At 37.5% G+C, this 72,089-nt stretch overlaps 3 protein-coding genes, 1 non-coding gene and 1 pseudogene across 6 annotated transcripts; 3 read left to right on the top strand and 2 right to left on the bottom strand.

The window, feature by feature from the left end:
- The first annotated feature begins 1,503 nt into the window (after nt 1–1,503).
- On the top strand, nt 1,504–2,512 carry LOC110934220 (annotated as a pseudogene).
- Nucleotides 2,513–5,168: 2,656 nt separating this feature from the next.
- LOC118483001 lies at nt 5,169–5,274 on the bottom strand. The gene has a single exon (XR_004869441.1). It is a non-coding gene; the product is annotated as a small nucleolar RNA R71 (small nucleolar RNA).
- Nucleotides 5,275–18,375: 13,101 nt separating this feature from the next.
- On the top strand, nt 18,376–27,443 carry LOC110884494 (endoribonuclease Dicer homolog 1-like). Its single transcript, XM_022132215.2, has 20 exons — nt 18,376–18,622; nt 18,722–19,598; nt 19,679–19,792; nt 19,880–20,090; nt 20,911–21,528; nt 21,648–21,820; nt 22,078–22,200; nt 22,593–22,753; nt 22,836–23,069; nt 23,160–23,310; nt 23,408–23,590; nt 23,673–23,834; nt 23,919–24,014; nt 24,110–24,699; nt 24,780–24,880; nt 24,956–25,155; nt 25,236–26,150; nt 26,258–26,422; nt 26,511–26,890; nt 26,989–27,443. The coding sequence occupies exons 2-20, from the start codon at nt 18,792–18,794 to the stop codon at nt 27,164–27,166; spliced, it is 5,562 nt and encodes a 1,853-aa protein (XP_021987907.2). The 5' UTR covers nt 18,376–18,622; nt 18,722–18,791; the 3' UTR covers nt 27,167–27,443.
- Nucleotides 27,444–31,425: 3,982 nt separating this feature from the next.
- Nucleotides 31,426–37,405, bottom strand: LOC110884503 (carbon catabolite repressor protein 4 homolog 6). Of its 2 annotated transcripts, none has more exons than XM_022132229.2 (16): nt 37,225–37,405; nt 36,773–37,118; nt 36,513–36,679; nt 36,362–36,427; nt 35,663–35,715; nt 35,346–35,427; nt 35,192–35,235; nt 35,012–35,093; nt 33,801–33,893; nt 33,677–33,709; nt 33,514–33,602; nt 32,953–33,412; nt 32,791–32,876; nt 32,608–32,692; nt 32,307–32,409; nt 31,426–31,643 (listed from the first exon to the last, which is right to left on the bottom strand). In XM_022132229.2, exons 1-15 carry the CDS (start codon nt 37,300–37,302, stop codon nt 32,326–32,328), a joined length of 1,848 nt encoding a protein of 615 aa, XP_021987921.1. In that variant the 5' UTR covers nt 37,303–37,405; the 3' UTR covers nt 31,426–31,643; nt 32,307–32,325. The 2 variants fall into 2 exon arrangements, with proteins under 2 accessions (XP_021987921.1, XP_021987917.1); XM_022132225.2 differs by having other exon boundaries at nt 32,953–33,415.
- Nucleotides 37,406–52,789: 15,384 nt separating this feature from the next.
- Nucleotides 52,790–57,207, top strand: LOC110884516. 2 transcript variants are annotated; one of them, XM_022132233.2, is made up of 13 exons: nt 52,790–52,923; nt 53,023–53,165; nt 53,265–53,313; nt 53,419–53,565; nt 53,897–53,977; nt 54,174–54,239; nt 54,327–54,417; nt 54,552–54,621; nt 55,502–55,597; nt 55,932–56,031; nt 56,242–56,325; nt 56,764–56,831; nt 56,945–57,207. In XM_022132233.2, the coding sequence occupies exons 1-13, from the start codon at nt 52,878–52,880 to the stop codon at nt 57,080–57,082; spliced, it is 1,179 nt and encodes a 392-aa protein (XP_021987925.1). In that variant the 5' UTR covers nt 52,790–52,877; the 3' UTR covers nt 57,083–57,207. The 2 variants fall into 2 exon arrangements, with proteins under 2 accessions (XP_021987925.1, XP_021987931.1); XM_022132239.2 differs by lacking the exon at nt 54,174–54,239.
- Nucleotides 57,208–72,089: the final 14,882 nt, after the last annotated feature.

Genomic DNA, 72,089 nt, shown 5'->3' on the forward strand with positions numbered 1-72,089 from the left:
TTGCTTTCCCAATCAAATTACGATTTTGCCCCTCTTTAAAATTATGATTTTGCCATCAGTTTAAATTACGTTTTTACCTCCGGTTCAAAATAAATTTTGTTTTTGCCCACAACAAAAATTACATCTTTGTCCGCGGTTCAAATTTATGATTTTGCCCTATTTAGATTTACAATTTTGCAATTAGTTTTATTTTTCTCCTTCCAGCCAAATTACGATTTTGCCCTCAATTTAAATTTATATTTTTGCCATCGTTTTTCTTTGGTTTGCTGTTTCTTTTCTTTTTTTCTTCTTTTCCGCTTTATGTATATATTATAGTTATTATTACGCGAAACTATTAAGAAAAACTTTCGCAATTCAGTTAGTTGTATGAACCTTCAAATATAGTGATTGTCTCGGGTTCGACGCCCTTCATGGGAAAGAAATTTTTTTATTACCTGCTGCTAAATAAAAGTTTGAGTATCTATTATTCTTAATAATATTTTTCGTGATTTATTCCTTCTTCTTTTTTCACTTTTACGTTGTTTTCTCTGTTTCTAAATTTGTAATTTTGATAACCAACCGGTATTTACGGGTAAAACACCGGTAAGTAACGAACTGGACGGCTATCGTGCTTATCCCGTTACAAAACAAAACGAATCGATAACGTTCGAATTCTCCGCCGCGCAGCGCGGGAAATTTCACTAGTTATTCCATATATAAATAACCAAACTTTTTGTGCATAACCATTTGTAACATGTGCTTTGAGAGTTTTTCAAAAAAAAAAAAACTTGCTTTTTTGATTTTTAACCCAAAGGTTTTTATGTTTTGCAATTTTAACCCTACATACTTTGTTTTTTTAACTTTAACCCAAACTTTTCATTACTTTTAACCCAAAGTTTTTTACCTTTTTTTCAATTTTAACCCTACATAATTTGTTTTTTTTAACTTTAACCCAAAACTTTTCATTATTTGCAATTTAACTTCACAAGTTTTGTCACTTATACTTTTCATCTTTGGCAAATTTTCTGTTTACGTATAGTTCTTAATTTTTCGAGTTAATACGACGCAACATACAAGTGTGGTTCAACATTTTTATGTTTTGTTTCAAATTTTTCAAGTTAATACGACGCAACGTACATGTTTGGTTCAACGTTTTTACTTCTATTTTCTCATGTTTGACGGGTTCGTCGCAACACACAGATCGTACGTCGAGTCAGTGTTGGTGGTCAATAACGGTTGTGTGACATTAGTCCTATTTGACACCATTTTACGCCCCGCCGCAACGCGGCGTTTGCTTTGGGGGTTTTCCAAAGAAAAAAAAACGTTATGCATATGATTGTCGTAACATTGGCTTTGGGGGTTTAAAAAAAAATGATTTTCTTTTACTTTTCATTTAAAAGTATTTCATAAATTACTTTTAACCCGAAACTATTTGTTTTTTTTACTTTTAACCCAAAACTTTTTATCTTTTGCAATCTATCCTCGCAACTTTTTTACTTTCAACTTTGGTCCTTTACAGTTTTCTTTTTCCACAAATTTTTCGCTTTATGCTTGATTCTAGAGAGAAGTTGAGCCAAAGAGAGGCCGATCTAGGTAAGCTTGTTGTTTACTGCTCTGATCAGATGCATTTTTCTCTCCAAAAAGCTTGTCGAGTTGTTGGCATAATCCTAACAATGTTCGATCCATCCAGACAAAAAAGTCCATGAATTTTCAGTTATCTCCGGATGCATTATTAACGGCTTTTGAATCGGATGTTAGAGCCGGTTTGATCCCATTATATGTGTGCCTCTCCTTAGGAACAACATCAACGACAACGGTGGACCCGTTGCTCGCATTGAGTGAGATTGCAAAATGATTCCTTATGTGGGTTCATGTGGATGCTGCTTATGCTGGAAGTGCATGCATATGCCCAGAGTTTCGTCACTTTCTGGATGGTGTAGAAGGTGCAAACTCCTTCAGTTTTAAGCCACACAAATGGTTCTTGACCACTTTAGATTGTTGTTGTTTCTGCGTTAAGGATCAAATCGATCTTACAAAAGCTCTTTCTAATGATCCCGAACTGTTGAAGAACAAAGCGAGTGACTCTAAAAATGTGGTAGACTACAATGACTGGCAGATTGCTCTTAGCCGTCGTTTTAGAGCAATGAAATTATGGATGGTGATAAGAAGCTATGGAGTAACCGGGCTACAAGAGGTTATAAGAAAACAAGTGAAATTGGCCAAGCATTTTGAAGCACTTTTGATTGCTGACAAGAGATTTGAAGTTGTAGTTCCTAGGAACTTTGCTACCGTGTGTTTTAAGGTATTGGCCCCTAATGGTAGCACTGAAGACTCTAAACGTCTGACCCAGACTCTCTTGGATTCACTTAATGTGTCGGGTCTAGTTTAGATGACACATGCGGTGATAGAAGGGGTCTATGTGATTCGGGTTGCCATCGGTGCAACCCTTACCGAGGAGAAGCATGTTCATATACTATGGGATATGGTGCAAGAGCATGCAACTCATTTGCTAGCTTCGTGTGCCGATATTTGACGGGTACTCCGTAGGACAACCCTTAAGTGGTATAAATGATAATAAAATCCTACATTTAATCGGGTAGTTGTCTAGAATTAGATAACTACGGTTGTTTGTGTTTCAGGTACAAACGGGAGCTTAAAATAGAAGGAACACAGAGAATAAATGAAAAATCAATTTTTGGAATTGAAGAATTAAGAGGATAGCATGATAGAGGACGAAATTACGAGAACATAGGCGAAAACGGTGAAGAAAACGGAGTTGAAACGAAAAAGTTATGCTGAAAACAAGTTTTCCTGTTGAAGCATGCCGTAGGCTACGGCAAGGGCCGTAGGCTACGGCAAGGGCCGTAGCTTACGGCGCTGACTGGCACTTTTTGTCACCGTATGATAGTTTAAAGCCACCGTAAGCCATTCCAAGCCACCGTAAGCTACGGTGGCCACTGTAGCTTACGACGCTGACCTGCGTAAATGTGTAACTTCCACCTTTTAATGCAGATTTATGATGCTCTTTCAAGTCCAATCATTCCCATTCGGTTACAAGCAGTCTAGGGGCGATTTTTGGGTGTTCTTGAGAGCTTGAAACAATTTTTAAACATCTTGTTAGTGTTTTTCATTCCTATGAACATTATATGTATGTGATGATGATTGTCCAAGTCATGAGTGGCTAAACTTATGGTGATCATCCTAGGTTAAGGTTTGTCTAAGACATTTGTGTTTTGATTCATATTTCTAGAATAATAGACTTGCTATGATGGTTTGTTTATTATGGTGTGTTGTTTGCTTGTTCGTAAATTGTTAATTTGTATGTTAATCTTAGTCTAAACCATACGTTCTTGGTGCCATTGGCAATCGAGATATCATGGGCGGGATTAGGATTGGGTATTGATTAATTAGTCATCGGTTAACAACCTCGCGTTCTAGGAATCCGAGTACTTAGTTCCCTTTCATCACGGCAAGTAGTAACACATGAACCATGTCTATGTGGTTCTTCCTAGTTGAATATTAGCATGAATGTCAAAGCAAACCGGAAACTTAGGATGGTCATTTGTCTCTAAATTGTTTACAAAACCAAATTCTCATTTTGCAATTAGATTAGTAATCTTAGTTTTTAAAAAACAAACAATCCAAATCAGTGAATTTACTATTCTTGCAATTTAGTTTAACTTAGTTAATTTAGATACACTTTTAAATAACACATATTCCACAAACTCCCTGTGTTCGATACTCACTTACCGCTAGTTATTTAGTAGTATTTGGATTAAATTTGATTGTGACCACTACATCACGTCAAATTTTGGTGTCGTTGCCGGGGAGTAGTGCGCAACGTGTGTTATTTTTTATCTTCTTAGGTTTGTTATTTTTTCTGGTTTACGCTGGGTGTGTTAGTGTGCAGGTATTTACAGGTGCATGCGTACTAGAAGCTCTTACAAGCTATCACAATTGGCATTTGATCCAGAGATTGAACGAACTTTGAGAGGAAACTGAATTTTGTTAAGGGAAAACAGAATCAGCGGTTCACCAACAACACCTACTACACCAATTACACCACTTAGATACATGGATCCACCGCCACCACCACCCACTATGAGTGAGCTTACACCACCCTTCATATCATCCTCAACACAACCTTCACCAAATACACCATGCCTAACACCACTACCGACCCTACTCCACCGCATGATGTTACACCAACCAATACTACACTACCTTTTATTACCCAAGTTGAACCTACACTTACCTTTAGCCCGTCTACTTCAATTCCACCATTTTCCCATTTCTTTCCAGCTTCGGGTCAATCGTCTTCAACCTATTCAATACCACCAAATTCAACAATTGTTCATGCCACTTCTACATATCGACCACCGAACCAACCGGGTTATCAATATTCATCTTTTCCATTTGGGCAATCTTCGGGTATAGGAGGAGATGGATACGATGAGGGGTATGAAGAAGAGTATGGGGGATATGACGAAGACGGATTTTACTACGAGGGTGATGGAGGTAATTTGGGATCTCAAGGAGGAGTGGGTCAACAAAGTCAACCATTGCAATGAATTCAAGACATAGGTAGATTACCGGTTGGGGTACAACATGTTCGGTCACAAGGGTCACAATTGCAACACCCTATGCCCTTGTAACAAGTTCGTCCACAAAATGCACAACATCAATTACAAAGGCTAATTCAACAACCACCAATCCAACATCAATTTCAACCACCTCCACAACAATTTGGGCCTCCACGCATGCAAGTTCAAAGACCAATGGGTCCTATACGTCCAAGAGTTCATTTGGGTGGGCCAAGAAGACATCTTCGAGAACATGCTAGAGGTATTGAAGCACATTTTAGACCGATGATTACTCATAATCCTTCACCGGTAGTTATTCCTTACAATGACCAAGGGAGGACGTTCGAAGTTCGAACCAATTCGTTACAAAGTTTGCCAAAGTAAAAAGGTCTAGCAACGGAAGAGCCTTATTTTCATTTGGAGGCTTATGATTCGATTTGCAACACTCTTGGGAGTCAAGGATTTTCGGCTGATGATGTCAAATTGGTATTATTTCAATTATCTTTGGAAGATAAGGCGAAAAAATGGTTTTACACCCAAAATCTTTTTGGGCGGAAATGCAACAAATCTTTTTGGATGAATTTTATACCGCCCAAAAGACAAATGATGCTAGAAAAGGGTTGAGAAGTTTCCAACAACTACAAGGTGAGATGTTCCATGAGGCATTTGAACGGTTTAACATGATGATAAAGAATTGCCCTCATCATGGGATAGAGCTATGGGAGTTGATGAATGCTTTTCATGAAGGGTTATATGCCGAAGATGCTCGTGACTTAATGTCTATCACGAATGGCACTTTTGGCACGAATTATGAGCATGATGATTGGGAATTCTTGGAACAACTTGCGGTCACATCAATAAGAAAAGCTCAAGCATCAAGGAGAGCACGACCTGCCATTACCCGAACTCAAGTGCACGCGGTTGACGATGGTAATGTTCAAACTTCTAATCAAATTTATAATGTTTGTGTGCTTTGTAATGAGATATGGCATGCGGCTGAAAATTGCCAAGGAGTGGAAGGGCAATTTGAGGAGGTGAATGCATTGCAAGGGCAAGGAGGGGGTGGTAGAAATTACAACATGAATTCCAATACTTACCACCCCGGTTTACGAAATCACCCGATCTTTAGATACTGGAATTCGTCAAATCAAGCCAACCCGAACTTTCAAGGAAACCAAGGATTTCAAAGGAAATATCAAACGGGTCAAAGCTTTTCGGGTGGAAACGAAGTAATGGAGATGTTGAAGGCGATGCAAATTGAGATGCAACGAAGGAATCAGCTTGATGATGCTCGCATTCAAAAAGACGAAATCCGTGATAAAGCAATTCAGTCGTTGACTACCCAAATGAGTCAACTTGCGAGTGATGTGGCAATATTGAAGAAAGAAAAAGGCCAACTACAAAGTGACACGGTGACAAATCCCAAAAAAATTAAAAGTGTTAATATCAATGTGGTAAGTACCGTTCCTAATAGTGAATTTAATGAAACATTTCTAACATCTTCTTGTCAAGTGAGTGCAGGTATAGGAAGGGATGCCGAGGTTGAAACGGACAAAGAGCATGGGGCACCACTCGTGCCTATTCAAGTGGGAAAATTAAAAATTCCTCAAGCATTGTTGGACTATGCGGCGAGTATGAGTGTGTTACCAGGCGATCTATACGATATGTACGACTTTAGTCCACTTCAAGATATAGACACCATGGTGAGCTTGGCGGATGAAAGTTGGAGGCATCCACGGGGAATAGTTAAGAATGTTATGATTCGGTTGGGAGAATTCGAATACCCAGTGGATTTCCTGGTCCTAGATTATGCCCCTACCAAATTGGCATCACAACAAAGGGTAATTTTAGGTCGACCGTTTCTTTATACGGCGAGTGCTCAAATCAACTGTAGAGACGGGATCATTACTATGACCGAGGAGAACCGTAAGTTGTACTTTGATGTTCATACTAGGGAGAGTAGCTATGAATCTATTGAAGAGAGTAGTAGAGAGTCTAGTGACCATCTGAAAAGTGTGCATCAAAGAATAAAAACAAACAAACCACCGGGGTGTGAAAAGAAGTATGAGGGTTCGAGCAGGTATGTAGTTGACTATCCACCGAATGGACATTTGATGGATGCATTTCAACCAATGACAAGCTACAGTGGGGGAGGTGATAGGAACCGATTCTTTGAGCCACCATAAACGAGGGTGGCATGGTCTGGCTGAAGACTCAAAATTAGCGCTGCTCGGGAGGCAACCCGGGGTTTTATATTGATCTTGTTGTTTTTATTTTTCTATGTTTCAGGGCCATGGCGACATTCAAGTGTGGGGAAGATGTGCGGATATTTGTGTGAAGGTGGCGATAGGAAGTCGGATTGTCTACAACATCGGTTGTGTCAAACTTCACCAGATCAATGTACTTTTTCCTTAGTCTTGATATGTTCTTTAGCTTTGAATTATTGGTAGTTAGTTTGTTTGCATTTGTTTAAAAAAAATACAAAAAGAAATTTGGGGTTTGAGAGTATAAGCAAATGTTGGTGTTTTTGTTGAAAGCGATCTTCTCTTCAAAACCATACATTGGGACAATGTATCCCAAGTGTGGGGATGAGGGGAAAATTTTGAGAATTTTTGAAAAAATTGTGAAACCAAGCGAAAAGTTGTTGGAATTTGAACACTGGACATTGTTCCGCATGACACACCAACACCCCTTTCTAGTCATTTCTTGGTGAGTTTTTGAGCCACATATGATTATTAAAGATGCTTTCTTTGTTTTGAGTGGCGGTGTGTGTATTGTGTTAATAGAACTTGTGTACGAATTCTTGTTGAAGCCTAGGATTAGCATGCTTGTGAAAATGATAAGGGACTTTTAGGTAGCCTCGTCTAGATGTGTGAGAGTGTGGGAATTGGGGGGTTGGACCTCATACGTTACATATATGAGCTTGGTATTGTGAGGGGTGGGGGTTTGGTCTTTAGAAAGCCATGTTTGAGCCTTATACCATTCGGTTGTGACCCAAACCTACTTCTTACAAAAACTTTACCTATTGAGACGACCCGGTTTAGGAATTTAGTTTGTGATTGTTGATGTTCTTGTATATATTGTTGAGTTCTATGCTTAAAAAAACAAAAAAAAAAAAAGAAAGACAAAAAAAAGAGAAAAAAATATGAGAAAAATACAAAAAGAAGGATTTAGTTGCAATAGTAGTTGAAAATGTTGATGAAGTTGTGTATATAGTTGATGTTTGCTTTGTTTAGTAGTAGAAATAAAAACCGGGTCAAATCAATGAGCTACTTTCACATTCCCATTATTTCCTACCTTTACACATAGCCTCGTTACAACCCATAAGTCTTTTTGATTCATAAGCATGCTAAATATTTGATAGGAGGAGATTTGATTTTTATACAAGCTTATTGTCGCACAATCACACATGCATTGAGTCTTTTAGCATTATGTGCTAATTTTTATTGTTAACGAGAGTTATTGTGAGGGGTGTGTCTTGTGGTGTGATAAACAGTTAGTAAAAGGACGATACATTTTAGTTTGGTTTGCATGATTGATCGCTTATGGTTTGGATATAGTTTTTGAATGGGTTGCTTGGGGCAAGCAACGGTTAAGTGTGGGGATGTGACAGGTAGTCCGTAGGACAACCCTTAAGTGGTATAAATGATAATAAAATCCTACATTTAATCGGGTAGTTGTATAGAATTAGATAACTACGGTTGTTTGTGTTTCAGGTACAAACGGGAGCTTAAAATAGAAGGAACACAGAGAATAAATGAAAAAATCAATTTTTGGAATTGAAAAATTAAGAGGATAGCATGATAGAGGACGGAATTACGAGAACATAAGCGAAAATGGTGAAGAAAACGGAGTTGAAACGAAAAAGTTATGCTAAAAACAAGTTTTCCTGTTGAAGCATGCCGTAGGCTACGGCAAGGGCCGTAGCTTAGGGCGCTGACTGGCACTTTTTGTCACCGTATGACAGTTTAAAGCCATCGTAAGCCATTCCAAGCCACCGTAAGCTACGGTGGCCACCGTAGCTTACGGCGCTGACCTGCGTAAATGTGTAACTTCCACCTTTTAATGCAGATTTATGATGCCCTTTCAAGTCCAATCATTCCCATTCGATTACAAGCAGTCTAGGGGCGATTTTTGGGTGTTCTTGAGAGCTTGAAACAATTTCTAAACATCTTGTTAGTGTTTTTCATTCCTATAAACATTGATATGTATGTGATGATGATTGTCCAAGTCATGAGTGTCTAAACTTATGGTGATCATCCTAGGTTGAAGGTTTGTCTAAGACATTTGTGTTTTGATTCATATTTCTAGAATAATAGACTTGCTATGATGGTTTGTTTATTATGGTGTGTTGTTTGCTTGTTCGTAAATTGTTAATTTGTATGTTAATCTTAGTCTAAACCATACGTTCTTGGTGCCATTGGCAATCGAGATATCATGGGCGGGATTAGGATTGGGTATTGATTAATTGGTCATTGGGTAACAACCTCGCGTTCTAGGAATCCGAGTACTTAGTTCCCTTTCACCACGGCAAGTAGTAACACATGAACCATGTCTATGTGGTTCTTTCTAGTTGAATATTAGCATGAATGTCAAAGCAAACCGGAAACTTAGGATGGTCATTTGTCTCTAAATTGTTTACAAAACCAAATTCTCATTTTGTAATTAGATTAGTAATCTTAGTTTTTAAAAAACAAACAATCCAAATCAGTAAATTTACTATTCTTGCAATTTAGTTTAACTTAGTTAATTTAGATACACTTTTAAATAACACATATTCCACAAACTCCCTGTGTTCGATACCCACTTACCGCTAGCTATTTAGTAGTATATTTGGATTAAATTTGATTGTGACCATGACATCACGTCAGTATTGAATAACTTACACCACTTAAATGCTTAAATATACATAAATAATTAAGCTTGCTTTTGGTGTAATATCTCTCAAAGATATCATCAATATATAAGATAATGCTATAAGTTATAACGTCCAATAAATTAGATGTAATGTTACATTATTTGAGTTGTGATTTCCAGTTTTAAAATCTAATTTGTCTTTCGATTAGGATACTAGAAGTTAGAGATGTCATTATGTCAATGTGGTTGAGTAAGACGAGTAATTTGACGAAAATAAGTTGGGTTAGTTAATAGTACATATAGCATAACAAATTGCCACAAAGCTAAAGATGTTGAGTTGTGACCAATGTTTTGAAACCCGGACCGGACGTCGAACCGGTCTTCTTACTGGGTCACTGGTCGAACCGGTCGGACCGGTGTGACCGGATTTAAGAACCGGATGATTTTATAAATAACTAAACATATTTATATTTACTTAACTTTATTTATATTACATATTTTGAAAGTATAACAATTATTTTATTTTTAGAGTTAATTGCTCGGATGGTCCCTGTGGTTTCACGTTTTTTCACGTATAGTCCCCACCTTTTGAAAATAGCATGTATGCTCCCTGTGGTTTGTCATTTTGTTACTCGGATAGTCCCCCAACATTTACTCTGGGGACTATCCGAGTAACAAAATCACAAACCATAGGGAGCACGTCTGCTATTTTCAAACTAACTGACATCTACTCAGGGACTATCCGAGTAACAAAATGACAAACCATAGGGAACATACCTGCTATTTTCAAAAGGTGGGGACTAAACGTGAAAAAAATTGAAACCACAGGGACCATCCGAGCAATTAACTCTTATTTTTAACAATAAAAAACAATCTATTTCATCACATAAACAAAAATTATATATTTCTTAAGAATAAATCATTAAAGTGCAAACTGAAATTTAAAGTAGAGTATTATGTATTATTTAATAAAATAAAAGCCAAATATATTAATTAAAAGTACACTTCCTAAAGTAAGTAGGTTGAAAATTGAGTCTGTAGTCTGCAAGCCTACAAGGCTATAACAAAAAATCGAACAAGATGTTTAGATATAATTAATCATTTTCTCTCTCCTCTTTTCCTTTTGTTCAACCAGTCGTCTTCTTCATGAATTCATCCTCACTTCTCTTGGTTTTTTGCCGGAAAAAATCTGAGAAAACCCTTTCAAGATATGGCGGTCTGGCCGTATACCCGTCCGGCCCACCGGTCTGATCGGCGGCTACTGAACAAACCGGCCGGCTCAGTGAAAAAACGGTTCCAACCCCCCTAACCGGACCGCCTGCAACACCGGTCTCCAGTTAAACCGGCCGGACTGGCCGGTCCGGTTTTCAAAACCTTGGTTGTGACTTACAAGAGTGACAACTTGAGAGTGGAAGGATTGGGGCGACAAGTTGAGAGATTTGAGGTCCATATGTTTCTTGGGTTGGGTTTTTTTATTGAATTTTTCTAAGGTATAAAATGTAAATTATGATACATTAATAATGCATTAAGGATGATACTTGTATAATTATTAAAAAATATAATAAACTTGATCAATACAATATTATTCTTTACAACTCTAGTTCTGCATATAATTAAAGTAATAATTGAAATTGTTTACGTCTTTGTTTTGTCAATTGTAAATATATATGATTTTAAACTTGTAACTTTATCGGTTTCATAACAAAAACCATCCCCCCTCCAAAAGTCCTATGCATTGACGAGTATTCTTTTTAGTAATATTGTCATAACATTGAAATACAGTTTGACTTGACCTTTAGACAAAAAGACGTTTTTGAATGTCTGCAAGCACCACATGGCCAAAATTTTCTTCTCGTTATACATATAGTTGGATTAGGCTAGCATATGTCGTTGGTGGAGTGCCACACTATCCTTAAGTATCGCCTCATAATTCCTTATTTCCGGTTGATAAGATATGCCATGTTTGTCATAAGGCGTGTTTGGACTGTTACACCCTGCCTGAGGCAGAAATGCGAGGCGAGACCACATAAGGTTTTCATAACATTCGATTAGCAAACGTCTAAATGATTTTAAATAAACCAACGATGCCAAATACATATTACTTAAAAAAAGTTTACAAAAGCCATCAATATTTAGTTTGATTACATGAACCAATTAAACTTTAAGTTTCACAAAAAAAAGTTGAAATCTTTTAAACAAGGCTTTGGCCTATATATTCGGTACGAAGGCGGAAAATATAAGACAAACCCTCAAAATGGCATCATTCCATGCAATCCTATAATCTTGATTTCCAAATAATGCAACATCGCTTATTTCTCGGTAATACATATTAATAAAATGTCAGCATAATGTTAGTGAGTTTACATATTTTTCTTGACACAAATAAATCTTGAAAACATTTGATAAACTTTTGAATAAACCGGTATGCATAGTGTCAATGAAATTCGTTGATCAATTAATGTTTTGTAGGGACATTAATGTATGTGTCGACATAAGGTAGTAATCAAACCCTGACAATTCCGCGGTTCCGTGCCACTAAACTCTAGTGACGCGTGGCTAGGGACACAAAAGCACTCCCACATGGTCTCGGGGATCAGGAGTGGAGCTTGGCAACACTCAATAGATCTATCCAATTGTTATTCGGTTCGTGACACGACTAGTGGCTACTAAAATGAATATCCCCTAGGTGGTTTACCCCGAGAGCAACAACTACCACTTATGCACACATAATGATCTAGTTGATTTCTTTCCCTAAATATTGTACCATTTGAGCAAACATGTATCTCACCCTAATTTAAAGTAGCAATACTCACAATTTTGCGTTCCATACAAAGCTAGCAATACTCAAAGTCCAATGTAATGTCTCCGACCTACAATTGTCCCACTTCAATAAGACACCTAGGTCTAATCGTTTGTTTCGTGTACAAGTCTTTCACCAATCTTGTTAAGACTTAATAGATGTTCCGTTTTAGAAACTCTTGTTTGTTTCTGACCCGTTTGGTCAACGTTAGGTCATGTTTAGAACTGATATTATGACCATGTTAGCATAGGGTATAACCCTTAGAAGTTATACCTCATGGTCATGATGTTTGGTAGGTTATATGACAAGTCTAGTTCTTGTATTTTAAAAAGGTCAACTATGCCCTTTTCATCCTAGAAATTAAATAAACGATTTCCAAACCAAAGTAACTCATATTCTGACTTTAAAACAGAATGTTAATGTTATAAAAAGTTTTTGACACTTTAGACTTGTCATAAGACCTATCTAACCTTCTGAGCCCGCTTATACGCACATAACTAGTTATTCGAACCTAGTTCGTATAATTTAGGCATAACGGGTCTATATATATTTCAAAATCTCTCCAAATCAGAATGCTTGGTTAAATAACCTTTATCCAATGAGTCATTGCACTCGGATATGTATAAACCACATTCTATTCGATCTACGCTTAATCTAGCGAACTTATTCTTAAGTAACTGGTCATATCTAAAGGGGCTAACCTTTGACCCGTATCCATTCTAACAGATAATAATTCTGTTCATTCTAGACTATAGATGATGTGTGTAAAATGCAACATATAAATCACATCAATCAAGGCATAAAACTAACCCTTTTTAAGTACTAATGTTGGAAAAATAGTGTTTTTGTCTTCCTTTTGTATTTTCAGGATGAAATGAGCTCAAAATCACAAAAGAAGCAAAAAGACAACTAATTCTACCATAAAATACAAGAAAAGGAACAAAAGTGGACTGCCCGGACCCTCAACGGCACCTCCCAAGGCAAAGGAGAAGAAACAGAGTCTGAACACGCCCCGTGTCCAGCGAACACGGGGGCGTGCCCAGGAAGCAGCAGAAAAGACAAACCAGTAGAAGCTTCCATTGCCCACCACGGGGCCGTGTCCAGCGAGCACGGGGGCGTGGTGAAAGTACAGCAGGCGCATTAATTGTAATTCGCAATTACAATTAATGAAGTGAGAGAATGTCAGACGGGCACGGGGCCGTGTCCAGCGGACACGGGGCCGTGTCCAGCCTTCTGTTCAGCCTATAAATAGAGGAGCTTGGCTTCATTCTCTCTCATCCCTTGGCACACCACCTCTCTCACACCTCATCCACCACCCACCACCACTATAACACCATCATCCACCACCATCATCCATTGTCCATCGTAGAGTGTGTGAGTCGTCTCGGGATCCAAGATTGATCGTAAGAGTTCTTGACAATCAAGGCCATGTTTGCCTAAGTCTCTTACATCACTTGGTGAAGACAAGTGTTTAGTATAATACTTTTTATTTTTAATCTTTTGCACTTTTTATTTGGTTTTGTATTAATGACTTTAATAACTAGTTACTTATGTTGAAGGTGATCTTTCCTTATCGTTTGTCCGTGGTGTCTTGGCATTATTTTACTGTCTATATAAAATAAATGATTTTCACCATTCATATCTCCACGGTCTATATGGAGGTATGTTGGCTACCTGGTCGGGGGTTAAGGGAACGGTTTGGTAAGGGTCTTGCCCTTGTTCAGCGTTTAGAGGTCCTGCTTGGGACCTCGGTCAAATTTAGTAGGATCTCCTTCAATGCCCATAGGTATTGGATGGCGGGGATCCAAACTCTTTGACCCCCTCATAAGTTAACTACTATTAATACTATAACCCGGCTATTTAAGACTGTATCCCTGCTGACTCAGACTACTTAGCCGAGGGTAACGTCACCGCCAAAAGCGGGGCCTACCACAATTTGCATTAATAACTTAATTCATTATCTTTCAATAATCCGACCCTTTAGGATTGTATCCTTGCTGACTCAAACTACTGGGTTGAGGGTAACGTCGCCTTCAAAAGAGGGGCCTACTACAATAACTAAGATAATCTCTTAAACAAGTGCAAAAGTGCGAAAATAATCAAAGGTTATACTAATACACGTGTCGGATCCAAGTGATTCATCTTGTCTATCTGTTTTTATTTTATTTTTATTTTCAGCATTTAGTTAGTTTTTATTTTTCTTAGTTTAAAAACATTTTTCTCACTTTTTGATTTGATTAGACGTTGAGGATAAACCGGTATTAAAAGCTCTTGTGTCCTTGGACGACCTCGGTATCTTACCAACACTATACTACGTCCATGATGGGTGCACTTGCCCATATGTGTGTTTAGTGTTAGTGAATATCGTGTTTTATAAATTTAAAACTTGGCTAAAAGTGTAAAAAGGGCTTAAATACTCATCAAAATAATATTACACTACACACGCATCAATAGAACCCCCACATAATCGGACTTCGGTCAATAATACTTAGACTTGCGGTTTTTGCTAAATTATAATCTTATTTGATTGGAAGCTAGCAAAAGATAAATACTCTTAACTTATTTTAGTTTTTTAAACTTATGGTATGGCGAATATGCCACTTGGAGCGGGTATTACATAAATGAGCCGTCTATGTTGCTCATAAATGTAAGAATCCGTTTTAATCTGTTTTACTTGATAACTGAAACGATTGGGGTTATTGGTACCGCGTCCGGACGTTCCGACTCATGAACTGTTATGGCCACACGGAATAGCGTGCATGGGTAGGCATACCAACTGTAAGACACGTTTATTCAACTTTGGTGTGTACCCTTAATCATTGTAGCACTGAAAATGACCGGCTCTGATCTCTGGTTCCCGGTTGTATGACAAGTATGTAAATCTAATGACAAGAATAAATCCCAATAAATATTAAATGATTACCTACGGGTTTTCTATATGTATAAAACTCTTTTTGAAAAACTGTTTTCAAAACGAGTCAGTTAATTGTATTTACCAGCGAAAGCTGACGTATTTTCAAAAGATTAAATCGTAGGTACCGAACCTTATAAAAGGCTGGGAATCCGGGTCGGCTAGAATGAAAGCTAAGGAATTTGCAACTCCTGAAGCTTAAGGCCTATGATGTCTAAAGCTCTGTTTATTAGATCCCGTCCGTGGGCTTATACTAAAACGCTTGTACAACTTTATATATATTCAAGCTTTTATTGAAATATATATTTTTATTCCAATACTTCCGTTGCATATTATTATATTGTGATACTGTTATCCAACCGTCACGATCCATCCGGGCCCATCAGGAATCGGGGTGTGACATAAGTATAACATGTGCGTTGCACATGAAGGTATGTTAGTAATTTTACTTCTATATATAAAATATCTTTTCGTCAGTCATATTCACAGGCTCACACAAGCAAACCCTTATCCCCTTTCTTCTCTCTCATGTCTCCCTCTAGAAAACAACCGACCACCACCACCGTTGTGGCGGAGCCACGGTGGCAGCGCCACCCCCACAATGCTGCCAATGTTAAGTCTCTTCTCTTTCTCTCCTCACAACTCTCCTCTTTCTCTCTCGGGAAACCACCACCCCACCTCAACCTCCGTAACAAGAAACACAACCGTCACTGGCAAGAGCCACCATCACTAGAAAAAAACATCATCTTCGACAACCACCACCACCCGCTCCAATAGCCGCTACCACCCCCAATGAAAATCACTACCGTCTCGATGTAACAGATCTGGGATATACTTACCCAAATCTAAAGAGAGACCATCAAATTAAATGATCTTGAGGCTTGAACTGGAGTATTGTTGGGTTGAGTTGCTGGAGTGTGACCAAGATACAATTTATTGACCGAGATTTGGGATATACATATACTATAGTATAGTGATTGTAAATTGTGAAAAAAAAAAAAAAAACAAAATAGTACAATCGAAATGGATGATGACGAAGAGAAAAAGAAATGGAGATTTGTGTTTGGGCTATTTTATATTCTTGAATATAGTTAATTGTTTTATTTTTTTTAATTCTATTTTTGTTTATTTGTTTAAATATATTTTAGATATATTAGTAAAATTACTCCTATATGTGCAAAACATATGTCATATTTAAGTGAAAATTTTAGTCTGGTTTGTGTTAAAGGAACTATGGTGTAATTGATTTTCTAAATAAATGACTGTGACTGTAATTATTGAAGTTAAAGATCACTCATTACAATCTGATACAAACATAAATAATTTACCCCAATTTTAAATAAGACCGTGGGGTATGGGGCTTGGGTTGGGGCGTGGCCCAAGGGGCGGGAGTTTTAAGCCGGGCGTGGGGCGGGTCTAGCAAGGTGACATGGCGGGCTCTCAATGGCTAAACCAAACTAGCCGTTGGCCAACGACTATGTTAAAAAAATATTTTTTCACTATAAAACTCACATTTTTCTTCCATTTTTTTACCACATTCAACCACAATACACTCCACATCTTCTATACTCATCTCTATTCTCATTCTACAAAACCGAAAATGCATCCTCATAATCGTGTTTATGACCCGAACAACCCGTTTGGGTTCCAAGAAAATAATCCTAGCCCACCACCCAATCGTCCGATGCCTCGTCCATTTTTAATACATTCCCCTATGCCCGATATGGTGAGTTATGCATCGTATATCGGGAATCGTTTGTTTACTAACTTCCCACACACCGACGATTCAATACCTAGCCCGATGAACCTTTCACAAACGCCCATCAACCTTTCACCAACCACCATGAACCTTTCCCAAAACGAAACCGTCCCCGAAACTCAACCACCCAACGATGGTCCTTCCGCATCCCAACCTATAAAAAAGAGAAGTCATAAGAAAAAAACCGAGGCGGAGAAAGCACTTGAAACCGCCAAACGAAAACAACAAAGATGGGTCGTTAATGAAGAACTTGCATTGGCGAGGGCTTGGCTTCAACAATCTCAACATCCAACTTTATGTATTTTTAAATATTTTGTAGCCCTTATTTTAATATTTATGGTTATTTTTTATATAACTTTGTAATATATTAAATTTTGTTTTTATTAAAATAAGAAATTCTCAACATCGAAGCCATTTGTGGGAAGCGATTAGTAAAGCATTCCATCAAGAAATGGGAAGGGAGGCTTATCGTGAAAACGATAGCTTATCCTCGAAGTGGGGTGAGATAAGCGGCCAACTTACAAAATATAGTGGTTATTTAAATAAAGCAAAGCAAAACCCAAAAAGTGGTGAAACCGAAGCCGACATTGTGATAAATGCATTGGTTGCATTCAAAACAAATGTGGAGAGCGACTTCCGTTTCATGTATTGTTGGGAGATTTGTAAGTACCATCCAAAGTGGGCGAATATCCCCAGTGGTAGCGAAACGAACATGTCTTCCAAAAGGTCAAGGGCCTCGTCCCAAGCCCAATCTAATGCACGAGATCAAGAATTTGAGGACCTTTTGGATGATTCACCAAACCGGTCTGAATATGGAAGAGATGCCGCAAAAAGGCGCGCTCAAAAATTAAGATCGGATACGACATCGCCTTCAGTTGAGAGTTCGGGCTCGCGTAGGGGAATATACAGCGATCAGTTGGATGACATTGCATGCAAGCTAGATACATTCAACGTATTCTAACAACAAAGGGCCGAAATTCGAAAAAGCAAAGAAGCTAGAGATGCCCTGAAATAAAAAACGAGATGATTTGAAATTTCTATCCCAGCCCATTGATCACCTAAAGGGTGAAGAGTTGGAACTAATCTTGGAGATGAGAGAAGAGATAAAGAAAAAATATAAGCGTTAGGAATTTTTTTTATGTAATTTTCTTTATTTAAAAATACTAAAAAAAATTAAATTTGTTGTTTTAAAAAATATTCAAATTTTTTTTTGGTCAGCCTAGCGAAGCCCACCCAACCCACGCCCCAAACCCCCGCCCCACCATACTGTCTTCAATGTGGGTCAGCCCAGCAAAGCCTCCCAAGCTACGTGTCAACCCATGCCCCAAACTCTCGCCTCACCATACCCCCACTGTCTAAGTGGGTTGAAAAATAACAAAGTCTGAAATAAGAATGAGATGGATACTAGTATTGTACGGAAGTTAAAGGTCCTAAAATGTGTTTTACTTACCCAGGTAAGTAAGTAAGTAAGTGAAAGTGAAAGAGGGAGGGAGCAGAAGAAAAAGAAACCCTAATGTGTATGTGTATGTGTTTGTTGTTGGTGGTGGCCTGGCCTGGGCGGTGGGAGGTTTGCAGTTGGAGTTGCAGAATCGCGTAAGATAGACCGTGTGGAATACACAATTGGTTCTCTGCCTGTTTGCGTGATTCGTACGGTCTATCCCACGCTCATCTGCAGCAGATTCCCCCTCTCTCTCTCTCACACACTTGAGCAGCTCCTCCATTACTTTTACCAAGTAAGCAACCATATTCTTTCTCATCTCATCTATCTGCTTTTGCTGCTGCTCGTATAATTCTTTCCATTGATTTCCTTCTTTTATATATATATTCTGCAGACAGACAGACAGACAGACCTCTTGTTCTTCCTTTCCTTGCCCTAAAACTCTTTCAATATCAAACCATACCATGGATGCTGCTGCTTCCCCTTCTTCTTACTGGCTAGATGCCTGTGAGGACATCTCTTGCGATGATCTTATTCCCACCGAATTCATCCAATTGCCCGATACTAATCCCCCCCAAGATGTCACCCTCGATCCCTGTTTCTTTGATGGTGTTCTTGATAGTATCCCAACACTTGATGCTCCACTCACTGTGTCCCAAGACAACGCCTGCGTAAAGAGAGGTCATGATGAGCGTAAAAACACTGACTTTGGGAACCACAAGGTGGGATTTGATGATGATGATAAGCAGGAAAGATTTGGGAAAAGGCCTCGCATTGAGAGGGAGAGGGATAGAGAAAGACCTTGTAGGAAGAGGCCCCGTGATCATGACGCCGTCAGGGAGATCAGAAGGAAAGACCACCATTGCAATGGTACTAGGGGAAATAATAGGGATATGGACTGGAGGGAAGGAAGGGGTTATTGGGAGAGGGATCGATTGGGTACCAATGATTTGGTGTTCCGTCCAGGTTCTTGGGAACCTGGCTCTAACAGAGATATCAAGGGGCATGTTGACAAAAATCTTGACAGTAATCAACAAGAGTTGAAAAAGGATGAATCCAAGAAAAAAGTGGCCAAGGAGCATGCGCGCAAGTACCAGTTAGATGTTCTTGAACAGGCTAAAAACAAAAATACCATAGCTTTTTTAGAGACAGGGGCAGGGAAGACCCTTATTGCTGTACTCCTTATAAAGAGCGTGTATGCTGATTTGCATAAACAGGGCAAGAAGATGCTGGCCGTCTTTTTGGTTCCAAAGGTGCCACTTGTGTATCAGGTAAAATTTTTGTTACAGATATTTTTTTTAAAGTTGCAGCCCATGTTCTCGAGTTTAAGCTATCCTAATCATATGTGCAGCAAGCAGAAGTTATTCGTGATCAAACGGGCTATCAAGTTGGTCATTATTGTGGTGAGATGGGCCAAGATTTTTGGGATGCCAGGAGATGGCATCGGGAATTCGAGAAGAAACAGGTGCCTTTTGATCACATGGAAAGCCATAAACTTGTTAACGTTTACTTTATTTCGCCGTTCTGAAATTACACTGTATTTCCCCTGTAGGTTCTAGTGATGACTGCTCAAATTCTTTTGAATATTCTGAGACATAGCATAATAAAAATGGAAGCTATAAATTTGCTTATTTTAGACGAGTGCCATCATGCTGTAAAGAAGCATCCGTATTCTTTGGTGATGTCTGAGTTCTATCACACAACAACTAAGGAGAAAAGGCCTTCAGTTTTCGGAATGACCGCCTCACCTGTTAACTTAAAAGGTAAAGTAGTCACTCTTCATGTTCCCATTTTTTGTTTTTGTTTTATAATGCAAAAAACTAGTTATGACGCTGAATTAATGCTTATCATCAATACTGGCAGTTTCCAAATGTTGTTACCATCAAATGAACAGTAACCCAAAAGAGATGGTTTTTATTTTGTATTTTATTTTTAGTTTAGTGTTTGATTAACTGTACCTTTTAATCGAATGTGATTTTTACTTTATCACGTTTTTTAACTTATTACAACCTTCATTTTTTTGTAATTTCTGGATATTGGTAGTTTATAGTTGACTTAAATCTATTTTTTTTTTTCAAATACCAACTTACTATTGTACATGTTGAACAGAAAAGGATATCAAATAAAAATATGACATTTATCTTTAGTTTATTTCATTTTATTTTATTTTGTTGTGATTTTTGGTTATTCTAGTTTTTAGTTAATTATAATGTTCAGAGTATAGGAGTTTGTAATTTATTGTAGTGTTTTCTTATCTTGTATATTACAGACTCTCAATATTAATTTATGGAATATGTTAAACATACCCCTAAGAGATATGATAGAAGATCATATTGTAGTTATTCCTATTTCTAATCTGAATTATTAACGTAACCATATAGACAAACAATAACCATGAGTTGGTTGATGGAGACTTAAAAAAGAATCACTATAAAGTATTTGTTGTTATTCATAGCCCTAAGGTCTATTTTTATTATTTAGTTTTATCAAATCCCATAATTTTTTTTTCATAAAAAGGCATGATTTTACACTGCAAAAACACTAGTTTGTTGACATAACTTGAGTTGTTGTTTTTTTGTGTAGGTGTATCTAGTCAAGTAGATTGTGCCATAAAGATTCGTAATCTGGAAACCAAACTAGATTCTGTTGTTTGTACCATAAAAGACCGTAAAGAGCTTGAGAAACATGTTCCAATGCCAATAGAAACTGTAGTGGAGTACGATAAAGCAGCTAGTTTATGGTCACTACATGAGCAGATCAAGCAAATGGAAGTTGCAGTTGAGAAAGCTGCACAATCGAGTTCTAGAAGAAGCAAATGGCAGTTTATGGGAGCCAGAGATGCTGGCGGGGTTAAGGATGAGCTTCGCCAAGTTTATGGTGTCTCCGAAAGAACAGAAGGTGATGGGGCTGCTAATCTAATTCAAAAACTCAGAGCCATTAATTACGCTCTTGATGAATTGGGCCAGTGGTGTGCTTACAAGGTTGCAGAGTCATTTTTGACAGCATTGCAAAGTGATGAAAGGGCAAACTTCCAGCTGGATATAAAGTTTCAAGAATCCTACTTGAGCAAAGTTGTTTCTCTATTGCAATGCCAACTATCTGAGGGTGCAGCTCTACAAAATAACGCTGAAGTTAGTGAAAAGGGGTCTGAAACCACCTGCCTTGATGAGATCGAGGAAGGCGAACTTCCCGACAGCCATGGTCAGTAGTATATTTTTTCATCTCGTAGTGATATAGGTTTCTGAGTCAGTTGACCATCTGTAGATGAATTGTGTGTCTATAACGTCCATTATGATAACCTTTTAAATATTTATTTATAGCGGTCTCTGGGGGAGAGCATGTGGATGTGGTAATTGGAGCTGCTGTGGCTGATGGAAAAGTGACTCCAAAAGTCCAGTCTCTGATCCAAATACTTCTCAAGTATCAACACATGGACGATTTTCGCGCCATTATATTTGTTGAACGAGTTGTCGCTGCCCTTGTTCTTCCAAAGGTTTTGTGTTATTGGCTTTCCTTTTACTCCACGTAACTAATCTACAAAAAACAATATATTAAACGCCAGTCATACCGTTAATGTGTTGAAGATAATAATTAACTTGGAAAACTTGCAAGATTTAATGATACGACTATATAAATAGTCAATGGTAAATGGGTTAGTTAAACTGGCCCTTTCAATAAGTAGACATTTAGTTTGAAACAAATTGAAATAGAAATATGTAATGAGCATGACATCAATGGTCTAACATGCAGGTTTTTGCGGAGCTTCCTTCTCTAAACTTTATTAATTCAGCAAGTCTGATAGGGCACAATAATAGTCAAGAAATGCGGACTTCCCAAATGCAGGATACTATTTCCAAATTTCGAGATGGACGCGTATGTATTCTAGAAGACCAGTCTATTCGCCTTATGTCATGTCGTTATTGGGTCAAATGGGTTGAGTTAAAAGTTTTAACTAGTATGAACACGGGTAAAACGGGCTAGAAGTCATTTGAAATGTATTCAAATGCATGAAACCATCTATTTAACAGATTAAAAATTATGTAAAGTAATTTTAATGATACTTTTTGTAATCATATTTGACACAACAGTCGTTTATATCCTTTGTTTCAGAAAAAAAAAGAATAAGAAAGTGTTTGGGTTGCCCGATTCGACCCAAATCGGTTCTGACCTGTGACTCCACCCAGTCATTTTGCCACCCTAAATGACATTTACTGTGTGCTGTGACTGATATGTATGTTTAATGATTGGTTGTACTTGATCTATAGGTGACACTTTTAGTCGCCACCAGTGTTGCTGAGGAAGGGCTTGATATTCGCCAATGTAATGTTGTTATTCGGTTTGACCTTGCTAAAACCGTGTTGGCATATATCCAGTCTCGGGGCCGGGCCAGAAAGCCCGGGTCTGACTATATCTTAATGGTTGAGAGGTAAAAAAATGTCATCAGTTGGTATATACTTGACATTAACATAAAGAAATGAAATATTGATTAATTCCATCTTTTTATTCAGAGGAAACTTGTCGCATGAGGCGTTTCTGAGAAATGCTAGAAATAGTGAAGAAACGTTGAGGAAAGAAGCAATTGAAAGAACTGACCTTAGTCATCTTAGGGATACCTCAAAGTTGATTTCCATAGAGCCAACTCATGGTACGATCTACCAGGTGGAGTCAACTGGTGCTGTTGTGAGTTTAAATTCTGCTGTTGGCCTTATTCATTTCTATTGCTCTCAACTGCCTAGTGACAGGTGACCACATAAGTATATTTTGTTATACTACTTTTATGTGTGAAGGGATCGTAGCCTTAATTAATAGTATTGTGGTACAAATTTTTGTAGATATTCAATACTTCGTCCCGAGTTCACTATGGAGCGGCACGAGAAGCCCGAAGGCCCCACTGAATTTTCATGCAGACTTCAACTTCCTTGTAACGCACTATTCGAAAGACTTGAAGGCCCTGTGTGCAGTTCAATGCGCATCGCGCAACAGGTATGAGTGATGCCTTTTCTATTAGAGGCATAATAATGGGTCCACTAGGTGGTTTATCTTGTAGATTTTAAGTAACTCTTGTTATAAAAATATGCAGGCTGTTTGTTTAGATGCTTGTAAGAAGCTTCATGAAATGGGAGCATTCACTGACATGCTCTTACCAGATAAAGGAAGTAAGGGAGAAGGTGAGAAAGCTGATGAAAATGATGAAGGAGATCCCCTACCAGGAACCGCTAGGCATAGGGAGTTTTATCCGGAAGGTGTTGCTAATATTCTACAGGTGACTTGTCTTTACCTCATTATTACATATCTATGTTTACTGTTAGTGTTTGATATGCCTACATTCATGTTTATCTTCACAGGGGGATTGGATTTTATCTGGTAGAGATGAATGTGATGACTCCAAACTGTTTCATCTGTATATGTATGTTGTGAAATGTTTTAACGTCGGGTCCACAAAAGATCCGTTTTTGACTCAAGTTTCAGAGTTTGCAGTGCTTTTCGGCAACGAATTGGATGCAGAGGTTCAGTTTTGTACCCTTTTACAGTTTGTTGTCATCATTAAATTTGTTAAATGATTATCTTCTGACCTAGACACATTTTTAAAGGTGTTATCGATGTCCACGGAGTTATTTATCGCCCGAACAATGACAACAAAGGCATCTCTTGTCTTTCGGGGGTGTATTGAAGTTACCAAAAGCCAGGTTGGTTGCTCATGTGTCTACTATTTGCTTGTGGTTTTTAGTTTCAGTTGTATGTAGTCAAATCGTTGACTTTCAGTACTTTCGATTAACTACAGTTGGATTCATTGAAAAGCTTTCATGTACGGTTAATGAGCATTGTACTGGATGTGGACGTGGAGCCATCAACTACTCCATGGGATCCAGCTAAAGCCTACTTATTTGTTCCGGTTCATGGTGTAAAAGAAGAAGAAATAGATTGGGATATTGTAGAGAACATTATAAAAACATCTGCATGGAAAAACCCACTTCAGAGAGCCCGGCCCGATGTATTTCTTGGAACAAATGAACGAACACTTGGTGGGGACCGCAGGGAATATGGTTATGGAAAATTACGTGGACAAAAATCACATCCTACGTATGGTGTTAGAGGAGCTGTAGCACAGTTTGATGTTGTCAAAGCATCTGGATTGGTTCCTGATCGAGTGGCTAATGGGGGGGATTTGACACATGGTAAATTGATGATGGCTGATTCTTGTACCAACGCACAGGATCTTGTTGGAAGGATTATTACCGCTGCTCATTCTGGGAAGAGGTTTTATGTCGATTCTGTACGATATGAAATGACGGCTGAGAACTCGTTTCCTAGGAAAGACGGTTACCTTGGTCCACTTGAGTACACATCATATGCTGATTACTATAAGCAGAAGTAAGTAGACATCTTGAATGTGTTATACATGTATTGTATATTTTTTCTTTTCAGTTTGATAACATATTGCAAAAATATAGGTATGGAGTAGAACTGAAGTATAAACAGCAACCACTGATAAGAGGGCGTGGGGTGTCTTATTGCAAAAATCTCCTGTCACCTCGGTTTGAGCATTCAGAAGGTAATTTCAATTTAGTTGCACCCCTTTTACTTTTACTGTTATCAGATAATAGTAATAATGGATTGGATTTTTCAGGTCATGAAGGTGAATCAGAAGATACTCCTGATAAAACATATTATGTGTTTCTCCCTCCAGAGCTGTGCTTTGTGCACCCTCTTAGTGGATCGTTAGTTCGCGGTGCACAAAGATTACCGTCAATCATGAGGAGGGTTGAAAGCATGCTGCTTGCTGTTCAGCTAAAGAATGTTATTAATTACACTGTTCCTGCATATAAGGTATGTTACAGCTATACCACATTGAAACTGCTATCTTAGTAGTTACGTTGATGACAAGTATCTTATATCGTTGTGTACAGATTTTGGAAGCTCTGACTGCAGCCTCATGCCAAGAAACGTTTTGCTATGAAAGAGCGGAGCTGCTAGGAGATGCCTACCTAAAATGGGTTGTTAGTCGTTATCTTTTTCTCAAACATCCACAAAAACATGAAGGCCAGCTCACCAGAATGAGACAGCAAATGGTTAGCAACATGGTATTGTACCAATATGCTCTTTCCAAGGGGCTTCAATCTTATATCCAAGCGGACCGATTTGCTCCGTCTCGATGGGCTGCTCCAGGGGTTCTACCCGTTTTTGATGAGGATGTTAAGGAAACAGATTTCTTATCAGATCAAGATATTAATGCAATCACCGAGACTTTAACAGCAAACCATGACGAGGATGACGAGCTGGAGGATGGTGAGCTGGATGAGGGTGATTCAAGTTCTTATCGGGTTTTATCCAGTAAGACGCTTGCTGATGTGGTTGAAGCGTTAATTGGGGTTTATTACGTTGAAGGTGGAAAACAAGCTGCTAATCATTTCATGAAATGGGTTGGGATCGAGGTTGATTTTGATCCCGCCACGGAGATGGGGACACAAACAGTGCCAGCTGGCGGTGTTCCAGATAGCATACTACGGAGTGTTGATTTTGATTCCATAGAGGGCAGTTTGAACTTTAAGTTTTGTGATAGAAGTCTGCTTGTTGAAGCCATTACTCATGCTTCTAGACCATCTACTGGTGTTTCATGTTACCAACGGTTGGAGTTTGTAGGGGATGCGGTTCTCGATCATCTTATTACAAAACATTTGTTTTTCATGTACACGGATCTTCCACCGGGACGTTTAACCGATCTGCGGGCGGCTGCTGTAAATAATGAGAATTTTGCACGTGTTGCTGTCAAACATAATCTTCATTTGCATCTCAGGCATGGTTCAAGTGCCCTAGAAAAACAGGTATGTATGTAGTAGAGCACATATCTAATGGTAGTAAACTTTTAAGCTCCAAGCAAACTGCTACTATAATTAACTTGTTTAAATTGAATTTTTTTTTATTTGAGCAGATACGAGATTTTGTGAAGGAGGTTGAAAGTGAAGTGTCAAAGCCAGGTTTCAACTCGTTTGGTCTGGGTGATTGCAAAGCTCCAAAAGTCCTCGGTGACATTGTTGAATCTATTGCTGGTGCTATCTTCTTAGACAGCCAGCGGAACACATCATTCGTATGGAAGGTAATTTTGGTTGTTAAATCTAGCTAAGCCTAATGGCGAGTTTTACTGTTTAAAATACGTGTTTTACTCTCTCGTGGTGGTCATACAGGTCTTCCAGCCACTGTTGCAACCAATGGTGACACCAGAGACACTCCCAATGCATCCAGTGCGGGAGCTACAAGAACGTTGTCAACAACAGGCTGAAGGACTAGAGTACAAGGCGACTCGAAATGGTAATTTGGCTACCGTCCAAGTGTTTGTCGATGGGGTCCAGGTCAGCATTGCTCAAAATCCCCAAAAGAAAATGGCACAAAAGTTGGCTGCTCGTAATGCTCTTGCTGCTTTGAAAATGAAAGAAACCGAAGCAGCAGCAGCCAAAGAGAAGGAAAACGAAGAGAATGGAAAGAAGAAAAATGGCAGCCAAACCTTTACCAGACAGACTTTGAATGACATTTGTTTGCGCAGAAATTGGCCAATGCCATTGTACCGGTAAATACAAATCTGCCCCAACTTATATAATTTTTTTGTGTTGTTAACATTTTTAGATTGATCTAATAATAAGTTGTGGCATGGCATGGCATTTATAGGTGTGTGAGTGAAGGTGGTCCTGCACATGCAAAACGGTTTATATTTGCTGTGCGGGTGAATACTTCTGATAAAGGGTGGACAGACGAATGTGTTGGAGAGCCTATGCCAAGTGTAAAGAAAGCTAAAGATTCTGCTGCGGTTCTTCTGTTGGAGCTTTTAAATAGGTGGTACGCATAACAGACATTGGGGGTTTAGATCTAGATACAGAACAGATCCTATCGGGTCTGCTGCTGCTGCTAATTCATGATTTCTAACGATTTCTTTTGGTTGGAGTGTTATCCTGTGCGGATGGATACATATGCTAAGTTTCTCTGTTTCAAGTTACCATCATCATTCATTCTTTTGGACTGTGATCATTTGTGAATGGGAACAAATAGTAAAAAACCATGGGATCTTTTGAGTTATTAGAATTTAGAAATGAAATCTTGTCAGATTGAGGCATTCCTTATTATTATACTAGAATGGTGTGTGTTTCTCTTGCCTTTTAAGATTTCACTTTTGGACAAGCCAAACGGCTGCTGCGTATGTTTTAAAAGTGACTCAGATACGTTTGCAACAATAATAATACGAACACTGCATATCATTAATTAATTTAGATACAAAAACACATTTAAAGATGGAGGTGAGGCTGTCATGAAGAATGTTTGTAGTTTGTTCTTTAAGAGCTTGAAAGTTGATAGTTAGATGACACAGACATTCTTCTAATGAAGGTGGAGTCGTCACTCCTTTGATGAACCACAAGAAGATACTTGGTGCAATTTCGAGGCAAACAAGCTTCCTACCTAAGGTGAGAGAGGATTGTGAATGTATCTCACAACTTGAGCCTCACATTGATGTCAACGAGAATGAAATGCTTCAACACGTAGTAGTAAGTAGGCTGAGATTCATTCTTCCATGACACACGTGATTGATATTGTTTGGAACATAAGTTGAGGGAAAAAAAAAGCATTGTTGAGTGAGAAGAAGATTTGTTTTGGCGAAGATTGTTTCTGTGACATACCGTATAAGGTGCTATTCTAAGAAACGTTTAATACGAGACTACTAGAAGAATTGTGTATTTTCGAAGCTAGACTTACGATTAGGATATCATTAGATTAGGATGCGCATGAGAATCACATATTCAACACTGTATTTCATGCTCATATGGATTATTTTGAGATTCTGTGGCTTACCGGCGATATTTCAGTCTTTGATGAACTCTACTTTTCATTCTTTACTTGTCATTTACAATTATGTAACTCTTGAAATTTTTTTTTCTTTTCGCAATAATGCTAAGTCCATTACTGGACATTTGGTAGTGGTAATGGCGTAGGACACTAGAAGTTTTGCCTTTATATAAAAGACATTTTTGTTCAATATACATATCCAATAATCAATAATATTTTGCATTCCTATAGTTTAGACCAAACGGGGGGGGGGGGGGAGGGGGGGCAGGAAGAATGGGCGTTATTCGACATGTAGATGTCACGTCAGCGCGCGTTAGAAAAGTGACGTGATAGAAAAAAGGGAGCAGTGAGAAGGGGCGGGGCGTTATCCGACACGCGCCACATATTTTTATTATTAATTCTATTTAATAATTACATATTATCTATTAAATTTTTAAAAAATTGCATTATTACTGATATAAATAAAAACACTTACACAATTTAAATAAAAAAAGAAGCTTACATTACTAAAAAAACCGATTAAATAATTTAAACTTAAAAAAACGAACTTAAGAACATAATCTAAAATAACCGAAACTAGGTACGATATTTATCCATGATTTCTTTTTTTAGTTTCATGTACGTCTCCCGCTCTTCGCCTTCAAGGTGATCGATCTTCATAGCGAGTATTTTCATATGCGTTAGCTTTTGCTTTTCTTCATAAAGGTTAAAAGCCTTTATTTTTTGAGTGTTTCTTTCTTGTTGAATGTTGTTGAACACATGGATTTCTTCTTGGATGTCGGCCAAAGCGGGGTTTTTTTCGTCACTCATAGTGGATGATTTTTGGGCCCGCTTGTTGACTTATCTCTTCCCGGTGGGCGTTCGGCTTCAAAATCTTCGTCGCTTAAGTTGATCTCAAAGTCGGTACGAGCATCCAAGCGACAAGTGGAGGAACAACTTTTGGAGGACGATTGTCCCGCTAAAGGTACTCGTGCCCATTTTGGCGAGTTTTTCGCAATGCACCAACAATGAATATATTTAAAGGTGGCCCCATTTTTGCCTTCCGAATACAAGGACATCGCACGCGTCAACAAGTCGGTGTCCGTTTCGCCACTTTTTAGGTTGTTCTTTAGGTTGTTGTAGTGTCCGTTGAAAGCGGTCATGGCGGTGTTTATTTCACGCCACTTAGACGAGAGATTATCATTTTTCCGATAGAAATCTCGTCCCAAAGTTTTGTGATAAAGCTTGTTAATTCGGTTCCAAACATAGTCACTATGTTGGTTGATCCCTATAAAAAAAAATTAAAAATATGTTATAGTTATGAAATGTATTTTTACAATAAAAAAAATAAAAATATACCTATAACCGAATTCTCCGAAATCGAAAGCCAAGCTTTCGTCAACACCAACTCTTTGTCGTTTGTCCACAGAATATACACGCCGTTTGTCCATGGTTTCGTTTTCTTTGCGTAGAGGATTCAGGTGGTATAGGTTGAGTTTCCTGTACGGATTTGGGTGTAGGTGGAGTTTGTCATAGAGGAGTGAGTGGTTGTTGTGGAAACATAAAAGGTGGGTTGGCAATAACATGACCGTACGCTAATATGTTCGCATCGTTAAAACGTGGTTGGTTCGGTTAAGCCCCTTGAGGCGGCGGAGCGGTGTTTGGTAGTTCGCTGAAACCATACGGTTGTGCGGATCAAAGTTGCGGTTGTGTGGATGTATTATTTTTAATAAAAAGGTTGAGAGATTTTATAAAAATGAATGTTGGGTGGAAGAGAGTGAGGTGAAAGTGGTGAAAATGGAGAGTTTTTTTATGTAGGTGGGGTGATTGATTTTTTAAAAATAAAAAATCTTTTTCTTTTTTAATTATGCCGTTGGGGTCCAACGGCTGCCTGCCACATCCAACCAATGCACGTCACGTCAACGAACAATAAACACAATGCCGGTGGGATTCTTCAAGGGCTTGAAACAACGCCGTTGACAACGCGGGGGGGGGGGGGGGGCGGTGTGGTGTGTGCGGCGTGGAAGGGCATAAACGCCGCTCCTCCACGCCCACACCGTGTGGTCTTGCTAAATTGAAAATCCATATAAAACATAAACTTATATCTTAGACCTATTTAAAACTATCAATATCAAAATTTATAACTTAAGATCATAGGTACTAACCCAATGCCCATTTTAGTTAAAAAAATATAATAATAATAATAACTCAAAATTTATAACTTAAGATGATAGGTATTAACCCAATACCCATTTTAGCTAAAAAAAATAACAATAACAATGAGAAATGCAGCAACGTAATGCATTAGGCATCAGCGAAGATCACACAAGCCTCAGATCGATAGTAACCACCACCGTCCGCTAGAGGGCATGTTTTTCCGGAATTGGACATGACACTTGAATTCTCAGGACAGGCCCTGCTAAAGAGCACGTAACACTTTTTAAGTTTGGAAGAAGTGTTGAAACTATCAAGGTGTATGCTAAAATGCATGTTTTATGGGGCTGCAGTTGAATATTAGGCCATGCGATCACAGATAAAGGAGTAGCTACTAATCTTAGTAAGATCATCCATCCTACACTATGAAACAACTTTCTGGATTCTTATGCCTTCTTATAAGCTAGCTATTATAGGCTGCCTTTTTAGAACTGGGGTTTTGGAGCTGTGGCTAAACCTTTAATGAAATGTTAGCTTACCAAGCAAGCAACCAAGAGTAAACAGTTTTTGATCGAGACTCATGCATTGGCAGAAGAGGGGTCTGCTTGCAGGATTTTTAGGGAAAAAATTTCATGAGCTTAGACCACTACATTGTAGTCTGGTCCCAGCCAACGGGTTTCATTATGCTGTATAGTCCAACCATGACCACCCGCAGTGGGGCGTGATTTTTAAAAAAAATTGAAAAAAAACGCCCTAAAACGCCCCCACCCCCATTACACGGGGAGTTATTAGGCGTTATTTTTCAAAAATATGGGTCTTGGCGTTTTAATTAAAACGCTGGAAGTGGTCAAAGGTTTATTGTAGTAGCCAATGGGAGTGGAGGAGAAAAGGAAGAACCTGAAAAGGTTTATGACCCACCAATCACTTTACCCTGTGTGTCTGACAACTTTACCCACATGCTACATTTCGTGTGCTTTTTTTTATTAAAAATAATACGGGCGTTATTGGAATAATGCCCCACTACACCACTTTATGCTATAATGCCCCATGCTGACTGGGATGACACGTGTCGAATAATGCCCCATGGTGGGGGCATTATTTTGATTTACCACTACACATGGTCTAAGGCGTAAAAGAGACAGCTAAGACAAGTTGAGACCATTTTGATGAAAACAATAATTAACCCTGATACAAACAAACAAACAAACAAAAAAAGCCCTCCTTCCTAGTGCTCAAAAATCACATCAGGAATGTATATTTACAGACATAATCATACTTGTAGATCAGCGTGAAACTTAAACTTAAAAGAATCCACTGGCAGCAGCAGTAAACTCTTCCCTCTTTCTGGGAAACATCTATAACAAAACAAAAAAAAAAGGTACATAAGACTGAAAGAAAAGCTGACTTAGCTAGAGCTGCAACATGAGATAACCAAGGGGTGTGAGCATAGTTGTTAGTGGCGAACAGTGACAAGGTACCTATGTGCTACATAGCGATTAGCGATAAATAGCGGGTGCTATTTTATAAATAGTGATATACTAGATAAAAAATTTATATGTATATTCTATCAAAATACCCTGGTATATACGCTATTTTACATGTATATTTAATTGCTATTTATATTACTATAAAGAAAAAGAAAAAATTAAAGGCTGCTATCTATCACTACAGACCATATAGCGAGCATGGACCTATTCGCCACACTATTCGCTATAGCGACCGTAGCGGTCCCTATGGACGGACAACTATGGGTCTGAGGCCATAGCCTTGGAAGCCACCCACCAACGATCAAGTCTTTATTGTATCAAAAATTACACGTCTATGTGTAAGAGAGTCAGTCAACATAAAGAGAAGTTGCTTGGATGTGGGAGAGGAAAAGGGAGAGAGAAACAGAGAGACCATTAGCAAGGGGGACTACCCTTCCTTTTGTTGGAGGAAGATGCGGGCTGAATTGGGCCAAATAGGCTGTACCGCATCCGCGCCTAAGCCGAACATATTTAACAAATAAATTAACATACCTGAAATGAGACTTGTTTGCTACTGAATTTCTGATTTTTCTTCATCGGCAACTTTATTGAAAGCCAATTCAGCAACCAATGCAACATGATCACTTCCCCATTTCTGGAAAAAGAATGTATGATAGTTATAACACTGTGTTTACAATGGAAGTATCAATCAAGCAAAAGGTTGAAAGTATTAAAAAAAACTAAGAATATATAGAAGCAACACTCTCAGTCTCTCACAATTTGTTTTTCTTATGATCATAATCGACTAATTATTCGTTTATTTGTTACAAGTATAATAAAATCAATTGTATACCTTTGTAGGAAATCCAGGAGTCCATTCCATTGCTTTTTTTGGTATAGGAGCAAGAACCCTAACAGTTTGAAGACCTTCAGATCGCCTGCGTGTCAACAAAATTACATTATCCATAATTACAATTCACCTCCCTGATTGTTGTCCATCTGTTCATTTTGTTTTCTTATATGATGGATGACTCACCAGATGTAGTCAAGAGTCCCCTGGAAACCCCTATGGTAGCTAGTTACTTGAGGCTCACCGTACGAGTCTCTAGTTCCTGAATAATCCTAAAAAGCCATAAAGGTATATTCTAATAAATTTTCATGAAGAGAAAATGAGACAAGATCAGAATGTGAGTTCCACCTCAACTTCGGTATATGTGCTTCTTAATTTTAGATGGTGTTCCATGGTCTTGCATTCTGAACTCCCAGTTGCGGCCTGTATTTCCATAGGGGTCCAACCTGACGGGTCATAACAAGGATTCTGATTCTCCACAAAAGGTTCACTGTCCGCCACGTCAGCTCCATCTTCCACAACACTTCCATCGGGACCATGTAACCCGGACAAAAATGACGTGGAATCCTCACCTATGGATAGATCTTCTATGGCTTTTAGTAGTCCATCTGGATTGTTATCATCGGTAATCACACCAGATGAGATATTTTCCGTAATTTCTGAGGTGCAGTTTACAGAACTGCCCTCACTTTCTTCCTTAGTGGTTTTTTCATCTTCCGTAAGTGTTGTATTCGTAGGCAAACTAGAAGATAACCCTCCCTTGTTATCAACTGATGTGGGAGATTGAGTAGCATTATTAATTGACTGACTTCTACAACAACAAAAAAAAATGAGAGATTTATTAATCAGCTATTGATTTTTAGTTAGAATAATAATATCCAAATAGTTTTGTGATACAATGATACATACCTGAAATTAGAGAAAACCGGTCTTTTGGGATAAATTTCAGCAGAATATTGTCCTGATATCTTATCTCTAGGCAGTTCAGACACATTTAACTGTATTCAGAAGTACATTTAGCAGGCAATCATAGTAATAGGTGTGTGTTTTGAAAACCTGAAGGTTACTTAACCTTTTGCTCGGATATGAAGTTGTACAGTGAACTCTGCAGCATAAGAAAGAAAGAAAGAAAGAGTTATTGAGATATAAATAAAGTACGATTGAAGTTTAAGGTAGGTACCTAAAATATAAGATACCTTTGGGGTTGAGTTAAAATCTCCACATAGAACAACAGGAGCATCATCCCAAAGCTTTGATGTAGCATAAGCTCTTTCTAGAAGTATCCTAACCTATTGGTCAAAGATGTAACTTCAGAAGTCAAACATTGGATAAAACACTAGTGAATATATTGCAAATTATAAATACACAACATATAGCAATAAATTAAGCAAATTGATAGTTTCAAGTAAATGACTTAAGTATTAATAGGTGGCATTGGTGAATAACAATATGATGATAAGAGAATACTCCCAGTGCTAGGAGCACAATGGAAATGTTTTAAATCACGAATACAAATATAGTGCAACAAGAAAAACAAACAGTCATGCATCAGTCATAACAAACCTCCTGTTATTAGTGTGGGTTTATATATGAATATATCTATACTATATTATAATACATATAAGGAGGACAAAAACATAATAAGAGTTTAAACCAACTTCCCCCACGATTTTTAAACAATCATAACTTTTTCATAGGTTGATATATTTTTTTTAATTACAGCATAAAAACAAGGAGTTAATTACATAGTTAGGTACTAATAGTTTAAAATCACCTTCTAGGGTATTAACTTTTCATTTTGTAACGGTTGGAGGTATTAACTTTTAGGGTATTAACATAGTTAGTCCCTGTGGTTTGCACAAAATAACACACTTAGGTACTAATAGAATGTGATTTTAAACCTACAAATAACGTTAATACCTCCAAACGTTAGAAAATGAAAAGTTAATACCCTAGAATGTGATTTTAAACTGTGAGTACCTAAGTATGTTACTTTATGCAAACCACAGGGGCTAACTATGTAATTAACTCTAAACACACGCACGCACGCGAGCGCGCACTCTCACACACACACACATATACACACCTAATAAATAAATAATTGGTTGTGCCACGTGTCACAATTCTATGAACCCAAAATTCTTTTTCCCGCTTCTCCTATTTCACCTCTTTGGATTTTATCTCTTTCCATTCTTCAATATTATTGCTTTATTACTTAAAGTATTTACTCATACATAAATTCAATCATATCTTATCTCAATATATAGTTTTATAATTCCTAAATCTACATTACTAACCATTTCATCTTATTTACAAAGGTTTCTAACCTAGTTTGTACATATAGTTATACACACACACAGGAACAGAATATAGAGATTTTTTATATAACTGACAGATTTGTTACTACCTGTCCGAGCTTAATCTCTCCCCTTTTAGGGTTGAAGAGCACATGAATATTACATATTACGACTTTATTACGGCCTTCAGAGCTGCAGAAACAGAACCAGTTTTTCAAATTCTTCACTGCAAGGCTAAGGAAGTAAGGATCAAATGATCAAACCACAGATAAATGAAATGATAAACTTACGATGCAGGTGGATGTGATCCTGCTGAACTTTTCTCACTTAGCGACTGTTTAATGTAAGTAAGAAAAACGTTTAGTGGAATAATGGGAAAAATTTTGTATCTAGTTTTGGGTGTGAAAGTTCATAAAGCCGCATATCGTGTAAAGACCAGCTCACCTCTAGAACACATATCTGGGCAACATTATCTCGCAGTCCAAACTTATTGAACTCGATAGCTTCCTCTTGCAGAAGCTTAAATCTAGTATCAAAATTTTATATTAATATTAAACAGATTCGGCCGCTTAGAATTGCTGCATGCGGTTAAAATAAGCATGTGTGTGAACTGTGAAAAGTCGATAAACATATGAAATATAGTGTGGTTTAAAAGAATGCTTAAATCATGTATCCTGAAGCACTAAGTTGATAAAATGGTAATATTCTACATCAGCAATGGTCTCATTGATAAAAGTATATAAAGAAAATAATAAGAATACCTTGATGAACGCCAAAATATTGCACAACCATCAACTGGCTCACCAGTTCTCATCTGGCATACGGGAAAAGATAACATTAATTTTAAGCAGCACAAGTAAAATTTTGTATTACAACACTTGAAAAAATAGCAGAAAAAAAATACATTACACTAATACCATACGACAGCGGCGGAAATAGCCCAAAAATTTAGGGGTATCCCAATTTTTTTATTTTTTAAACCAGGGGTATCCTTTGTATAACGGAGACGAAGTTGCGGGGTATTTTTACACTACGGAAACGGAGTTAAGGGGTATTTTTACACTACGGAGACGGGGTTGAGGGGTAGCCCGTGCTACCCCTACTAACATTGTAAGTCCGCCACTGCCATACGATTTCCAAATAAACAGAACTATCATACTGACTTAAAGCAGCAAACATAAAACCAGTTACATTCTGTCAAGTATAACTAAATCCAAAAGACAATGACATATACCATGGCTTGTTTCAAGAAGCTTCTCTTTATATGTAAGTGGTAACGTCCACCAACAAACAAATGAACAATGAAGCAAGAAAACATTTGTTAAAATACCAACGGACTCCCATAGTTATCAACACATTGAAGACCAGGAATCATGGTTATCACTAGCTGAAAACATTTCTTCTGTTTAATTAATACCTAGACGTTAAGAAAGTAATTTGGGATGCTTATGAGTAAATACCTTCCAGATACCGGTGTATCCGCGAAGCTTTAAGTTTTGTTCTAAATCCTGAAATCTATCAACCTCCTGCAAACAACAATGTTTGTTTTGTTTGAACAAAAAAAAAGGAGTAGGAAAAGGAAAGGAAAGGAAAGGGTTTGAGCTGATTGACCTGAAGGCATAATATATCAGAGGACCATAATCCCAGCTCAAACAAGATTTTAGTGAAGCGATATTCCCATTGGAGAATATGTCGAGGAATGTGAAAGTAAAGCTTGGTTCGATGATTGATAGCGAGGTAATCAGCTAGTATGTTGTATGAGAGGACCGTAAACCGCTCTGCAGCACCCAACCAAAACAAAACAACAAATTAGTGTGTCGCAAAGTAAGTTTTTAATTTATTAGGCCCGCAGATGTTACTGACTGACTGACCACAAGTAGGGGGAGGCCCTGGTTTGGCCTGCTCCCAGTTACGATAGTCATTTGAGGGGCGCCTTTGTGGAGGTGGACGAAACTGTTGTTGATTGTACAATGGAGGAGGGGGTTGAAAATGTGGGTTCTGGTAGTAGAAAGGTGGCTGCTGCTGGTACGGATTGGTGTATGGTGGATGATAGTGATTGAAAGGAGCGGGTCGAGAATTGAAATGCGGTGGAGGATGAGGGCTGTAATCCGGACGGAATTCAGTAGTGGCGTCATTGTTATGGTTGTCAGGAAGGGGAGAGTAGGGGGGGCGATTTGAATATCCTCTGCCGCGCCATTGATTACGGCCGCCTCTGTACTGTCATCAACAAAAACAAAAACAACTCAATCAATTAGTAGTAGTAACAAGTGGAAATTGAATCAATTGTTGTGGATATATGATGAATTTGAATTTCAATTCATACGGAGTAGGAGGAGGAAGGACGGATGGACATGGCGGCGGCGGCGGTGTGGAGGAAGTGCGAGGAAGGCTTATTCAACATTGAACTCACCACCGGCGACGATCATCCACGCTCCTCATACCGCACGTGACTCACTCTCAACTCAACACACTATCTATATTTGCATTATCGCTCCCTATACTTGCACTCATGTAACAATTTACGTCAAAAGTATTCATACATTTTCTAAACCTTAACTAAACAACTATAAATACCCTAGATTCCATGTTGCTTATAATTTTGTTTTTGGTTACTAACCGGAGAATTATCAAGATATCAACCAGCTTTAAATTACGCTATCTTAAGCACATGTAAATGTGATGTTCTTCTCTTAGTCCCTCGTAACAATTGTTTCCCGTAACTCTCACATGAAATTGTAATTTTTGCTCGTCTTGGGGATCAAGTGTGCGTTTTGTTATGAAATTCAACTTTCAAAAAAAAAAAAAAAAACTCTCACATGAAATTAGGGATTTGTCTAAGGTCTTATTTCATTGGAATCACCATCATCGATAATGTGTTGATTGTTAAGGTGTATACGAGTCCAGCTCGGTTTCATCCAGCCTCCAACTCAACCCAATAACTTAACTAAACTCGAATTCAGATTGTCTAACTCAACACAACTAAGCTCGACTCATTTAACCTAACGTATCTCGAGCTCGATTCATTAACCTATCAAAGCCCAAGATTGACTCTATTCAAACTCCATTTTAAAGTCCGAGCTCAACTCGTTAGCCCAGCAGAACTCAATATCGACTATATTCAAACTCCATTTTTAAAATCCGAGCTCGATTTTTGTGTAATTTTCATGAAGCTCTAGTTTTATTCATTTGTTATTTATTTTGGAACAACAATTTTCTTTCAAACAAAGAGCCGACAACCTACTAGCAATACACTAGCAGGTGTTATTCGAAAACCATTACATCACTTTCCTTTGCCACTTGTTCCAATCTAAACTAACATCTATCGACCTATATTTAATCCAAAGATAACTAAGATACTTGATATCACCCAAGATGTTTTCTTCGCTCCTTTGCTCATTAGAAAAAATCACCTTGTTTCACGTTTCTTCATATGCACCAACTAGCAATCAGCACTACGGACTGAACGATCTTCTTATCTGCTGCCAATTTCTTATGCAATTCCATGAGATCTTTGCACCGAGGAAGCATGGATAGAAGGGATCCCACACCACGACTTGACCCCATTCCATATGACGGTCGCGAAAAAACAAGAGGAAAACACGTGATCAATAGACTTCTCTTTAAATCAACAGAGGCTACACATATTTGGACCAAATATAACCCTCCTTTTAATCAAAATGTCTATTGTAGGTAAGCTTTGCCCTCCAAGCAAACACGTTAACCTTCAGGGGAACCCACGAGTTCCACTCAAAATGTTTCGTGCTGAAACTTCAATGCCCTTTTTCAGGAACCTTCTAACTGCTGAAACTGAGAACTCGCCATTCTTATTTCCCGACCAGGTCCAAGAATCTTTACTCCCTTGAACCTAAAGCTAAAAAACATATCCAACATAAAGAAGAGCTCTGACGTCATCACCAGTTAGTGGCTCCTTCCAATTCCAGTTCATCCAATTTTGCCCTTCCATCACAACGCACTTGCTTGTAATACTGCAGCCTTTATTTGCCTTAGCGGCAAATAAATTTGGAAATCTGAATTTCAACTACGCTTTGGTTAACCAGACATCTAGCCAGACCCTATTTATGTGGAAACGTAGATAAAAAGCACATCACACGCTCATTTGGACAACGAAACGTAGAAAGAAAACACGTTGTAAGGGTAAATTAAGAAAATGTGGAATAGTTACGTCGTAACTTTAAAAATCGTTATTTACGATCATGTAAAACCATCGTAACCTATTTATTTAGAAAATACACATAGTTGAAAGAGGAAAAAAAAAAATAAGACTTTTTTTATAAAAAAAGTGAAACACACAAAACTAATTGTAGATTGAATAATATTTTAAGAAATTAAAATAAATATCCATTTTTAAACTAGATTTGAGAAATATATACTATTCCCATTTTGATTTAATGTAACATAAAATTAGTCAATTAATGTCATTTGCATTTAATGCATAGGTAACAAACATAAAGAAAAAAAATAACTAAAATTGAAGCTATCAAGATTAGAACCCAAGTCCTACTTGCTAATAAATTGACATGAAAACCGCTAGACCATGGGCCTCATTTTGTCATTTTCCAATTCAGTACTTATATATTCTAAGTCTACAGTGTAACTTAATTAAAAAAAATAAATTTTTGGGCCCCCGGAGGGTTTGGGCCCTGAGCCGTCGCCCACCCCGCGCCCCCGGGCCGCCCCTGCATTTAAGTGATCATGTTTAAACTATTACATTTTAGTCATCAAAAGGTTAAAATCCACCCTTAAACATAACCCTAAGCTTTATGTTATCATTTTCCTTCTATAAAGAAATGTAAAATTTTGTAAAACTAAATGCTATAATATCAACATATATGCCATAATAAAGGAAACCATGAAGAACACATTTGACGTTTTGAAATGGATGTCTTACCAAAGAAGTTATAAGTCTCCGGTCCAAGGTCACATGTCAAACCTTGAGCACCATGCCCTAAAGTTTCCTTTTGGGAAGATTTCAATATATACTTTTAGACTTTCCCAAACTTGATACAATATATAATAATGTTCGTTTATATTGTTCATATTAATATTAGTTCATTAGTTTAGTAGTAACTGTAGAATGAGTTTTATTTGTTATTTATAATCAGTTTTATTTGTTATTTGTGTAGTATACTTTGTACAAACTATAAGTCCATGAATTTATTTTATGTGTTGTATATATTCACTTTACCACATATGAGCGTTGCACCAAAAAATTACTTAAATTTCAATGAAGTATATCTTCACATCAAATCTGTACGGTTTTCCTTTTTAAATAATAATAATATTAATCTTAAACATAAATTATTTAATTTGTATATAAGCGGATAACCAACCTTGGATCATCTAAATTTCATTCTTGTACTTGAACAACAAGCTTGGAAGGTCCTCCCTACACCTGAAACCCCCACCTTCCAGTTAACTTTTATTTTTTAACGTAAATTTCTTTACTTCTGTGGTCTGTGCGACTTGAACCCAATACCTTTCCCTTCTAAAATGTTTAAAGGCATTGTCTTTGACAATGGACCACGACCCCATCCCATTGGTGTCAACTTAACTCCACCATATAAATACGTACACCCATCATCATGCTAAGGTCATACATCATCATCATAGCTTCATTTTCTCTAAATTTGTACCACGTACGTAGTCCAAAGTCGGTCATACATGATGAGTTTTGTTCATATCGTTTTCTTCTCCATGGTGGTGTTCATCATGGTTGTTCTATCTCAGTTTCAGTTTCTTTCAGGTAACCTCCAATCCATCATCATTGAATATGAAATATGTTACACAACATCGATAGATCTTCAAGTGTTGTTTAACTTCAGGTTCATATTCATCAAACAAGTATTTGCCTTGGATAAATACAACAACAACTTCATCTCACAGAAGGCTTCTTTTCCAAGGTCAAGTTTTCTTTTTATGTAAAGTACAACTAAACATGCACATCGTACAATATTATTACATGACTTGCACTTGCTTGCTGCGGTATTCCTTTGGAAAAACTGGGCTTCCTGTCTTTTTCTATTCATCTAAACATGCATATATGTATATATATATATATACTACAAGTAATAAGAATATATATATATTTTACAGCATCTAGCAACATTGTCTTTTGTTCTTTGAAAAAAAATGAACATTCCTCTTACAAAGTGGCCGGTATTTGCCCAAAAAAAAAAATCATTTTAATTACTAATTAATAATTGAAATCTTGGCTAGCTAGGTACAAGTATAGATGCACATGGTATAACCAGTCACATAATAATATATATGATTGTGTCTACAAATGATTCATTGCATTACTCATATGACATGTCTTCCTTTTTCCCTATCTAAACAAATAATAGTTGGTAAATGTATGTACAACTTTACAAGAACAGAGTACAACCAGATAGAATACTTCCAATAACATAATACAATAATACTGTAATTACCAATTTGAGTTCTGTCTCTCTCTCTCTCTCTTTTGATATAGATCTCTTCCATCAGAAATGTTAGTTGTAATTTGTCGAAGGTACAACTAAGCATGTACATGGTACAACTTATACTCATTTAGCAACTGCAATAGCAAATGGCTTCTTTGTCTTTTTCCTTTTTTCCACAAAGCATGCACGTGATACAACATACATACATACATTATGTGCTCTTCATGCAACCTTTTGCTGCTGCAATATATATATACTCTCGTTAGCTAGGCAACTTAAAGTACCATAAATAGGTCCTGTGTGATCACCTCTCATACTACATAATATATAGTGTATTATTATTACTATTAATTACTTAAGTTAAATCCCATATACACGTAGTACTTACTATATTCATTTTGTTTCTTCTAAACAAGCTGGTAGTTGTTGTTGCTATATAATAATAATTAACTAACAAAATATCTATAAAACTGCAGGTCCATCAGCTTGTACATCGAGAGACTTGAGCATTTCACAAAGCAAAGGGTCAACAAGTGGGATACCACAATACATAGTCCAAATAGTGAACACATGTGCATCACAATCAGGGTGTGCCCCTTCAAACATCCATCTTCATTGCGGTTGGTTTGCCTCAGCAAGAATGGTCAACCCAAGATTCTTCAAGAGGCTTGCTTATGATGACTGTTTGGTCAATGGTGGCCACACCTTGACAAGTGGTCAAATGATCAGTTTTTCTTACTCAAACTCTTTCATGTACCCCATCTCCTTAAAACATGCCACATTCTGCTAGCTAGGTATATCCCCTTTTTTTATAAAAAAAATAATAATAACATTTTTACATGGGGAATTTCTGAAAAGCAAAAGGTGATGATGATGAAATATTTATGTATAGATGGAAATTGGTTTTGAATTTAAAGCTTCTTAATATGTTCATGAGATTGATTGGTCATTCATTAGATTTGGAGAATTAATTCTTGTGTCAAAAAGCAATCTGCTTTTTGTGTCACTTCTTCTCACACTTTGCAGGGTTGTGTCTAATCTACACACACTTGAGCTTGTGCTCCCTCCCTGTAAACAAAATGTCAGTCCAGAAATTGTCGAAGAAAAAAGGAATTCTATACAAGGGCATGCTTGTCCTTTTCCTCTGCTAGTCAATATAATAGATCCTCTTTAATTTCTTTATTTCTATGAATGCAAACTATTTTAAGCCCAACCCAATGTTCATGACCTATGAGCCTTAAGGTTTACTATTGTATTATATGAGTTGACGCCAGCCCGTGCGTTACGGCGGAATTATAAGTGTTTTAATATCATTAAACTAGATGCGAAAATTCGTAAGTTTATTCAAACATTTTTTTTTTGTTGCTTTATCCCTAGCCTACAAAACAATAACAACACCAAAATCCTATGCTATACTCAGGTTTATATAATACCCTTAAACAAATCATATTCAAACATATTTGCCTATGACTTCGAATTATAGACAAACTAAATAACTTAAACAATAAACATGAATCAAATATAATATATATAATTACCAATACATCCGAGAATAGCGGCACACGGTAAGAAAACCCAGTTCTTTGTTTGATGTCGTTGCCAACACACAAATCACTCCATGAATCCATCTTGAATCTAGGTAACATAGTAGTGATAAATGAACCCACCGATTTTCAAAAATCTCATATGACACGTCCCGTGTGGTTGAGATTTTCAGCTTTTATCTTTTGTGATAAAAGGAAAGTTGACTTCGTACAAGAGACACTGGGGCGTGTGAAGGTAGGCACGACCCAAGGAAACTTTGTGGGGTCCATCGTGTAAGATTAAATATATTACGTATTAATATTTAATCTATAGCCATCATAATCATTTACATTATAGAGATCAAAATATATTAGAACCTATTATTTAATTAGTTGGTAATTGTTGATGGACCATATTACCCTTAGTAACTAATTGGGTTTCCTCCTGGGTGCTTATATAAGGAGAGTTATGTGGAGGTTTAGGGGTTACTCAGTTACACAATTACACCACCCCATTAGCCATAACATCATCACGAAACCTCCTCTCCTAACCGATACCCTTTTCGGTTTCTAAGTCCCCATCATCAGTCAGCACCCTAAGGAGGAACCAGATCAAGATGACAGGCATGTCGAACTCCCTCACAGGATTCTCCTTTGCACTGTCTGCGGTGACAGGTATGATTTATATTGTTTTCTTCATGCACAAACAGAACTGAACCAACATGTGGTATCAGAGCATATGTTGATTAGTCGGTTCTGTTTTTGTATCCGAAATCTGGAATAAATCTGGAAAACAGAATTATAAAACCATAATATTTTTCGTCATCATCATCTGAATTATATCCTCTCGGATCTGAATCATGAATCATGGATCTCGGATGAATATGTTCATGAAGTTTTACTGTTCCGAAATCAATATGTTTAAATGTGTAATAATATTTCAGAGATTTCGGATGAATGTTTGAGTAATTTTTTATTTAGGGTTCATAATGTTCTTAGTCAAAATTCGAATTTTCCTTTATGATTTGGAATGCGATTTGAATTGTTAAATGTTTCCCTAATTTTGATCTAATTTTGTCTATTAAGTTTTTTTTTCGAAATCTGTTAAAAGGATAAACAGATTATGTTTTCGAAATTTTATGATAAAATAGATCAATGTTATAATTGGAAACTATATCACAATTCTCAATTTTCGAATTTTCGGTTATGATATCACAATTAACAGCTGTTAGCGAGGTTGCTACTCGCAACCACGAGGTTGCTACTCGCAACCACGAGGTTGCTACTCGCAACCATAACGTCATCACTCGCAACCATGAGGTTGCTACTCGCAACCATAACGTGATTAGTCGAGACCGTAGTTGCGACTCGCAACCATAACGTGATTAGTCGAGACCGTAGTTGCGACTCGCAACCATAACGTGATTAGTCGAGACCGTAGTTGCGACTCGCAACCATAACGTCATTAGTCGAGACCGTAGTTGCGACTCGAAATCTCATTATTTTAAGCTGTTTAAATGTGAACTAAAGAAAAATTATATGATAAAATAGATCAATGTTATAATTGGAAACTATATCACAATTCTCAATTTTCGAATTTTCGGTTATGATATCACAATTAACAGCTGTTAGCGAGGTTGCTACTCGCAACCACGAGGTTGCTACTCGCAACCATGAGGTTGCTACTCGCAACCATAACGTCATCACTCGCAACCATGAGGTTGCTACTCGCAACCATAACGTGATTAGTCGAGACCGTAGTTGCGACTCGCAACCATAACGTCATTAGTCGAGACCGTAGTTGCGACTCGCAACCATAACGTCATTAGTCGAGACCGTAGTTCGATCCGCGCTAACGGGTGGTTTGCTATTAAATGATTGGTTTTTGTAATTATTTAGTTAATTAATGAGGATCAAATAATGTTTTACAAAACCAAAATGGCTTTACTTGAATGAGCTTCTGATGCATCATTTCTGGCCAAAGCTGACTTGATGCATCTACTTATCATCCAAGTATTACGAAAGCTATGTTGTGTGTGCATCATAAGCATGAATGTCTTAATTTCTGGCCAAAGCTGATCTAATTCATTCATAGATGGCATACTCAACAAGTGCATAACTAAAGTGTTTGTCTCAATTTCTGGCCAAAGCTGATTTGTTACAACCACTTTGCACATATGCTTAAATGATTACACTTCTGGCCAAAGCTGTTTTGTCTTCGTTTAAGTAGAACTTTAAGTAGTCTATTATTTTGATGTTAGTAATAGACATATCACAACCTCTTCACATAAATGATCCTTATATTAATGATCCTCAATTAATTTTTGTGATCATTTTGTCTGCCTTATTCTTAGTACCCATATTTTTACTCACTATAATTTTCTTCTATAAATCTATATCTCATCCACCCTAATTCCTAAGTCTAAAATGTTTTGCTTTATTTAAAGTTTCTATAAGAATTAGCTCTTAAATTAAATCCTTGATTATCTCTTAAGACACGATAACCTTATTGCTCTCTTCTGATAAGGCACTACGGAAGAAAAGTAGAGCATGATGATTAGGATAAATCGAACATGATGTCTCTTATGATAATCAAGAACTCTCTAACATAATTGCTATCACTAAAGTTATTCCAGATTAAGTTTTTCCTAAGACTAATCTATAATTGTGGAATAATCACAAGAACTCCTAAGGTGCATGTCTTCATTTAAAATTATAAATTATAAGGTTAAGTGGTATATGTGAATATATTATAATGTACAATACCATGACCCGTAAAGTTAAGGGCTTACGCATGGAAATAAGTACATTTTCCAGTACATTACATACTAAGTTTTCATTTGTACAATTTGATGCATTATAAATCAGCTATAACACTCAAAAGTACCAAAGTATAACGAGTGTGTTGATAAGCAACATATGTACATAGAAATAAATGTTTGAAACTGGAAAATAAGATGTTATTCACCTTACAACCACTAAAACCTTAAGAGATGATTGTTCTAAAGTCCATAGACAAATTACAAGTGCTAATCCCAACGTTAAGGTTCTTCAAGGGAAAATCTCACTGCATAATTATGTCATTAGACTAGGCAGAAGCAACGAGAATATCCATTATTCTAAAGAACAGTTGGATAAATTAATTAGATAGTAACTTACTAATGATATTTAAGTCTGATAATTTTAATATTCCAATTAACACATGATTAGTTGACTCTAGTTCCATACGTTTCCTTACCAGAACTCGACAAATAACTAACATGAGAGTTAGTGACAAAATTAAATGTTAAGACTATAAGAACCATAATGAACAGTCTTCCAACAACGCTTTTCGATACCTTATATATTCTGATCAATCAGAATATAGTATCATAATTAAGCAATGTTATGAAGGTTGTGAGGTTTGCATAGTCAACATAAAGTCACACTTATCTTAAATTCTCATCTTATTTGTTCTAAATATCTGGATAGAAACATTACTGTGATGAAACTAGATGATACCTTACTTTTTCACAACTTTTGTCATCATGCAAATGAGAATTTGACAAAAGGAAAATGAGACTTATAAATTTCATCCATTAGAACCAAAATTCATGAGAAATCATAACATGGTTAATGAGGATGATTTTTTCATCTAATCTCATTTTCAGTGATTCTAAATCATGACGTTACAGCCCTAAATATTACTTGGCTTAAGGAATAAGTATGGGTCCATCATAAGTCATTCATTGACATTCGTGGAACTTATTCCAAATGGAATATTCAGACATAATTCATTTATCATTTGAAAGACTATCAACTTGTATCTAAATTTGGTCGCATATGGCCTACGGTCTTAGAAGAACTCTATTCATATATGTAGTTAATCAGATTTCTATTAAATATGTCCTTAAAGTTTCTTATGATATCTGGACATTAAAGAAATCAAATAAAGTCTAACGTATATGTGATAGGTTCCCACGTCACGTAGCTCATTGAAACTTCTCTTGTAGCATTCTAGAGATATTAAAGATCAGTGGGAGCATTAAGTGTCTTAATAATAACTTGCAATAGTTGCAAGAGATGGGGGATTGAAAATTTTAAATTTCCACCTCTTGTACAAGACATCGCTCCATCACGACACTGTTCGATCAAACCTTATCTCCTTAAATCTAATGCTACTCTTACAAAAGTTTCATTGTTGCTTAATTGTGGGCGCACTTAGATTTCTTACCTAAACTAACATAATCCTCAACAAGAGAAACTACAACGCCTAATGTCATTAATTTGTTTTCTCTATTAGAATTTGTTGGTCGTTAAGTATTGACCCTAAGCATGCTGAGTTCCTAAAGATTTCTAAGGTTAGTGGGAGCAGTCAAAGTCCTTATTATGACTTGCAAGGAATACAAGAGGCGGGGGGAAGAGTGTCATTAAATTCACTCCGAATTTAACTCCGATTACACCTCTTGTACACTATACTGCACCAACTCTTACAAACTTAGAATGAAAATGATAGCAACCTAACCAAGAGCTAATCCATAAAACTGAAACTTCTAATGAACCCAATAATAAACTCAAGAGGTCATCTAGGTTTAAAAGCCTACTAACTTTGATGATTACATAACCTCCTTAATGAAGTTGAAATGGATTTTTGGAAATGTTTAATGATCCTATCTCTTCAAATTAAGCCATTAGTGTAAATCAATCATATGAATGGAATAAAACAGTTTTCTAGTAAAACTGATTTTATGTGTTTGTGTAACATTTGGGATTTGATTGAATTACCTTAGAGTGTTCATAACTAAACCAAATCCTAATATAAGCGTTAAGACACTCAAAAGCATGATTGGTTGTCAAAGGTTGTACTCAGGAAGAGATAAATTATTAAAGAATCTTTATTGCATATCTAACAAAAGATTTCTTTGAGGATCATCACTGTTCTAGTAGCTTATAATAGTTTTAAGCTACATTAGATGAACATTAAAACGTTTTTCCCTAATAAATGGCTGACACATTTACATGTTCATTAGATAACAACCTAAAGTTTCAAACTGAAGGTTAAAGAACACTTTATTTGTAAGCCAATAATATCCATGTATGGGTTAATGCAAACATCATAATGAGATGAAAAGCTAACGTAATTATTTTCATCAAGAATCAAGTGGATTAATGTACCTACCTCAAGATGAGTGGGAGCAACTAAAATAAACTTGTCTATATAGATGACATTCTTTGACAAGCATATGTTACATAAGTCAAAGCATTGTTAACACAAACTTTGATATAATAAAACTCAGAGATATCTCTTACGTGATTGATATCATAACATACTGAGATAGACCCAATGGGATATTAGTTTCGTTCCATAAGTTTAATGGGTCCTTACATATGTAACAATCAATATTGCTCTCCTTTAGAGGATAATAGGATAAATGAGATTATTTATTTACGCTTCATTAATTAGAAGCCTTATGTAAGTTTAAGTCTATACTCGTTTAGATATTACTCATATTGCAACACACTAGATATGTCTAGATTAATGTGTAGCATCTAATGGAGTATTACAATATCTTTAAAAGAAACGAGAGACTACAATTTAAAGAAGAAGTGAGAATTAAAACCGGTTTATTACTCTAACTTTGAGATATTCAAAGATTATAAAATGCAGTTTCGGGTATATCTTTATGTCAGCAGACAAAACCTATTTCATGAAGGAGTCATAATGCACTGATATTAACAACCTAAGTTATAACGACATAACATGGTCACTAAATGTTGTTGGAAATTTAATCAGTGGACTCATAAGTTTATTAACTCCATATAATGTTTTGAAGAATTAGTGTGATAAAGTCAGCTACCATAACTCCTTGAACAGTAACAGTTCAAGAGGTGCTGCATTAAGTTTCGATACGCAATTAATTATTCGTTTATGAACGAATTGAGGAAACTAAGTTTTGTATCGAATACATTCATGATATGCTTGAGGATCCTATAACTGAAGGGCTATTACCCATAAGTCTTATTAAGAGAGCTCATAGACGGGTATTAATTAATAGTCGTGCGCAATTGCATATCGTATTATGAATGACTAAGTATTAGTTAATTTTCCTCAAGTTTGATTTTGTATGTCTGTTAGAATATGTTCAACCGGTATAATGACATATAGACAAATAAAAGTTACAAATCAAACAAAGGGCTTACGCGTATTTTGATCATGATGATTAGGTTTTAAATTAAGGCTATAGTATGATTAATGGGGGTCCTGAGTCGCATAATGATTCAACGGCTGTATTTTTCTGCTATAGTACTTGTTTAAGGCTAAAATGAGTGTTAACTCCTGATCAGGCTTATCTAATACTCATAGTAAATGATTACTCGGCTAAGTGAGAGAATGTAAGATTAAATATATTAAGTATTAATATTTAATCTATAGCCATCATAATCATTTACATTATAGAGATCAAAATATATTAGAACCTATTATTTAATTAGTTGGTAATTGTTGATGGACCGTATTACCCTTAGTAACTAATTGGGTTTCCTCCTGGGTGCTTATATAAGGAGAGTTATGTGGAGGTTTAGGGGTTACTCAGTTACACAATTACACCACCCCATTAGCCATAACATCATCACGAAACCTCCTCTCCTAACCGATACCCTTTTCGGTTTCTAAGTCCCCATCATCAGTCAGCACCCTAAGGAGGAACCAGATCAAGATGACAGGCATGTCGAACTCCCTCACAGGATTCTCCTTTGCACTGTCTGCGGTGACAGGTATGATTTATATTGTTTTCTTCATGCACAAACAGAACTGAACCAACACATCGTTCTTTTGTCTTTACTTGGTAGGCATGACACGAGGGCGTGTTTGATCAGGCATGGCTCCGTGTACTTAGTCTGGTTTTGTCTTTTCTTCAAGTGAGGATAGGCATGAGAATGTGTTTCATGAGTGTTTGTTTGCATAACCCTTGATTTTTGGCACAAATTTGCTTCTTTTATCAATTTGTGGATTTTTTTTCCACCTAAAAATAACAAATAAATGACTTATTTATAAAAATTCATACAATAAAAACATAAAAAACACACCCCGGATGATATAAAAACATGTCAAGTTTTGTACATATCAACATATATAGCAGACTAGTTTACATCCAAATCAACAATCTGAAAGCGTAGACAAGATGAGTAAGCAAACAAAATAATAATAATAATAATAATAATAATAATAATAATAATAATAATAATAATAATAATAATAATAATAATAATAATAATGTATGACTATCTTGTAGGAGCACTGAAGCATGAAAAAGAAATTCAACTAAGATAATAGATCAATGAAATACCAAAACAAGTTGGGAACCTAAACTGGTCGGTTAAACATGTAAATATCGCCATAGAGGCTGCCTGTGAACGTGTTCTCCAGCGTACGTCACAATCAGGATCTTCAAATCTTCTACAACTAACTCCATACTCTTCCGCGGCGGACATCCCTTTTCCGGTGTTGCATTTGTAAAAAACTCTACACATATATCAAATAACCCTTTAATACCCCTTAATACATGGAGGGGCTGATTTATAATGCCGGTTAACATGCCATGCCATCATTAACACTCCAAATGTTAGCGAACACACTATTCATGCCAGGAGATTTCCTGTACTCCCTGAAACGATAAAACAGGATATAAAATTATAGTTGAAAGCACTGCACAACTTGTTGCTCATAGAAGTGGCAATGTTTATTTAGTAGACATGTCAAAAGATAACATCCACCCATTCTGTTACAACCCCAAATCCATAGCTACAAATCGAAAAACTTTGTTCAAAAGAGTAAAACAATTGTTTCATTGGTTCAAAAGTCTGTTCAAGGGTAAAAAAATCATGATTTTACAATAGTAGAGTAATTACTGTAGGGTAATTATAATTAATAGCAACCATATATTTCGCCCACTCCCTCTTATAAATTTCTTACTGACCAGTTTCCATCTCACCTTCCCCTTCCCCTTTTCCATTCATTCTATACAATATATAATTACAATGAGCCTCTCTATTTTAGGATAGAGATCAATACAAATCATTACATTATATTCGAAATATATGGTTGCTATTAATAATTACTCTACAAAAGTCTTCCTAATGAGAGTCTTTCAGAAACATATAATAGATTTGCAAAATTATTAAAACACCTCAAAAAATAGGTGTTGAGGTAAATTATCTTCAGTCTACGAATCACATCTGCAGACATCTGTAGAAGAAGATGTGGATCAAACCTCTGCAGTCTGCAAGAAGAAGGCTGAAAGGATTTTTAAAGACGCTTTAGCAACATTTATTTCCTTGAGAAGGCTCATGGTGGGTTTTCAACCAGCTATTTTTGAAAATTTGACCAGTCAACGGCTATTTTCGTTATTTCCCCTTTCTAAAACGTCAACACACGTTCCCAAAGTGAAAATTTTGCTTGATGAGTCCCTGCTCTATTTAATTCGCTATGATTTGAGTCCATCTGTCAACTCGGGTAAAATATAATACGTTTTCATTAAACAGTATAAATTTGAGTTACTTTATATTTCGACACCGCCACCACACGCGGAAAAATTTACTAGTTTAATACAAAAAATGTTAGCGACATTCCACGAAGTTCGGGAGCGAAAACGGGCCTCGGAAACGTAATTGGGCTGCACAAACGACAAGAAACGCGTGTTTGGATACTCGTCGCTAGCACACTTATTACGGATGCAAAACTGTGAGTTCATGTCCTCCTTTTCTTTTAAACGCTTTTTGGTTTTACAACCTAGTTTGGAAGCTGAGAAATACATAAATTTCTAACATAAACAGACCGGATATTTGATTTAATCAATTATTCACGCATTTTCATCTAAAATTGGAAAGTGGGCGAAAATTGACGAACCTTGATTTTGGACTCTCAGAGCTTGCCTATCTGTATTCCCTTATTGCTCATGGTTCCAATCGTTGTTTGCTTAAGTCCAAACCACACCAGCCGATTCCCTTTTATAAAGTTACCCAGAATGATAACACTTGGAAAAATAAGATTTTCTCACGCAATCATAGTCATTCAACAATTCGATCCATCGTCGTTGGCGCATATTTAATTATTTCTGATTAAATATATGTTGAATACTTTTGTGATCTGTGAAAATTGTACATTGAGTACCTAATTGCAATGATCCTGGTTTGTCACACACCTCGGGGTAAAACCCCGCAGGTGAAATTTGAGGGTGTGACAAATTTATTCTCTTTCTAGTGACTTTTGGAAAGGCGCCATATGAGCGAATTGAAATTCCTTTTCTAGTCGTTCGGGTAGACTCACATCATAACATCATTGGGTGTTGTTGAGAAAAAAGTCTTGTTTTCTGGTTCCCAGATACTAAAGGTTTGACTGAGGGAAGGATTTCTTCATCTCGTCTTCACTTCCCTTTCCCATGGCATAAGTCGCACATATTAATGTTTAATTTTTTATTAATGATTTATCTCACATTAAATTTTGCTGTTTTTAATTTTGATATTACTTTTTGTAGGCTCATCTCTGGTTAGAATTCCGGTAGTTAATGATAATTGTAGGCAATCACAGTGATTACACGACTGTTGAGTAAAATAGCGATAAGAAAATTTAAATTTGAGTAAACTCCCATTTTACTCCCTGTGGTTTGTTCATTTTAACGGTTTTGCCCCAGTCATTTAAAAACGGTCATTTTCCTCCAATAGTTTACTATGTTTTTCCCATTTTGCTCCCCGTCTCTAACTCCATCCAAATTGTTTGTTAACTGAAAGGGTATTTTGGTAACTTCAAGTATAAAAATCATTTATTTAATTTTAAATTATGTTATTGTTTTTCATCTACTTATAAGTTATTAATTTTGTTCCACCTATACAATTTTGACTTGTTAACTTTTTAGCGAAGTTAAAAAAAAAATTAAAAAAAAAAAAGGAATAGTGACTTTAAGATGAAGAAGTTAATAGATAGATAAGTTTGAAGTGACTTTGAAGATGAAGAAGTTAAGATAACCGATTCTTGAATGGCTCTCAAATTCTTCGGTTGCCATGCCAACCTTCTCAGCACTCGTACGTAATCTCCCTCTCTCTCTCTCTCTATATATACAGTCAGACGCATTGAGTATAGGGTTTTGTTTGAATATGTAAGTATGTATGTATGTATGTCAGGTAAACTAGTGAAGGTGAACAACTCCATTGAGAAAGTGAGGGATCTGGTTACAACAACTAACCTTCCTTCCATCGCAACTTTCCCCCAAAACTCTCTACAGAAAGGCAATTGGGTTAAGCTAATTTGCGGTGCTAGCTTCGAGGTTGGTTGGTTCAACCACCAGTTAGTTAGTTAGTTACTCTTTGTTTGAATAATGATGGTGCTAGCTAGTGTCTTCTGATTTATTTGTTGCTTGCATCAGGATGTGGCGGATATTAGGAATCTTTCTCTTGTTTACACTCTTGCCGGAGGTTCACTTCACTTCAACACCATACTTACTTACTTACTTACTTACTTACTACTTCATCATATTCATACTGCCTTTGCCTAATTGTCTGTCTGTCTGTTTGTTTTAGTTGATTGTATCGACTGTGCTGCTGATGCGGCCGTGGTGAATGCCGTCAATGAAGGAATCGATGCAGCAACAGCAATCTTCCCTATTAGAAGGCCTTGGGTTATGATTAGTGTCAATGATGATCAGGATCTTCACTTCCGAAAAGCCGGTATCCCTTCATTTTTTTCATATACACTCTACTCTTCTGTTACAACAACAACAACATCTTACTCCTTTTGCTTTATCTTTCAAGTTTCATCACATTAAGGTTTCAAAAACAGAATTTCACTTCTGCTATTGGAATTACTATTAACCAACCAATCAACTTGGTATTTTATCAATTACAATTCTATAAATATTTACACGAAAGCAGGATTCATTCAATACACACACACACACACACACACAATGGACCACTATGCCATGTATGTAGGAACTGTAAGGCTGTTGATGGGATGGGAATACTTGACGACGACATTAACTCTCTATTAGCTTAACAGAATTTCATCCAGATGATTGTCCAATCGACTGCTCAAGACCATGTGAAATTATATGTCCTGCTAATGCAATCTCCAACCAAGGTCCTTTCCTTCTTCAACTAGATTGTTTTTATAAGTTTGTTAAACATTCATACTTGATGATATTCCCTCTGTTGGCGTGTATTAGTTGCATACTTTTTAATTCTTAGCATTATTTTAGCCTAAGATTACACCCTTTAATATTGTGTTCTCGTTTATGCTATAAGTTTGTTGATTAACTTGTAACGTATGAAGCCAGGAGTAACAACAGAGCGTTGCTATGGCTGTGGACGTTGTTTTCCAGTTTGTCCATATGATAAAATAAGTTAGACGCTTTCTTTTCTTTCTTTTTTCACATATGTGTGGGGGGGTCTTTTCATGATAATACTGGTAAATGCTTCCATTAATACAGAAGCAATATCATATGTAAGAGACGCTGCTGCAACATCTAAACTTCTTGAGAGAGATAATGTTGATGCTCTCGAGATTCATACAAATGGAAGGTACTCTTCTTAAATCAGTATATGGACTGATGTTTTTTTCTCCGTTGTGTTCATGTTATAGATAATAAAGATGACTTTTAAAATAACAACTTAAGGAAATTTATGTTTGTTTGTTTGTTTAATAACATCTGCAGGCAGACCAGTTCGTTTAAAGAGCTTTGGAATGGTTTGGGAGATTCTGTCAGTCATCTAAGCCTTGTGGCAGTAAGACTAGAACCAACTATAACTTAATATTCTTTTCATCACATGCAAAGGAGCTCTTTATGTCAACTGAAACATGTCACTAATTCATTATCTGGAGCTAAAATTACCTAATTGTCCCCAAGCCAATGTTACGGCTATCTTTGTAATTTTCCTTTTGGTCTCTAAGATTTAGTTTGACTTAAATGTTGATAGCTTGTGTTATGATGGGAAGGGTATTTTGGACATTTTATTATATGCATGTAGAACAGATACAGATTGCTGCAATTAGGCTCATGCTGATTTTTAGCTTCAAAACTAGTACCCTTCCTTCCAATTGAAATTGTAGTGGTTGTCTTTTTGTGACATCTTATGTTAGGCTCTTTCATTTATATTAAATTCAATCTATAAATACAAAAAATATATGTTAAACACTGTTTGGGGTCCACAAAGTAATACTTCTATTTAAAAGCTGTAAATCCACTTCAAACAATTCGCATTGATCCCAAGGGTAGCTTAGTCATTTCGTTTATATTCACGTAGAGACACTTCTTTCTATTTTTATACGACATGCTTGATCTTAGGCCCATTTCTTAAATACCATTTGATGTATTAGCAGTTTTATTTTGATTTCAAGTAGATGTTGATAGCTTACAAGTCAACAAACGTACCCAGTTAAATCCCACTCATGTGATAGGGTATGGGAAGATGTTGATAGTTTCATTAGACTATTTAAAAGTATGATTAGCATAGGTTGTATCTGTCATTAAATTTTGTAACAAAATCATAGTCAATATTGTGTGTTTGAACAAGTATTGGTTTGTCCATAAGAAGTCAAAACTTTCTTCTCTCAACAGAGGAAGTTTATAGATGTGAATTTAAGAAATATTTGTCATAAATGCAGGTTAGCTTACCCTGTGTTGGAGATTCAACTGTCTCCATGATGAACAAGCTGTACTCTATCCTAGAAAACAATCTTTGCTGCTTGAATTTATGGCAGGTATGTACAATATTGAAAAACGTTTTATGTACGGTGCACTTGAGTACAAATTCTTGGCTTCCTGTAGTATTATGTTGTACTTTATGTCTTTATGCATAACTGGTTATGTTTTGATTTTCTGATACACTTTCTAATGCATCAAGTACAATATAATTAACATATGGGATTAAGGTAAGGGCCGTTTTATGTATTGTGCACTTGAGTACTAAACGTTTTTAGATGCTTTATGTACATTATGATAATGTGTGGAGTAGCGACTAGGATTCAAACCATCCTTAACAGATGATGCATGTGGATCATCATGTACATGTTCTAACACATGAAGTATTTGTAGTTAGATGGTCGACCAATGAGTGGAGATATTGGGCGAGGTGCCACTCGAGAATCCATTGCTTTTGCCCAGCGATTGGCTTTTACTAAAGAAAAACCTCCTGGTTAGTGTATATATATTACACTCTTCTTTCAAGTAAAAGAAGAGTGACTTGTTTTTTTTAATCTTAATTAGTGGTCATTAGCGGCTTAGCCTGTTAGATTTACAACACACTGAGTAGCTACAGCTGGTGGTATAAGTTATTAATGCATGTGTGATGGCATCTTCTTCCTTTGACGTTTACTTGCCTTGAATATGTGTTACCATGATGCAGGCTTTCTTCAACTGGCGGGTGGTACGAATGCTCACACAGTGGACGGTTTAAGAAAACTGAACCTTTTCCAAATGCCGCCTTTTGGTATAGTTTTACTCTCTGTATTCATAATCTCATTTACTTCATTTTGACTGCAATAACTAAAGTTATATAATTGCTTATAATAATTTCTTCTATAAGAATCTTTATAAGGACTCTTTGTTAAAAAAAAAAATCAGATGTTTCACCAAATTTAAAGATATCACTAAATTTGCATACAAGTCCCTGAACTTTGTTTTTACATGATTAAATCGCTAGACTAACGAAATGTCTTTAACATAATCATGCAAAAAAGGAACCTATCGTTTAATTTTCAAAAGTCGAGTGATTTAATCATGCAAAAAAGGACTTGTATGATAATATTAAAGTCTAAGGTTTATCCATGAATGTAACAGATTGTAAAAGATTTGACATGAGTTAGGTCATTCAGTGTCGCTTTCTTGTTTTCCAGTTGTGCTAATTTGTATCGTTTGCCCTCCATAGAGAACTCAACCGCGTCTAATTCAAATGCTTTGATTGGAGGAATTGCTTATGGCGGCTATGCCCGCAAGGTCAGTAAGTTTCTTTAAAACAAAAGTGATAGTTTCCGCTGCTGAGAGTAGAGCAATTTTTTAATTTTGGTTTGGTTTGGTTGTGAGTGATGGGTTAATGTTGTTTTGTACAGATTGTGGGAAGGGTTTTGAGTGGTATGCAGTCAGAGGGTGGTGAGATAGAGTCAGATCCAGATCATCTGCTCATGGCAGTTATCCAAGCCATGACCTTAGTAGGAGGGGTCAAGTCATACAATATCACTTGCTCATGATTCCTTACACTGTAATTTGTAAATGTCTTCCAGTACAATCCTTTTTCAAATAATTATGTTTATGGATAATTATTATTATTTTGTTTAATCTCTTCTGATTAATTATAGATAACTCTCCTACTAAATATTATTTTGTTTAATCTCTTCTACTTAACTATAGACTAGTGGGGTGCTCGCGCGATGCGGCGGGAGCACAACCCTTAGATTGGTGATTTTAGGGGTTGTACGGGACGATTTGGTTCAGTCTTGAGCCATAACCATAACAAAAACCAAGTTAGTTATAAAACATGAGATTCTAACCTAGTGATTCAACTAAATGTCTTTAAATCCATTCGGTCTTAGTCCTTGTGGTCCTAGTGGCAGAAGCTATGCTTAACACATTGGGCTGCCATGTTGAGCATAATATTGGGTTCTTCATCAAAAGGTTGAATTCAGTTGCGATGGATATTTTGATGATTTTGCAAAAGTGGGAGTTATATAACATTAATTTTATAAAGTAATCTATGAAGTTAAAAGTAAAACTACAGATGTTATTCAACGTTACTAAAGCCCAAATTGTCATCTTAACAACAACCCCAACATTATCCACTTATTAAAGATTATTAGAAAATATATAAGAACTTTAACAAATGAAAACAGTGTCCTGAAAAACAAAGATATTGGCAAACGGTTGAGGTTACAAAATTAGCTACAATCACTAATCTTAGGCAATTAAAATTGATGTAACCATGTAGAATGAGCAAGAGGATGCATTTTACAATAATTTATGTACGCAAGAATCTCTACAAAACAGAGTCATCTTCTTATGTGTGCGGCATATTGTACAATGCCGCAACCATATATCTATACTATCTTATTAAGTAAACTAGGTTTTCTACCCTTATGGTAATTTTACATTGTGTACACATTTTGAATCAACATGTACAAGAGAGCCAAACTATTTTAGAGGGGGTAAACTTGCGCATTGTCCAAAAATTTAAAACACTTTAGGGACATTTTAGGAATTTCGACACCTTTGCAACTTATAATTAATATGAGATGTAAAGAGTCTAAGTTAATTATTATTCTAAATAAATTTATGTATTGTAAGAGTCTAAATTAATTATTATTCTAAATAAATTTATGCATTGTAAAATTGATGGTCCATGTTTTGATACAATGATTATAAAATGAAATATTTGATGGATACAAATGTAATTTTGCCGCTCGTACAAATTTTAAAACAACATGTACAAAGAGATACAAGGCATTTGAAAGGGGTAAATTTGTCAACTGCACATAAATTAAGATGCCTGATGGGGTAAGTTGGTCTTTAAGAGAATTGATGCTATTGTAAATTTACACTTAACTTGACACCAATTGAGGGCATTTATGGGCTTTGAGAAAATTAATAAACTTGTTTTCTTACATACACATACTTTTTATTTATCTTAAGTTCATAAATGTGTGTAGTCATTTAGGGCACGTTTCCTTGTAACCCACAACCCCTTCATCTTACATTTTATTGATTAGATTAAACATTTATTTTTGAACGTAACCATCGACGGAACAATAACTTTCATTTGATGGCAATTATTGAGTGATAACCACACTTTAGTATTAGTATATGAAGATATGTGTGTCTATATATTGATATCGGAAATATCATTTCATATTTCATCTCCTCCTTCCCAAATTCCGTGTTCCAAAAATTGTCTCTTTGTTCCGATTGGGAAAAATCTCCGACAACCACCAACCACCATGAACGCAACGGGCCATCCATTTTTGGTCACCATTGTACCCGTAACGATGGGCGATCACATCCATGTTCGGCAGTCACCAACTAGCATAAAGTGAAGAGATTAGAAACCATCCTTCGACTTTTGGAATTTCGTTTTTATTTTATTTAACTTAGACTCTTCACATCTCATCTTTAATTATAGGTTACAAGGGTGCCGAAATTCCTAAAATGCCCCTAAAGTGTCTTAAATTTTTGGACAATGCGCAAGTTTACCCCCCTTTAAAATAGTTTGGCTCTCTTGTAAATGTTGATTCAAAATGTGTACACAATCTAAAATTACCATAAGGGTAGAAGGCCATTCATGAGAGTCGTTCACCAAATTGTGGGTTTCACGCCTATTTTGGTAAAGTCGTCCCGTTTGTATGTTACGAGCGTCTTCAAGTCTTCAACGTGTATTTGATGATTTTATAACCATTTCAAACTGAATTGATTCACATGACAGTGTGTTTCTTTTTTATATATAAAAAAACTTTCATCAAAGTGGTTATAACGATTGATTTATTTGATTCTCAATAATAGCCATTTAAGCAAGATCGATTACGACACTTGATTTATTTGATTCTCAGTGATAGCCATTTAAGCAAGATCGGTTACGACACTTGATAAAATGAAACGGATTATTTAAGTTACATTTAAGAGTTAGGGTCTGTTTGGTATGGGGTAATGGAATGGACGAAGGAATGGAATGGACGAGGTAATGGAATGGACGAGGGAATGCAATGGATTTACCATTCCATGTCTTGTTTGGTTACCATGTGTGAATGGAATGAGTTATTATTGTGTATTGTTCGGTAGACAAGAAAAACGGAGTAATAAAATCAGCGGTGAGTGGTGGTGGTGGTGGTCGGTGGTAATGATTGTGGGTGGTTATAGGTGGCGGTGGTGGGTGTCGGCGGCGGCGATGGGTGGTGGTGGTGGCGGCGAGTGGCAGTGCGGCGGCGACGACGAGTGGTGGTGGTGGCAAGGTGGTCGGTGGTGGGTGGCAGCAGAGGTGGCGGTTGGTGGAGGCGGCGGCGACGGCGGTTGCTGGTGGCGTTGACGATTACGGTGGGCGGCGGCGACGGCGAGTGTCGTTAGCGGTTGGTCGCAGCTGTGGGTGATAACGGTGGCGAGTGGGTGGCGGCGGCGACGGTGGCTATCGGGGTGAGGTGGTGGCGGGTGGCGGCGATGGTGTCGGTGGTGGGTGGTGGTGGTGGTGGGTTGTGGCAAAGGTGGTGGGTTGTGGTGTTGTTGATGAATGGTGCAAGAGAGGATGGAATGGAAAAAAAAAACATGGGGGGTGGAAGGAATGATTTTGAGGGAATGAAATGCATTTTGGAATGGGTGATTCCATTCCATTGACCAACCAAACACCCTTTTCTTCATTCCCTCGTAATCATCCATTCCATTCCATCACTCATTTCTGCATACCAAACACTACCTTAATTCCAATTATATGTTTATTTATTGATTTATTTGAGTTTTCAACTCCACGAGGAGTTTGGTTTTGATCACTTGTTCTATAAATTTATATTATAAATATTATTAATTTTATACATTTATCTGATAATCATAAAATATTGATTAGTAGTAAATCTCACATAACCCAAAATTATAGGAGTTATGATATTGTGAATGTTTTGAGAGAATATAGATTATTTATATTTATACATACTATTAAATCATGAAAATCCCAAATGTTGCATGTCTAACCTTTAATTTAATCAATTAATTTCTTTAATTATTATAAAACTTTTATTTAATTCTTTAATTTAATTCAATTAATGGAAGACATAAGTGGACATGGATTCCATAGATGAAATGTCTAGATTGCCTTCAAAATGTCTTAAAACTTTGGACAATGTCCAAGTTTCCCCTCTCTAAAATGACTTACCTCATTTGTACATGGTGCTTCAAGATTTATACCTATGACAAAATTACGAAAAGGGTAGAAAACCCAGTTCTCTTAATAAGGTATTATAGATAATCAGTATTTAATTTTTTTTTATAAATTCATAATATTTTTTTATAAGTGGGACAGTTGAAAATTTTCAAGCGGTGCGGGTGAAAATTTCCAAGGGGTGCGATCGAAATTTCCGGCGAAAAATAACACTAAAAAATATTTTTTCAATTGGTGTGCCCGCCCACCCAGGCCTTAGGGTGGGTATGCCCTTGGCGTGATTTAAATAGTCGTACAGGATTTAAGACCATACCCTTTAAGTATAAATTTAAACGGGTTGAAGGGTTACAAATAAGTTAACCGGTTTATAAATGGGTCGTCATGTTTATTTAAATGAGTTGAGAAGGTAGTATGTAGACAGTTAAGTATGGTAAGAAAAACGTCGTGATGGATACGTGAGAAGCCATGGGCACGTGAAATGAGCATGCGTGGAGCCAAGGGAAACACGTGGCTGGTTGTGATCTATTAGGGGGGTGTTTGGGGTTGAGTTTTGAAAATAGATTATGCGTTTTGAATAATCAGAATCAGATAATTAGCTGTAACAAAACGTGCTGCAGAAAGATAGTGTTTGGATTTGATTATGTTGTTTGATATCACAATAATCAGATAATCAACATTGTTTGGATTTGATTATGTTGTTTGATATCGCAATAATCAGATAATCAACTATTTGAGTGTTTGGCAAGTATATATATTTCAAAAAAATAAATAAGTGAAAACGTAAAAAATCAGTTTTTGGATTATCACGTTTTCCTGCAGCAAGGGGTGACCTACTTATGGATTATCACGTTTTGAACTCTACAAAACGTAAAAAATCACTTTTTATTAATTTTTTACCAAACACTCAAAATAGATTTTTTGCGATTTCAAAACACAATAATCAAATAATCAGGTTGAAAACGCAATCCCAAACACCCCCTAGATCGGTAAAAGTCGAATCGAATGTAGTGGGACCAGTGGTAGTACATACATCACGTGGCCAGAAAAAGATGGATCACTTTGGTCCCCCTCCATTACCACCCCAAAGTAAACAAAGGTCAATCTAATCTTCTAGACTTTACCCCATGCTTTTACTTTTCTTTTCTACGCATATTCTATGCCTTTATTTTATATATTTTATACTCATTGTGTGTACGTAAACAAAAAGGGGTTAACTTACTTGGTGTATCATCGCTATTTTCCTTCTTAACTTATTAATGGTGTAAACGAGCTGAGCTGAGCCCGAGCTCGGCTCGTTAGGTTTTTATGAAGCTCGAGTTCGAGCTCGGCTCGGTTTGAGCCTACTTCTTTGAGCTCGAGCTCGACTCGCGAGTAAAACCCAAAGCTCGAGCTCAGCTCGAACTATTTTGAGAACAACCTTAAACGAGCTAAAAGCTCGGCTCGAGCTCACTTCAACATAACTTAAACGAGCCAAAGCTCTACTCTAGCTCGGCTCATCAATGTTATCATCATTATTAATATATTATATATATAAAAATTAAAATTTTGTATGGGCTCGTTAGGCTCGTGAGCCTAAACAAGCTTTGTATTTCAGGCTCGAGCTCGAGCTCGATAACAAAACGAGCTCTATTTCAGGCTCGAGCTCGGGCTCGTTAAGGCTCTGCTCGTTCGAGCTTTTAACCGAGCCGATCACGAGTAGCTCTCGAGCCTCTGGGCTTGTTTACATCCCTACTTATTATATATTAATAAATGAAGACGTGTTTGTGTCCTATTTTGGAACAACCACAATTGTTTTTAGAGTGTTTTTGGATGCCTCCTCCGTGTACAAGGTGTAATCATGTGAGAGAGAAATGAGAAAGGGGCGTTTTTATTTGTTGTAAGATCAAACCCAATACAATGCAATGCAATTAAGGTGCGTTTGTGAAACCTATTCTTGTCGAAGGCAATAAGCTTTTCCTCCATTCTTGTCAAAGAACATGGATCTCACCAAATCTGTTTCATAGCATGCGAAACCTAGATCCTAACAACTTAATAACCATCCCCCACCCCACACACGACCCTTTCATTCTCTCGTCGGAGACTATATTTTGACAACCCATATGAAATTATGAGTCGTGCAATGAAGCTATGAAACCCTACATCAGTTTTGCTTCACGTCATCACCACCCGTTAACATATATCGGCCTTTGGGCCGTCATAGATTCATATCAAGACCAATTTGAAGTTCTGTTACCCAAATTAGGTGACCCGCATAGTGAACTACTCTTGCTTCGATCCTGTATAGGCATTGCCAAACTTTTCTTCGACTTAAGGACATGCCAACATGTACACATGGCAGCGCTGTTCTTTAACAAAGGTTTGCGTGAGGCGATTGAGCAATTGGTGGTTTGTAGAGGTCCTTTCTTTAGAGACTTCCAGTGGCGACTTGTTTCCTTACCTATTAGGTTTGGGGGTTAATTTAGGGTTGTATTCGGCTATAGAGGCTTCATCCTATGCTTTTGTGGCGTCGAGGGCCCAATCGTGGGTGCTACAGGACTACATCTTAAGAGACAGTGACATATGTGGTATGGATTCTGATTATGTTTGTGCTTTGGCTTGTCTTCGTGATATGATTCCAAGTTTTGACTTCAGCGGTTTCACTAATAAGGACATGGCCCCCTAAAGCCCAACATGCATTGGCGAGTGCTCTTTTTAGTAAAATTGTCCATGACATCGAAGTATAGTTTGACTTGACCGTTAGACAAAAGTCATTTTTGAGTGTCTACGAGCACCACATGCACAAGATTTTCTTCTTGCTATACCTATAGATGGGTTAGGCCAGCATATATTGCCGTGTACGTACTATCCTTAAGTATCGCCTCATGATCTCTTTATTTCCAGTTGGTGAGGTATGCCTTGTTTGTCATAAGGCGTGTTTGGATTCTTTTGGGGAGCATGTAGTTCGTTGTTAGAGAGCTCCCGAGGTTCAAATACCGACATGATTTGGCTAGGGATGTCCTTTTTGACATATTCAGCCGCGCTGATATTTCTACTAAGAAAGAGGCACCCGTTAATTTATTAATTGACCCGTTGGAAGGGAGATCTACCCTTCGACCAATGCACATTCTGGTCTTTGGATGGGTAGGAGGAAAACATGCATGTGTGGATCTAACAGGGGTTTCCCCGCTTGTGGGCTTAACGGGTAGTGCTTTCACGGTGGGTCAGACTGCTTTAAATGCTGCTTCGGGTAAAATGACCAAACACGAGAAAGCGTACCTTGATAACCAACATGTGTTTATCACATTTGCTTTTGATACTTTTGGTTTCCTGTCGCCAGAGACTGTGGACCTACTTAGTCGAGTTCAAAGGGTCATGCATAGTAATGTTATGACCCCGAGATCTATGGATGTAGTTTTTAAAAGACTTAGTTTTGCTATTCAAAAAGGGGTAGCGGCGCAACTTGTTTCCCACTTACCATCTATGTTGATGCAGATTCATGACACCATAATATCTAATTATAATTTAATATTAAAAATAAAACCATTCATGTATCGTCATTGTCATATACACACCAAGTTTTCTTATGACAGTTTTTGTATTTGTATTTCTTGTTGTGATTATTAGATATTGTATACTATTTTCTAGCCATGTGGCATCTTGGTGGTGGGATAAGGCTTTGGGACCAATAGGTCCTGGGTTCGATTCCCACAAGGGGGGTTTTTCCCATATGTATTGGGTTTCCTCCTGAATTGGTGTATAGGCATTATGCCTAGTGGAGATGGATATGATCGGGTGGTTTCGTGTCACACCCCGATTTCCACGTGTCTCACCGGTGGGGGATTATCGTTACGTAGTTAGCAACAATATAGTCAAACCACACAATGTATAAATGCACAGCGGAAGCATAAAGATAAATATATTTCAACTTTATTTGTAATATCAAAGTATCACCATTATTGAAATAAAATCCAAAGGGGATCAATAAAAATAACTAAAGTATTGTTCAACAGACTTCAGGCATCTTAAGCTTGCGAGACTTCTAATGATGCTAAGGAGAAATCCCAGCCAATTACGCATAGTACCTGCATTTAGTATTTTGGGAAAATACGTCAGTTTACACTGGCAAATACATTCAACTGACACTTTTGTAAAATGTTTAATAAAATTGGTTTAAATGCACAAGGCACAAACTCTTTATAACTTGGGATAATTTATAATTAAATCTTGTAAAGAATTACATGTTTGCAGGGACTAAATTGTAATAGTAATACAACAATACATAAAAGATAAGTCCACGTAGGGACTGAAATACGGTAAATGTCCACGCAGGGACTAAATTGTAATAGTAATACAACAATACATAAGGAGACTAATGGTCTCGTTTCTTCCTCCCTTTTAGTAGGTTTGCTAGGCCCTTGAGAAATCCATGATTACTCTTTCGTTCTTGTTCGAAGTCTCGTTCCACACGGTTTAAACGATGGAGTATTTCTTCTTGCTCCGGTGGAGAAAAACGTGGCTGCTGCGACGGTTGCTGAACCGGAGGTCTAGGAGGTATTGGATACCCATGAGCTGAGTAATCTGGTCTCCAAGAGGTTCCATGGAGGGCATTATAATTAGCCGCTATCACATATGGATCGGCATCATAGTTATAGTTGTAGTGCGTGTGAGTCGGCTGCTCAAACGGATTGTACGCCGTGGAAGCGCCGTACGCTGGTATCGGGTTGTCATATCCGAAAGGTGGCGGAGGTGGTGCAACTGGTGCAGAATTCACCTCTGCAGGGTGACCAGAAGGTTCCCCTAATTGTGGTTCTTCTTCAGGTACTGACGGAAAGTGACTAGCACTCGAGTGGCGAGGGGTGCTGAAATGGAATTCCCCTCCTCGGGTGGACATCCGTGCGCCTGATCTTCTATGCCTTGGCGGATCTGGAATTACTGGTTGAACCTGTGGCGGTGGTGGTGGCGTAACGGCCACAGACCGCGAATCCTCAGAAGGATCCTGTTCTTGCTGTTGGTCATGAGGTGAGAAATGATGTGAAGGTGTAAAGTACCAATTACATTGGTCAAACCTCGCCTGGTAGCTGTCGGGACCTTGATAGGGTGTTCCATGGAAGGATGACCCATCAGAGATCTCGATTGGATGATTGGGAGTACCCCTTGCAGGCTCGACGGGGTCTGTATCCTCGTCCATATCCACTGCATTATCTTCAGAAAAGTGATCCTCTGGTCCTAAAGGGTTATACCCTATTGGCTCTTGGACATAATCCGCCGTGTTAAACTGTCCTACGAAGAAAGGTGAAGGATCGCCATAAGAACGGTGCGAAGCAGATCGCTGGAGTGGTATAAAGGATGGTTGAGGGTTATTGGGATTGTTTTCCGAATCTGGTCCGAAAGAATGACGGTATGAGGGTGTTGAGCTATGCGAGGTAGAATGTCTCGCAGGTTCAAAGTGGTTTCTTCTTCGTCTCTGTGGTTCTTCACTCCTTGTACTGGAAGGAGCTCGCATGTTCGAAGGTCCAGCCTCGTGATCATTGTGAGTAATGATCGTCCCTTTGCCTCTTCCTCCTCTTCCTCGTCTGATTGCAGGTGGCATATTTCCTGCTTTCAAAACTTTAAATAACAATAAACAATAAAAGACAAACTGGAATAACAATTCGAATTTGTCCTATGTTCTTGTCTAGACTCAAGTATGTGCAATTGTGTAACTGAGATTAAACACAAAGGCTAGTGTTTAATTCACTCAGTGTTGGCTCTGATACCAACCTGTCACACCCCGATTTCCACGTGTCTCACCGGTGGGCCCGGTGGGGGATTATCGTGACGTAGTTGGCAACAATATAGTCAAACCACACAATGTATGAATGCACAGCAGAAACATAAAGATAAATATATTTCAACTTTATTTGTAATATCAAAGTATCACCATTGTTGAAATAAAATCCACAGGGGATCAATAAAAATAACTAAAGTATTGTTCAACAGACTTCAGGCATCTTAAGCTTGCGAGACTTCTAATGATGCTAAGGAGAAATCCCAGCCAATTACGCATAGTACCTGCATTTAGTCTTTTGGGAAAATACGTTAGTTTACACTGGTAAATACATTCAACTGACACTTTTGTAAAATGTTTAATAAAATTGGTTTAAATGCACAAGGCACAAACTCTTTATAAGTTGGGATAATTTATAATTAAATCTTGTAAAGAATTACATGTTTGCTATGCGTTCGGTCGCCCGGGTCGTGCCGGGTTAAAGTTTAATAGACACACCACATAGCATAAAACCGTGGCGGGAAAACCAACGGCTATACCTTTATAGTCATGGACATAATGCCGGGTGTACGCCTACACCCGGATGTCAAGGTCGTGGCCATTTCGTAAAATGCTGCCAAGGATATCCGGGACATGGTCATTAAGCTCCAAAAGGCGTAAAGCCAACAAAACAAGTTTTTAAACGGGTCACATTGATAATACCCAACTACTAATGAGTTGGGGTCAATTGCCCGATCAAGCGGTATTTTAAATACCGTAACCCAAGCCCGTATAACGGAAAATAAGTTAAAAGTATTTACCTTTGCAAGTATAATTCCTTAATTGAAATAAATTGCAGATAGCTTTTACTGGTCCCCTAATCTGGAACGAAGGTTTAAATTAACCTATTAGAATCCTAACGGGTCTTTAATTTAGCCGTAGCTTAGACCGGTTAGTTTCAAAGGATAGTTACGGTTTAATCGCGTGAAAGGCGAAAACCGGGAATGGAATGTGATTTTGACCCAACAAGTTTGAAGACTTGTTTTATAGGGGTATAATAATAAAACTCTGTAACGAGTTTAAGTTCATATTATGTCCCGTAGGGGTATTTCGGTCTTTTTAAAGATTATAAAAGAGGTTTCTGAGTTCTAAAGAAAATCTGAGTTTCCTGAACAGTTTATAAAGTCTAAAACACTTTATTTATTATTTAAAATCAGCAGCAACTGGAATCGGGTCAAAAGACCTTGTAGAACTCAAGTTATGGCCGAAAAGGGTATATTCGGTATTTACCGAACCGTTGCCATAACCGCAGGTTATGAGCAGGTAAAAATAATTCAAAATCTTTAAAAAATCCCAAAATATTATTTTACATCAGTGAGTAAAAGGTTTGGTGTCGAAATCCGGGTTTAGATAGCCGTTATGCTAATTGTGCTATTAAATTACTAAAGTTTCCGTAATTTGCGCTATTTAGCATAACTCCTATTCTGGACCTCGGATTGACGTGAAATTTTAGGGACATGCTTAGAAATCAGTAACTAAGGTTATGGTTCTTTCACATGGCCGAAATTCTCGTTTTAAATCAAAAAGGGCGTTACGGTCAACTTTTAAGCATTTAACGGAAAGGTGTAAAAGACTCGGACAAACAATGAACCGGTCACAGAGGTTTATACCATCATGTAACCTGGTCCTTAGAGAGTCCTAAGGCATATCTAAATCAAACTTTAACGGGTCAGAACTGAAGTCAAAGCAAAAGTCAAACTTTTGCGACATTCGGCTCCGAACCGGGTCAAAACAATAAATGGTCGGATCAAACAAGCTTAGACTAGTTAATATACTTATTATCATGTTTTATGAGTGTTTAAACAGGTTACATATCGTCTATATTACAGATTATGCATGAAATCGCAAAATGGCATTTCTGTTGACTTTTTCTAAGCACGTTTGACTCGACATTCGGACTAGTTAGAGTGGGAATCAGAGGGTGCCCTTTTAGGGGTTTAATGCCCACATGATTACCATCATATAACTATCTTTGATTCGATAAATCACTGGACCATTCGTGATTTATCGCAAAGTCAATCGTTAATTACGACGGATTGACTTTTAGGCTAAAACTATGGAAAAACGAAACCACAAAGGGTTAGGCAACTTACAGAAGCTTGGTGCACGACTAAGGATGTTAGAAGAGTGCTTGAGAGCTCCAGAGATGATCAAGAGAGCAGGTTTTGAGGTGTGTTTCACTTATGCACAATGCCTTGCCTTTTATAGTGAAAAATGGGGCTTAGGATCATTACACATCAATCTACAAGGCATCATGGATGTTCAGCAGGTGGCCCTGGGTGCTAGGGGGCATGTAGAGGGCGCCAATGCTTCATTAATTGCTCAAATGATCGTTCACAAGCTCAAACAGCAAGTCTGTCCAAGTATTCTGCATCTGGGACTCGTACGCGACCCGCATTAGGATTCAGGCTACATGCACGCGGGCCGCCTGAATCTTCATGTCAGGAAACGTATCCACAGGTGGCTCGCGGCCCGCATTGACTTGCTTGTTTCACCCAAGCGGGCCGCTTGAGGCCTGAATTTCAAGATTTTCAAATCTTTTGTCATGATTAACCTGACCTTTCGGTTCCGAAGGGGTAACTTTGCGATTTGGCCCTCGATTATTTACGATTAAGGGCCTCGTGACTTTTACCCGCATTGTTAAGCCCCCGGTTAGTTTAATTACTATCCAAAAAGCCTTAACTTTTATTGTTGACGCTTTTAACCCCTCTCATACGAATTTGATCATAACCTTCTCGTTTTAAAACGGAACTTCGCGAAATTTATATAGTATATTCTAGTGAGTGTATTTTACTGTTACAAAGCCTCGGGTTCATCAAAGGGTCACTCAGAGGTATAAATTAAACATGTTGACACAATTAACCCCTGTAGCTCGTAATCTCTCACTTTCTCCCGCGTTTCGCTCCGTACGATCCATGATTTATTCGTTTGAAGGTACTAGCATCATTTAGGGTTACTATGCAGTATATTTACCCTTTGTTGACATTTATAACCCTCGAATTTACATACTTTCAAGGTTTGTCAACTTTAGTCCTTTATTTAATATTTAGTGCCACGTGTAAACTCATGACACGTGTCAACACATTATTGGACACAAAATTTCGAGGTGTTACATCCTCACCCCCTTAAAATAAATCTCGCCCCGAGATTTACTGAAATAAATAAGGGTATTTTTCTTTCATCGTGGCTTCAACCTCCCACGTGAATTCGGGACCTCTACGGGCATCCCACTTGACCTTTACTATAGGTACATGCTTCCTTCGAAGCTTCTTTACCTATCGATCTTCAATCGACAAAGGTTTCTCCACAAATTTTAAGCTCTCATCTATATGCAAATCTGTATGAGGTATCACCAATGATTCATCAGCGAAGCACTTCTTTAGATTGCAGATGTGGAACACATTGTGAATTCCATTGAGCTCCTCCGGTAAGTTTAACTTGTAGGCAACTGACCCGACACGTTCGATAACCTCGAAAGGTCCTATGTATCTCGGGCTTAGTTTGCCTTTCGTACCGAAACGCATCACCCCCTTCCAGGGTGATACTTTAAGTAACACTTTTTCACCTACTTCGAAGTGAAAATATTTACGCTTTGGATCCGCGTAACTCTTCTGCCTATCTCGGGCAGCTTTGAGACGGTCTTGAATCTGGACAATCTTGTCTGTCGTCTCGAAGACTATCTCTGGTCCTGATAATTGGACATCTCCAACTTCCGCCCAACAAACAGGCGATCTACACTTTCTACCGTATAATGCCTCGAAAGGCGCAGCCTTTATGCTGGTATGGTAGCTATTGTTGTAGGAGAATTCGATTAATGGTAGGTTCTTATCCCAACTACCACCCAAATCGATAGCACATGCACGTAGCATGTCTTCCAACATTTGAATAGTACGCTCACTCTGACCGTCTGTCTGAGGATGGTAAGCCGTACTAAAATTTAAACGTGTGCCCAAAGATTGCTGGAAGCTTTTCCAGAAATGAGACGTGTATCTAGTATCTCTGTCGGAGATAATAGACACAGGTATGCCATGTAAGGCTACAATCTTATCAACGTATAACTGGGCCAACATGTCGGAGCTATAAGTCTCCTTAGTCAGTCTGTCGACTATAACCCATATTGTGTCATTTCCTTTTCTCGTCTTGGGTAACTTGGTAATAAAATCCATAGTTACACATTCCCACTTCCATTCGGGAAGTTCAGGCTGTTGTAGCAAGCTAGACGGCTTTTGATGGTCAGCTTTGACTTGCGCACAAGTCAAGCATTTGGCTACATAAGCGGCTACAGACTTTTTCAAGCCTATCCACCAATAATTTGCCTTTAGATCCTGATACATCTTATCAGCTCCTGGGTGAACAGAATATTTGGAACTATGGGCTTCCTGGAGGATAACATCTCGTAGTCCTCCATAAATTGGAACCCATATTCGTCCATTTAATCGTAAAATTCCGTCCTTGCTAAGAGTTAACTGCTCCTCAGTTACTCCTAACTTTTCCTTAGGATAGTTAGCTTCCAACACAGCTTCTCGCTGTGCAGCTAACAACCTTTCAATCAAATTATTCTTCACTTCAATGCTCTTGGCATTGATTCGGATGGGTTTCACCCTTTCCTTCCTACTCAGGGCATCAGCGACTACATTCGCCTTGCCGGGATGATATCTGATTTCCCAATCATAATCATTTAAAGTCTCCATCCAACGGCGTTGCCTCATGTTTAGCTCCTTCTGATTAAACAGATGTTGAAGGCTCTTATGATCTGAATAGATCACAAACTTGATACCATACAGATAATGCCTCCACAGTTTTAGTGCGAACACAACGGCACCCAGCTCTAAGTCATGGGTGGTGTAATTCTTCTCGTGCACCTTTAACTGTCTCGAAGCATAGGCAATAACCTTGCCTTTCTGCATGAGCACACATCCCATGCCGGTGAGTGATGCGTCACAGTAAACTACGAACTCTTCGGTACCTTCAGGTAATGTCAGCACAGGAGCGTTGCTCAGCTTCTGCTATAAAATATCAAAGGACTCTTGCTGCTTGGGACCCCAAACAAATTTTACTTTCTTCTTGGTCAAAGAAGTTAAGGGCGCAGCAATCCTTGAAAAATTTTCAATGAATCGCCTGTAGTATCCTGCTAACCCCAGGAAACTACGAATCTCTGTAGGCGTCTTTGGCTCTTGCCAATTCATTACGGCTTCTACTTTAGCGGGATCCACCTGGATACCACGCTCGCTGACAACGTGTCCTAGAAATTGGACTTCTCGTAGCCAGAATTCGCACTTAGAGAATTTGGCATAGAGTTTCTCGTGATGTAGGAGTTTGAGAATACAGCGAAGGTGTTTCTCATGGTCAGCTCGGCTCTTCGAGTAGATAAGAATATCGTCGATGAAAACGATGACGAATTTGTCTAAGTACGGTTTGCAGGCGCGATTCATGAGATCCATGAACGCAGCCGGTGCATTAGTGAGCCCAAAAGGCATCACTAGGAACTCGTAGTGACCGTATCGAGTCCTAAATGCGGTTTTATGTACGTCTTCATCTCTGACTTTCAGTTGATGGTAGCCTG

This window comes from Helianthus annuus, chromosome 1 (assembly GCF_002127325.2).
Source record: "Helianthus annuus cultivar XRQ/B chromosome 1, HanXRQr2.0-SUNRISE, whole genome shotgun sequence".
NCBI classification, from domain to species: Eukaryota; Viridiplantae; Streptophyta; class Magnoliopsida; order Asterales; family Asteraceae; genus Helianthus; species Helianthus annuus.

Excerpts from the sequence above, each read along its gene's own strand:
- LOC110884494 (XM_022132215.2), top strand. The coding sequence starts at position 18,792 with ATGGATGCTGCTGCTTCCCCTTCTTCTTACTGGCTAGATGCCTGTGAG. Across the intron at positions 24,881-24,955 it reads TCGGTTTGAGCATTCAGAAG|GTCATGAAGGTGAATCAGAA; the intron begins GTAATTTCAATT and ends TGGATTTTTCAG. Across the intron at positions 26,891-26,988 it reads TGGCCAATGCCATTGTACCG|GTGTGTGAGTGAAGGTGGTC; the intron begins GTAAATACAAAT and ends TGGCATTTATAG.
- LOC110884503 (XM_022132225.2), bottom strand. The coding sequence starts at position 37,302 with ATGTTGAATAAGCCTTCCTCGCACTTCCTCCACACCGCCGCCGCCGCC. Across the intron at positions 33,894-35,011 it reads GAGAGATTAAGCTCGGACAG|GTTAGGATACTTCTAGAAAG; the intron begins GTAGTAACAAAT and ends TTTGACCAATAG. Across the intron at positions 33,416-33,513 it reads CCGGTTTTCTCTAATTTCAG|AAGTCAGTCAATTAATAATG; the intron begins GTATGTATCATT and ends TTGTTGTTGTAG.
- LOC110884516 (XM_022132233.2), top strand. The coding sequence starts at position 52,878 with ATGGCTCTCAAATTCTTCGGTTGCCATGCCAACCTTCTCAGCACTC. Across the intron at positions 53,166-53,264 it reads TTTGCGGTGCTAGCTTCGAG|GATGTGGCGGATATTAGGAA; the intron begins GTTGGTTGGTTC and ends TGCTTGCATCAG. Across the intron at positions 53,978-54,173 it reads TAATGCAATCTCCAACCAAG|GAGTAACAACAGAGCGTTGC; the intron begins GTCCTTTCCTTC and ends GTATGAAGCCAG.